Genomic DNA, 69330 nt, shown 5'->3' with positions numbered 1-69330 from the left:
GAGCTCCTTCCCTCATTTTAGGGAGGTGCTGTGCAGGTGGAAGGAGCTCCTGCAGCTCCTGGGAGCTCTCTGAGCGTGGCAGTTCGGATCTGTAGGAAGGGGTCAGTTCCAGCACTCTGTCACATTTGGACATATAAATACATACATCACAAGTGCCTTTCTCGTTTGTTCTACTCGGGCACAAGCTATTTTAGGCTGACATTTTCCAGCCAGGCCTGAGGGAGTTAGATGTCTGAATTAAATCCAGTTTGACTGATTTGGACATTGAACATCTCTGAACTGAAGTCCTGTTGATAGGCAGTGGGGCTGTGCTAAAACAACATTATTAGCTCTTCAGTTATATAGAAATGTACATCTTGATCTCTTTTTTTTCCAACAAAATGGCCAAATAATTGAATCACGAGTCCAAATACAGGAATTGAACCTTGGAATAATATTTTTTTGATTGAGCATGCAAGATGTACATGCACTGAAAGTGAAGCTGACATAGAATTAAAACCCCTCAGCTGTTTTAACGTGGAGATGATACAAGCACTTCCCATGAAAACACTATACTCTTGTTGATTTAAATGTGTGTATTTTATTGAGTAACAAGTAATTCATTGCAGCTGTTTCTCTCATGAAAAGGAATCCTTTTAAATCATGATATCAAAAACTGTAATACCCTAATTTATACAACAGCTTTTAAGGAAAGTACTAATGTGTTTAGCATAGCATAAGGGATGATATAAATTGGGAAAGTTTGCAGCAAATAGAACTGAATCCAAAGTGAGTGTGCCCATGGGCCAAAATCTCCTGTGGAAATTCAGCCTTGTGCTAACCTGGGACAAGGATAACCTGGGGAAGAACAGCAGAGTCAAAGAATTCTCTCTGCCTTGTGCAGACTCTGTGTGCAAATGCTCTTTAAAGAACACAGCCTGGAAGTGGCTCAAGCACTGAAAAGCAAAGAGGCAAACAATTCCTAACAAGGCTGCCTGTGTGCAGCTCTGCTGCTGGTATCACCCTCAGAAGGTTTACACTGAAGGGCTCTGCCTCACAAGCTCTACTTCAGATTAATATCATTTATGGGAAGAGCTGTAAACAAAAGGGAAATGTCTTGAATGTTTTTCAGTGCTGGGGGGAAGAGTTATTACAGAACTCTGACACCAGCTGCCACCCTGGTAAGGCCAGTCTGCCTCAGGTTATCATTTTGCCACCCAGTACAGTAGAAAATAACAAGAATGCAATCCACAGACTTTCTCTCTCCAAATTGATTGTGCAGAGTTGAAATGGAAAAAAAAACCAAAACAAAAAAAAAAAACAAACCAAAACAAAAACCACCAAAATTTGTCTGTCATAGCTGTTTCTGCAGTCATCTAAACAATTACCCAGTAGAGCCTATAAGGATTGGAACTGGGAGAAAATGTCCTTATTCTAAAGGCTTTGGGGAGATGATTGATCGTGGGCTGGGTGTCTTTGGAGTGTTAGGAAGTCTAATAAAAAGTCATAAAATGAGAACCTTGATCTGTGACCTCAGAAGGGACATCTGTGCCCTTATTTGAAATGAACTGAAATTGAGGATGGGTGAAGTTGCCAACATATTCTACCTTAATGTGCTCTATCAATTTGCCTTCAGTACAATTCAATTTCAATTTCTAAAGCCCTGAATGTTCTGAGGGCTGGTTTACCTGTGTGATCCCCTCTTATTAACAATGTTGCAAAAGTTAGGACATTTCTTTAATGTTATCTACAACTGACTGTCTTTTGGAAGTGAGGATAAAAATCTTTGCAAAACTTCTCACCTCTGGGAATGATTTTCCAAAATATTATTTTTTTTAATGCTCTTCCTTCAATCAGCCCAAGAACAGAAGGATGATCTGTTTGTAAGAACTCTTCTGGCTGCAGAAGAGCAGTGGCTTTTCTTACCCTTTTAAGGAAGTTCTCCCTGTTGTCTCCAAGATGTATAAAGAGCTCCAGGAAATTAAAGCACTTGAGATTTTTAAGTGGACAATTTACATGTACAGTTGCAGTTTGCTGGGAAAAGAGCTGCTCAGTAATCTGTAGCTGGAATTTATATGGTATTGCAGTCAGCAGTGTTGTTCACCTTATCAGCTGCACTGGTGAGTTTGGCTTTGGGTTGTTTGCCATTGTCCAGTGTTCATCCCACTGGAGATTCAGTGCAACTGTACAGACACAGTTTGAATCCAGAGCTGCAAACTTGCTAAAATGCAACAGATTTTGGTGCTGCCTAATGAAGGGACAGCTACAATTAAACAAAAAAAAACCTTGCAGGATAGCTCTAGTCTGTGATGGAAGATTAGGTGTGAAAAAAGAGGACAAAAATGTTCAACTCACCATGAGCTTAGGGCTGAATCAAGCCTGTAGTATCCTGGCAAAATCAAAGCTCTTTTCTCTGCCACAATGCTCAGCAAAAACTGAGAATTTTTTTTGTTTGGAAATTGTTGCTGTGTTTCTTCTGAATTTTTTGAAGCAAGAAAGCAAAGCAAATACTCTAAGTGCTAAGACAAAATAAGGAGGCAAACACAGAGGAGCACAAGGGAAATCAAATGGTTTATTGGCTTAAATACTGATACTATTCATGTAAACTTAGATATGAGAGTAGGTTTGCTTTTCTGATTAGTACATATTTCTATTTCTGTAATTTCACTAGAGTTTATATCTAAGCCTTTTGAAGATAACTTATCTCTTAATTGAGTGATGGGAAAGAAGAAAAGTCCAAGGGATCTGAGAACAGTGGGGAACATTGCTAAGTGTCAGGAATGAAAAAGAGAAGTTCTCTTATGTCTATCACGTGGGTTAGGAAAGCCAAATACTGCTGGAAAGGGATTTTATTTCCCTTCCATTTGTTTTCCTTTTATAAATTTGCCATCCACAAGTCTTTCATGGCCTTCTTGTCTCTGGTCAATTGAAACAGCCTTTTAAAATATTCATGAAACCACTTGTCTAGCAGTGTTTTTATACACCAGTGAAATACCGAGCATAAATCATTGAGTGGAAATGTCATTTTCTCCCCACACATTGCATTTAATTGATCTGCTTGCCCTGGCTACTTGGTGCAGGTAGGGAGGTTAAAGAACATGGGTCTACCTTCATCTTTGAGTGACCCTCTGTCCACAGCAAATATATTAGAAATATTTTTAAATCATTTACTCAGCTCTGCAAGAGCTCTGTTCTACCTTGGGTCTTCCTTGATACCCATTTCTAGAAACAAGCTTAGTTTCTTCCTTGCTCTAACATTCACTGGAGTTTGCTGTCATTGAACTTCCCAAGATGAGAATCTGTACAACCCCTTGGACATTTCATATTATTGCACTTAGAGCTATAATGTGGAATCCAATATTATGAACAAATTGCAGGGTTCACATTGAGCTGAATTTCAGCTTTACTAAGTAGTATCTGATTTTGCAAAAAAGATCCTCTCCTATTCTAGCTTTATGTAAATAAAGACATAGAGTATTCCATGAGCTTTTGAGATGTATTGCAATGTTCTTACAATATTTTCATATTGCTGAGTTCTGTGCCAGAGGTAGAATTTGAGGAGGAAAGATAAAATTGAAAAATCCCAATAAATCAAATAGGATAACATGCTGTAGCTAAATGAATAGAGCACCCTACGACAAACACTCGCTGTGTCTGAATATCAAGGCATAACTTCCGAACCCACCGAACAAGGAAAGTCCCCTTTGCATGGTTCATCTTCTGTGGGTTTTGGACTCTTTTCCTATCAGGGATTGAACAAACTCAAAGACTTTGTGACAGCAGAGGTCAGAACACTGCAAGTCTTCTAAGCCCTTATGTTGTGATGCTTTTATCTACTTAACTTTGCTGTTATCTTTCCCTGCTGGTGTTGTGCAACTCTGTCTTTCAGCCAGGAAAAGTATCTTTAGTAGCTGTTTCATGTGGTTTCAGTACAGTCCTTCCCTTAAGAAACCAAAGCAAAAGGACAGTTTTTCAAACATAAAGGATTTTCTATTCACCCTGAATTGCTCTGGAAGTCAGGCATGTGTGGTGAAAAGGTCAGGGAGGAATCACCTGCAAATGGAAGCAGGAAAAAGTTATTTGCTTCACTGCCATAGTTTTCTCTGCATCAGGGATGGCCAAAGCCACTGAGAGCTGAGCCCTCTCATCAGCAGAATAGAACATACCCTGTCATCAACCTCTACAAAGTTGACATATGCTGTTAAAGGCTGGCATACTCTACCACATAAATCTTCCAGGGAAGTGGGCTTCTCCATTTCCTAATATCGGTTTTCTCTCTCTCCACTTATTTAGGGGTCTATCAAGAGTATTTAGACTGATTTTTTAAAACATAGAGGCCAAATCATGGTGCACTTATCCCCACATGGTTTTCCAAATCCAGATTGATCCATTTGTCAGGAATCACATTACAGATTAGCCACCTCTAAGGACTGGATAGACACAGAAAATGCCCATTTTTTTCAAAAATACAAACTACACAAAAGAGCTCTGGTATAAATTTCTCCTTTGGTTTTAGATGTTTGGTTTCAAAAATTAAGTGATTTCCTGATAGCAGCGTATCTATCCATAGTCCTACCCAGCATGGGACCAGAGTACAGCACTGGAATGCTCACAGGGATTTATTTCTCAGCAGGCAAATTTTGTGTTTTGTATGTGGCTGGTTGGCTGGCTTCTATTTTATGAAAGAAACACACATTAATTTATGGATTGTCATGAAGTTGTAGCTGTATTGGTGGGGTTATCTCTAATTTGTAGCAATGTGAGTCTCTGGCTCAGTCCTATGAAGGTGCCATCACTCGTAGAGGAGAGCTGTTTTAAGTATATAATGTGTATTTGAGAAGCTTGAGTTCATTGACCATGATTTCAGTGCTAAAAGCACAAAAAGGGTGTAACAGACCCAATTATTTCACTGGCCCAGAATTACAGGGCATTAATCCCTGGAAGAGTCTACAAGGCACATGGCTCTTTTTCCTATGCTTTTAATGAAAAATGAAAAAATAAGTTTCAGTGAAATAGTTTCAGTAGAAATGACTCTGAATGTTCATTTTTACTTTTGAACGAAGGCTGAATTATCTCCTTTGGTCAGACAGAAGATGTTACCCTGCTCCAGATGTATGGCCTGGAACAGCTCCCTGGGAGCAGAGCTGCTGCCAGACAAAGGTATTTTGTTCCAAGCACTCCTTACACCGAGGAAAGAGGGAGTTGGTAACAAATGTTGTGCCATGACTTTATAATGTGGAAAGATCTTTATCAGTGTTGTGGTACAAATGTGACAAAGGCAGGAAGGAGGTGTGGACTTGGAAAAAAATCCCCACAGGCAGCAGTTGGTGCTGCAAGACCTTGACCACTACCCAAGGGCTCCCCAGCTGAGTGTACCTGGACTGTGGTTGCCTGACTCGGAGCTCTCAGTACAAAGTGCTCCTGAATTCCCATGAAAGACTTCTGAGAGGAAACACAGAGCATTAACAAGAAAAGAAAGATCTTTGGCTTTCTGGTTTGCTCTTCAAAACTATAAATTCTGTTTTTGACAGGAAACAGCCTCTTGAGTGTCTCCCCAACACGTGGAACATCCTGGTGTATATTTAAGCTATTCCTAGAGTGTTCAATAAAAAGAAAGGTCAGATCCCAGCTGTAGCCAGATGGATGGTTGACATGAAAAGGAGAAACCCAGCAAGGTCTCTAAAAGCAAATCTCCCACTGGTCTCAGGAACAGAAGATTTCTATATCTGACTTCCCTCAAACAAGTTCCACAATATGCTTGCATAAATCAAAGAGTTGTGTATACACCATGCTGCCCCCCTTCACTATTTATATTCCCTTGGAATGAAAAATAGCTTACCACCTGCCTCACTTCTATCATAATGTAACAGGTCACAGAGTTAACACCCTCCTGAAATGAATGGCAGAATAAAATTACACAACCGGTCACCTTACACAACCAAGACATTTGGCACCGCACTTGAAACTTTTCCATAAGAAATACAAACATCTCATAAATAGGTAAAAATGTTCTTTCAAGTGTGTATATTGTCATTAAAATACTTTCGTTTCAAGCCTATATGTGCTAAAATTATGAAATTGTGTGGGTGAGAGTATAGGGATTTAATATTTTATCAAAGTTTTAAAGTAAATTTATGGGAACAGTGGAGCTTTGCTGATGATATGGAGTCTCTCTACATGATATGAAATTGTTTCAACACCAGATCATGAGACTTCTCAGAAGAATAAATGGTGAAGAGAAAAAAGAAAATAACATTAGGCAGCAGTAGATACAGATAAAAGAATTGGAGTAGGTTTGGTACCTGGAAGAAGGAACAACTTCAGAATAATTAATGCTTAATGTTAAAACTACTGATTTCAGTTGAATTAATAACAACTTTTGGTCAAATTACACCTAATGAATCATTAGAAATACTCAGGAATCTTTTGACAGTTACTGTGAACTCAGCAGATCTGTCAGCTGGACTGAAGGGAAATGCAGCGAAGATGAAAAGGAAGGAAACCTGGGGCAGGCAGAAGGATGGAGAAATCACCACCACAGAGCTTCGATGGCAGCTGAGGGTGGTAGTAAAAAATAATATTATTGAGGACACATAAAAATAGACCAAAGAACATTTCATGCTAATTGTTGCTTGAAATTAATAAGTGTCCATGTGCTGTCTAAATTTGCTATTTAAGTTTCACTACTTTATTAGTCTGAATGAAGCAAAACTGGAGATATTTTAAGTGACTTTAGCCAAATCAGTCAGGTTTAAAGAGTTTCATAAAGTGAATTACAACCAATAAACAAAATTTTGTTCATTAATGCATTTGTGACATACAGCAACATGGCAAAGTTAGAAAATAATATTTGGTTAATTGAAATAAATTTGAAAGCTGTGATTATCTTGTCAACAAGAGGTAACACAAAATATCTCCACATCAGCCTCATGCTCCTTTCACAGTCTTTAAAGGACTAACAACTGGAATGCCATGGAGGGCTGGCTGGCTTGGTACCTTTGCAGTGATCCCACATTGAGATTTCCCAATGGAGCAGAGGCAGAAATGTTGATTCTGCCTATTGTTATATTTGCTTAACACATTAACAGAGGAATTTGGTTTCTGGGGCAGTCAGTGAGGCATTGTTCTTTTTCCAATTGAGATTAATTAGATTAGTGGGAATTTAGAATGAGCAGAAACTGCATGAGCAGGGACAAAATCCACTGCTTGCTTATTCTGTATTAGGGTTGTTCCATTCAAAATGCAGCCTGTCCAAATGAACAGTGCTTTCCATTACTTCTTACGGAGTCTATTACACAATATAATCAATGTGATTACCAGGAAATTTCCCTCAAAAATTAGTTCAGCCCAAATTTGCAATAAACTGTTTTAAAAGCTTCCATTTTGAGCGATGCTGATTTGAACCATACCAGGCAGTGCAAATAACTTCCTTTGAAATTAGGTTTTTCATTAGCATTACTGTGCCATTGAAAAATGAGTCAGTTTGAATTTAACAAATACAATAATGAATAAACTGAAAATAAAAAGACTTGAGCCAAAGGTGGATGCAGTCTAAACGTTAAATACTGGCATGCTGGCACTTGGTGTGCAGGAGCTCCATCTGCCTTCCCACTTTTGTACTGCTGCAGAAGCCAGAGTTAAAACATTTAAGGAATCAAAGTTAGCAGTACTATGATGAGTCACTGTAACTTTATTCCACTCCAATAAGAGAGCTTTGTCCCTAAACCAAAATTACTAACTGGAAGTTACAAAAGACCTCCTAAGAAGAAAAAGGACTTTCTGGAGAATGGATTCTTTCTCCATTAGTAAAGACCGAACATTTTACAGAGCTTATTTCTTTCTGATATAAGAGACAAATCAACAAATGATGCATGATGCAAAATAAACCTCCTGTGGAAAGAATAGATCCAAAATTCTTGACATTTATACCAACAGAATCTTGTACCATTATGTATATGAAAGCTGGATTGACTGAAAACATCTAATGTAAGAGTGTAAAGTGAAAACAAGGGTAAGAAGAATTAAGATTAGAAATTCTACAAGAAAGGATGCAAACTGGAAATGTTCTGTTTGCTTCTTCAAATCTTTGCAGAACCTGGTGATGACATGAGGCCCTCAGATCTTGTTCAAAGAGAAATGGAAGGTATTAGTCCTCAGATGAGGGAGAAAACCACCCCTAAGCATCTGTAAGAGCAGAAAAATGAAATTGCATATTCAACTGCATAAGTGCTTTCAAAATTCTAGCCAATGCTCATTTTAAGAGCTTTCAAAATTCCAGGCAATGTTCATTTTCTAGGGATAAGCAGAAGACAGTAGGACAGCACAAATAATTCATCCCCTGTGCTGGAACCCTGCCATGTAAAGGAGAGCTGTGTCATTTTCCTAGACCACTCCAAATGCCCCAAGCATGTGTTAAGCAGATTCTTCTCCAGTCTGAGCATGGAAAAGATGTTCACTGGCTGTGAGACCTGGCAGATACACCAGGCAGTCCACTGAGTCACTACTGCTTCACACACTTGTGCTAACACTTGTACACACCAGAACCTAAAGAAAGCTGAAACTCCATCTGTTGATCACTGGATTGATCTGTGCCTAGAAGATTCCTCCAGCCCACTGGACCTCTCTGCACCTAGCATAGCTGCATGAGCTCAGTGTTTACTGATGGATTTTTGCCTCACCATAATTCTCAGAACACAGTGATGTCCAAAGAAAGCCTGTTTTGTACTGCTACTTGCCACACTGAAGAGCAGAGAATAAAAATACTTGGTAATTACCCGACCTTAAAGGAGAAACACTCTCTTGCTGTCATTCATCAATCACACTGAATTTTTCTGCTGCTAAAAACTGACCTTTAATTGCAAAGTGGGTATTTTTATCATATTCCAAATTTACAAAGTCTAATTTAATGCACATGATTCAATATAAGTGGTATCCATAGCACTGGGTGGAAAAGACTCATGCAGGATTATTAGGGAGGCAGAACCTTGCAGTGTTCAGGACTCAAATTCAGAAGTTCACTGAGATACTTTGGATCTTGTAGGTCTGTGACGTTGAGAGCTAGGAAACTTGTCATAAAAACCTCAATAAAAATAATTTCTTCATATTTCATCTGGCAAAACAAAAGAAAAAGTTTGCATAAAGTTTTACTATGCAAAGGTATTTTCACCTGCATCTCCCCTAAGTTGTCGGTCTCAATTAGTCACCTTGTGTAATAAATCTGATATAGAATCGTCTCTTCTTGTTCACACTATCTTCATTTGACTTGTGTGATTTCGGCACACACAAGAGATCACCAGTGAAGCTGTGCCCATTTGCTTCAGCTACTGGATTTGTTCCAGTAAACCAGTGAATGATGGTGGATTTTCAAATCACTGACAACTGCAAACTACTTGAATAGATCTACTTTAAACTGACATTTCAAGGCAAGTTTTATTAGTTTCTTTATGTAGGCACAGATAAGATCAGCCATCCTTCTTAGCAAGATGGAAAAGTCAAGCCCTCTGTGCTCTCAGAAGCACAAAAATAAGAATTAAATTAGGGTAAAGAAACAGCAAAATTTACTTGGCAGAGAGATCACATTTGTCTGACATGTTAGATGAGAATGACTTGGCAACCATGAGGCAAACGCTCTCCTTACCAGAAGATCAGATTCCAATATCCCTACTCTGCTCATCATTTTTAGCGTTGTGACTACACAAGCAAGACTGGACACCTGTGCTGTGCAGGATCGGAGCCTCAGGGATCAGCTTTCGGATCTGAGAGCAGCGCTTTGCAGAGATCACCATGGCATTGGCTGAGGGGGAAAAACCAGAATGAATGAGTGTCATGAGAACCCTGAGTGACCTTTCAGAGGGCAAGACACAAGAAAAAGTAATGTGTGTTGGTGTGAGCAGAAATGGACAAAATCTGCTCTCAACAATATCAGAGTGCAGTAATCTTATCTCCTACCTGTTACTCTCAAAAAATCTCCAACCAAAAAAACCCAAACCATCACAATGTATGTGTAAATAAACACATTAAATATCCTGGCTCTGTTAAGAGCAGGTCTCCCAGGAAAAAAGCTTCATCTTTCTTTTTCTATTTCAGTAAAAAAAGACAGAAACACAGTTTTTGTACTGATCAATGACTCAATATCCTGGAGAATTCTCTCTGAGGAATGTGTTGCTAAAAGCCCTCATATTCATCTTCTACTTCGGTCTGAAACAAGCTTAACTTTTAATTTCTCAGATATTTATAGTATGAGATGAAAATGACATTAAGAAGTGTGATGTATTTGCTGTTTTTAAAACCATGGTGGTCTACAAGCAGGCCACTTTGTAAAATCAGCTGAAAAAAACAGACAAGTGCTATCAACCACAATAAGAAATCATGTGTATAGAGTGATATGATAAATATGGAGGATGGTGAATTTTGAAGGGTAAATTATTTCAGCAAAACACAATTTATTTTTTTCTTTAAAAAAAAAAACCTTCAAAAAGACTGCAATTGCAAAGTAAGATGGAGCAAGTGTAGTTGTCACAATCAATTATTGCCTTTCAAGTGCAGGAAAATGACAAATGAGCCATTAAGGGCTGCTGTTCTTTATTTAGAACTGAAAAAGAGAGAAATGAGTCTGCAAGGGAAAAGATCTTAAGCTTTTCTGCATGTTGATTTATTTCAAGTGAAAGTTATGTGAATATATGGAAGAAATGTCTTCTACAAGGTGTTAATCTTGGTAACCCTGCAGACCTGATGTGTGAATCTTGTTAGGACCAGTTCATATTAATTAGTCTGTGGAAACTAGAAAGAGGATTTCTGTAGCTGAGATTCTTTTTTTATCCAGCTGTAGAGGTGACCTTCAGCAAAAAGCAACTTTTTAATACCCGGTGATGTTAAATACCCTGAGGATGAGGGAATTTGCTGTCAGCAAAGGACTGACAAGACACAAACAAGCCTTTATGTGTCATCCTAGTGTGTGTGAATACACATACAATCAAAACATTTCCACAGGGCAACAACTATCATGGATAAAAATGGTGTGATGGTCAGGTTGTGGGCGCAGGCAGGATCCCCTGAGCGTCTCCATTCTGCTGTTAACACAGAAATAAAAGGCAGCGGCACCTGCACCGAAGGTAAAGGGTGGTCCCTGACCACAGCTTTTATCAGCAAATTATGTTCTCCTTTATCAGTGATTAAGCAGGGGCGACTTGTTAGCACCGGGGGCTGTGTGAACGCGCGGGGAGGCAAGCGGAGCCCACATATCCGCTCTGGAGGCGAACCGAGAATGACCGGGAACACCTGAACACCGGCAAAAACCGGGACACCGGGAACAACTGAACACCGGCAATGACGGGAACACCGGGAACACTTGAATACCGGCAATGACGGGAACACCGGGAACACCTGAATACCGGCAAAGACCGGAACACCGGGAACACACAAACACCGGGAACGCCCGCGACCCCTCAGCCCACAGCGAGGGGCGGGCGTGGTGCTGAGGGGAGGCGCGCTCCAATTGGCTGGCGGAGGGAGGCGGGAGAGATAGAGCCTTGTGATTGGCTGCTGTCCGCAGTGGGGTGGGGGGGTGTCTCGCGAGAGCTGAGCGGCGGCCGCGGTCTCGCGCGGCCCGGCTCGTCCCGCCCCCGGGTCCCTTGGCCGGCGGCGGTGCCGCTCTCGCTGCGGCGGCCCCGGTGAGTGGCAATGACCCGGCAGGGCCGAGGGGGGGACGGGGTCAGGGCCAGGGCAGCCGGGTCCTGACGGTGGGAGGTTGTCTCCGGTGCTCTGTCCCTGCTGTTTGCTCGCCGGACCGCGCGGGCACGGCGCCTCTCCGTGAGGGGGTACGCGCTATGGCCGGACCCGATCTCCCTGTCTCTCTCATCCCCTCCTTGTCTCCCCGTTTTTCTTTCTCTTCCCCGTGTCCCCCTTGCTTGGTGCCACTCTCTCCCCCTTCTTTCCCTCCTTCCCATCTCTTTCCCCCCTTCCCCCATTCACTCCCTCTCCCCTGTGCCCCCGTCCCCTTCCTCCTCGCCCTTCCCTGAAGGACCCGGCCCCTCACAGGTCACTGGGTGCTATCAGCCCTCCTCCTTCTTTTTTACTCCTCTTAAAGACCGTGGTTGTGGCTGTTCCTTTTTAGTAAGGCTGCGCCTCTTCCTTAGTGAAAGATAATTGGGGGAAGAAAAGTTTAGCTGGTGGTGGAAGGGAGTAGGAGGAGGTTCCTCTGAAGTAAGAGCCAGACTGTGACTGGACTTTGCATCTGTGGCGTTTCATGTCTGTGTGTCCGTGTGTGCCATGGCTAAATGTGCAGTTGTTGTATGGAGTCACAGCTGTGAAGCCTCCAAGTGCAGGACACCTGAAAACCGTCTCTGGACAAATCGAAAGGCTACTGGATATTTACGCTTATGTTTTGTCATTTCTCAGGTTTTGATTAAAAAAATAAATCAGAGAAAGATGAGCTCTCCTTTACCTTATGTTGTAGAGGTTAATAATAAATACTCAGACTATGCCCGTTAAAGATTTTAATGCTTTTCCAGGAATTATTTTAATACTGATCACAGAAATACAGTTGGGAATTATAATGGCTTCATTTCCTTGATCTTCTGGACTAAGAGAGCTTTAATGTTATGAGTGCCAAGAACCAGTGTTTGTGCCCTGTTCCCTAAAACAGGTAATGAAGACAATGGTTAAAAACCTCTTAAAAACCCCACAAAAGTGTATTGCTCCAGAAGGACACAAATCACTGCTAGGAGCTGTTATCTGCAAACCAAGGGAATTACTCAAACTAATGAAATAGTTTGATTTATATGTATGGTTGGGTTGTCAGTCTTCAGCTGGAGTTTTGTGTACTGGGCCTATCATCAGATGGGATTTATAAGTCAGGACCTTCACTTCCAATCAGTATCTGTTACGATTAGAAACCTCTCCTTTAGTGAAGGATTGAACTAAAATAGAAAATGTTATTGGTGGGAAGCAGTTCTAAGTTCTCGCCTTTTGTTAATGGGAATTAATTTATGTACACAAGTCTGTAGCAAAATCGTAATCTTAAATTAATAAATAGTCTGGGTTTATTATTTTTTTTATGGGATGGTCAAAAAGATGAAGCATTGCTGTTGTTTAAATCTAGACAGCATAGTAATTACCTGAATTTTGGTTATATGTGAAAAACAAGTTGAATAAAGTCAGGTTTCATATATGAGTTAATTTTTAATTGTCTTCCTGCTTTTGTTTTTCGGTTTTGAAATTGTCAGTTAAAGCTCAACACTTTGTACTTTCTGGTTTTATTTTTAGTAGAGCAAGCTGAAAACTGCTGTCTTATCTAACCCTTTATAACTTTTCTCACTGCAAGTTTCAGATCTCTCATATATTAGTGTATTATTTTTAAATGGCTTTACTGGCTATCTATCCCAATTATCTCTTCCAACTGGTAATTTATTCCACTAGTTTTATATGGGAAAGCACTTCAAACTTTCATTGCGTTTTGTCTTACTGCCTAAAAAGATAACGGTGTCTCAGTAATCTGAGACTAAAATCCTCTATTAATTGTGTGTTTTCTTATCTAGGAAAAGCTTTTTTTTTTTAGCACATGTGACAGGACAGATGTAGGACATCAGTAATGGTTAATGAAAGTTGCTTTTTTTTTTTTCTTGTGGCAATTTTGACAAAATAATCCAAAAGGTACATCGAACATGGGTGAAACTAAACACATTAAATATACCCAAAGATTTTGTTATCTCAGGTCCTGTAAAGCACTAAAGCTTAATCCAGAAAATAGTCAAAGATTTGCTTCTGACATTGGTTAAGGTGTGGATGTTCTGGGGACTTTGTATACTAACTGGAACAAGTATGTTTAGATAAATGATCAGATAATCTGTAATCAGGAGCTCCTCCTTCAAAAGAAGGCATGGCTACACCTTGGTAATACTAGGCTTTTTCTTCTTTTTGTCTCCTAGAAATGGGTCTGCTCTCAGAAGATGTGATGCAGTAGATGTGGTGCTTAGTCATGGCATCAGAACTGTATAAAACAATCTCTGAGGCAAAGCTTGAAAGGCACAAGAACTTGTTCTTAAATTACCGAAATCTCCGTCACTTCCCTCTGGAGTTACTGAAGGATGAAGGGCTGCAGTACTTGGAGAGACTTTACATGAAAAGAAATTCTCTGACCACATTGGTATGACTGTCTCTTTATGAATTCTGAATTTTGAAACAGAAAAAAAAAGATATTATAAATAATCTAATCCTGAACAATATAATCAGTTGTAAGATATGAGTATTTGAACTTGCATAGGTAATGTAGTGAATAATAAATGGAAGTTCATGATGTTTTATGGTTACCCTTTCAAAGCTCTCAAGACCTCCTCAGGCTTTTCTTGTCAGGCATTTTGTTCTGTTGGGGTAGTTTTTTAACCTATACATTTTAGTCACATCAGTGGTCCGTTTCTCCTGTTAGGTGATGCTATGCAGTCTATTCTACATTTCTTCCTTAGGCTGAATGACTTTTCCCTTGGTGTGTGCCTAATTTCAAAGGCAGTATCAATGCCAGGGTCTAATTCTGAACCTGCTGTTAAGGTGCCGGTAAAAACTTGTGTCTATGGCCTGCTGTTGACAGAACACAGTTATATGTCAGCTAATGTCACAGTTAATGTGGGATTTTCTTTTGAGATTTCTTCTTGTTTTGTTGTTGTTCCCTGAACTGAAGAATTCTCATCCTGAGTGGATGTTGTGACCTCAAAATTCAGTGTGGGGCAGTTAAATAACTGTGAGAGATGTTCTGGGTTGGTAAGACTTTATATGATAGAGTCAGAACTTGCCACAGTCAATGGGCTCAAGTCTCCAAATTTTCATTTTTGCTTGCTTGATTGGTTTGGATTTGTTGGGTGTTTTTGGTGGGCTCCTCCAAGGTATGAGAGGTAAGAGTAGCAACTGTAGAGGAACTGTAGGGCATGACTACTTAAAATTCACCAAAATCATACTGTTTTCAGGGTTTCCTAGAACAAGTCCAGACTTTTTAAGGGCCAAAAGCTGAAAGGATTCTGAAGATTTTTTGCCTTTTCTTCATCTTGAATGAGTCACTTAAGTTGACATGTACTGTAGAGAATTATTTTAGCACTCTGGTTTTGGGCAGTAATTTAATAATGTGTCATAATTTAGCAGGAGGATAGGATTTATGGTTACAAATCAAAACTGCTATAAAATTAACCAAAGACTGTAAACAGCTGTGCCTTGACACTTTGTGAAATTCAGTGATGATTTAGTACAGTAAGGTTCACAAACTTTGCTCAAAAGATGAAACAATAAGAAGGGTTTTGTATGTAAGTGTTAAGACCTGGATAAAGAACTGAAACAAAAGTTAAAATGTAGGTCATACTTAGGCAAAATTGCTTTCAAACAGCATGAAGCAGAGCATGATTAGATTCACAGCAATCAGGATAACTTGCTCATAATGTGCCTTGTTGGGATCTCATTCAAGTGCTCAGCACTATTGTTGGAACAAGGCAAACAAATTTGGGTGTCATTCACTGAGCATCTGTTCCGAAGAAGAGATGTTGGAAGTTGTAGTGGACCAAAATAGATCAAGTCAGCAGCACGTTACAAAAAAAGGCAGATGTCTTTTTGGAACATGGAAAGTTTCACAATCTCCATTAAAAGCAGAAGGAAGTAATTATTGGATACTGTTAAAGCACAAGCTGCAGCAGAGAGTTTCATACTGAGCCTGGGTGAATTGGAGAGAACCTAGAGAGCAAGAGTGAGGGACCTTTAGAGAGCATGTCCTGAGAAAAAAGGTTGAGAGATTGCTGGAGAGGAAAAAACAGGTGGAACTGGGGGGGGAACAGTAATAATTGCTATTTTTAAAAAGCAGAATTTCATAATGAGGTTTTTCAATGTTCACTAGTAGTAGAAGTAGTGCTCTCAATTTTAGTAAAGTCATAGTAAGTCAGGTACACTGGGGCAGTCGGGGAGTTGGAAATCCCATCTGAGAATAGCTGGAAACAAATTATTGAAGGAAGATGTGTCTTCCTCATACTTCTCTAATGCAAGGTAATGAGCAATAGCTCATCAGTAAACACTTTAAGTTGCATAAACACTATTGAAAACCATCAAAATGGAACCTGTACCATATTTCTCTAAAATTAGGGGGTACTTTTGTCCCACTGGTTCGTTCTTTCAGAATTCTGAAAATAAATGACTAAATCAGCTTTTTTTCTTTACTCTTCTCAAAATGACTCCTGTCCTTGACAGATGACTCCTGTGAAATGTCTGGGATAGTTAAACTGACAGAATTTACCTTGGCTAAGAATAATTTCATTTTTGTCTTCATTGGCAAGATGGAAGTGATGGAGTGCTGTGACATAATGAATGGATCAAGGAGCCATAGAGCACACCTGTATCCCAGCATCAAATCTTCACACTTCTCAGTTAATCTTTGATAACACGATCCTTCCAGTACCCAGTTTCCCCATCTATTAAAAGGAAATGGGTGGTTGCCTTGTTAACTCTGTTGGAAGCAAGATCAAGAATAATTATTCTTAATTTACTACATCAGAATATGTGATGCTGTCCCATTCTGACAGAGCAGCAGGTGAAATAGTGACAATAGCTCGTGATTCAGGTTAACATCCTTACCGTAATAAAGGCTGGCAGTGAAATTGTTTTTTCCACACTTTTTTTTCGGTTAAGGTTTGATATTTTTTTTTGTTCTTGAGCGCATTTTGGCAGCTGAATGGCGGTGTTGGAGCCGCGGCCCGGGGCGGTGACTGCGCTGTGGCGGAGCCGCCGCCAGGGGGCAGCCCCGGATCGGCGACAGCGCGCGCCGCGGGTGACGTCACGGCCGCGGGGTCTTCACCTCAGCCGGCATTTCTTGACCTGACCCACAAATTGCTGCTGGCGAGTTGGGCAATCTGGGCTTTGGACTCGGGTCTGGCATGGGGCATGTTCGCTACGTGAGAATATTACCTCTTTCAGCACATTCCTCCATCATCGGGTTATGAACACAACGTTATATATTTTAGGTAACATAGCTATTTAAGGTATCACACATCATGTTTATTCACATGAAAATTTCTAGTTTTAACAAGAGTTTAATTGTGTGATCAATCTGCTTTTAAAATTAAAATTTTAAAATTGCTTTTAAAATTAAAATTTAAAACACAGCCGTTTCTGCATATATCAGTATCGTTAATCCCTTTTTTTAAGTAAAACAAATCTATGTTAAAGCAGGTTTCTTAAGCAGTAAAACTGTCGTAACTTTGAACAGTTTTGAGTACAGTTTCCAACATGACATCTGAAACTTGTGAAGCCAATTTTGTGATACGTGTTCATGGTTACAAATGCCACCAAGGAAGAGAATTACAGCTAGGGATCAGTTGGCAGTTAGGAAATTATATGCATGTTAATATGTAAATATGAAAATCTAGTTTGATGGATTCAGCAGTTCTGTCTTGGTGGTAATTGATTAAGCTACACAAAGATTGTAGGTCATTTCCCAGTTTAGCAGCATTATGAAATACATTCTGGTTAGACATCTTGTGTAGTTCTTTTTCTGCTTTAAGTCTGTGAAGGCTGCAACTTCTTAGCAATCTTTTGCCTTCAACTAACTCATTTATTTGAATATATTTTCAAAAGGAGATGAGGTAATCTGTCTTTTCAGTCTCAGAAATCTGACTGCCATTTTGCTGAGGACACGATAATGTCACTTCGAGGCTGTAGTTCTGTTCAGTAGTGAATTGCTCACCCTGGACACATCCAAGATTGCCCTGATGGATACTTGGGGGTATGGACTCAGGGTATTGTATAGACATTCCTGCTGTCATTTTTCCTGCTGACACATTGTAGTATGTGATTAAAATGACTTGGGTACACCATGTTTGTGTGTCTGGCTTTTGTTTCAAAACCTAAAAAAAATCTCTAACTCTCTTTCAGCCCGAAAACCTTGCACAGAAGCTTCCAAACCTCGTGGAATTGTGAGTTTGCTTAGCAGTTCTAATACATTTTTATAATGCTTATCTGTCTCATCTTAAAATAATCTAGAATGTATTACTTGCAAATATTTTATATCTTAAATGTGGATGGCTTTCTTGGAGGGCAAGAAAGGGTAATTTTTTTGTTGTGTTTTTTTAATTTGTTTGTTATTAGGCTTTTTTTCTGAAGGAGGCATATTAAGTCAAATTTTAATTTTTTAAAATTTTTTGTTTCTTTTACAAGAATAACCTGTATACCACTGTCTGTGCTGCTCAGGGAAAAAAAACCCATAAATTCTGTGTAGACGTGTCACACTGATAAACCCCTGGAACCTCCCAGTGCAGTGGTCAGAGGGTTGTGACAGAGCCAGAGTAACAGGTTACAGCCTTCAGCCCATCCCTAGCTGCTCATTCCCACCCCAGCTCCCAGGGCTTTTATGATCTCAGTCTTGCTGATTGTAGTAATCAGTTTCTGGAACCAAGTCACAGATTGTCAAATAGGAGCAGGGATGAGCATGTAGGGGTAGTAACTATGGAGTGATGATTGCTGTGGGCAGAGCAGTTTATCCAGTCTTATCCAAAAAGTGGATGTCCCATGAACTGGTTTATTTTGACAATTAACTTAATTAAGCTCCTGAGACAATGTGTTCTTCCTTCCCCTTTTCTTATAAAGTCGTGATTACCTTCTGTGGTAGAATTGGCAGTGGTGGGTTTAAAAGAGACATCCTCTTTGCCCCTTTCAAGCCCTTTGTCTCAGTTTCAGATGAGTAACTAATGGAGCACTGATTGTGTTTATCTGAGGAGTCAATGTCCTCAGCTGTCTGATCTTGTCATCCTCATGTGGCCCTTTAACCCCACCTTTCTGGAGCCGTTGTCCACAGTGTAACTGAACTGGTTTGTAGGTCACTGCAGTCTCCGACTCATTCAAGAGTGAATCCTATCTCATCATGCCTCTGTCTTGAGTGTTTGTGCTCTGAAGCAGTAAAATAAATATTTTTATATTTGATATCATGATTTGCCACTGGGCATCAGGAAGCCTGTTTAAATTACAGCTTAAAATAATTTCATACGAACACTAATTTATAGGAGTCAAGCCTAATTATTTGGTGTTCAGCAAGCTCAGTTGTCCCACCATTATCCCACACATTCTGGTGGTCTGGAGAGAGCTGCAATGGGCCTTTGGTTTGTATAGCTCAAATAGGACAAGTCAGTTTGTGATGAGACGATAAGAGGTGTTCTGTTGTGGGGGAAGAGATCGCAAAATAAGGATTTAATTAAATAATATTTTGTTACGGTAGTTTTCAATTTTGAGAGACAAATTATTTTTACTTTCCTGAAAGTTACATCTTTAGTTATTTCATTTGGGTGTTTTTCTTTTTATATCATGCCCCTGATGCTGGTCTATAAGGTGTAGCTACTCATAATACAGGTTTTTTTTAGCTTAAGTGAAATAGTTCACAAATATTTTCAGGAGCTGCAGCTGAAAAATGGGTAGGAGAATTCTCATCCTATGTTTCTACAAACATGTATGCTATTCTTCTGTTTGTTAAGTTTTTAGCAAACTACAATTTTTAAAGAGAAAGAGAAGGTTTTGGTGCCCCATGCAGTTGTAATGTTCATATGTCTTTTCCCTTGTTCTGTCCCCCTGAAAAGAGAGGCTCCTACTTTAGGAAATGCTCTTGGAATACAGTAGGAAGTATGCCAGGAAAATAATTCCATGTGTGCCTAAGCAATTGAACACTGAGTACTCAATATTCCTTTACAGTTGGATATCAGTATTGGAAAATTTTGGTAGTTATTTTCTACAAGATCCAATTGTTCTTTTGCAGCAATGATGATTGAAATCTGAAATGTGTAAAATATAAGATCAGTTTTTATGTTACCAGAAGTACTGGAAGTGCTCCATCAGAGGGTGCTGAATATTCTTAGTGAGAGATCTGGCCACCCTCTGTAGCTGCATAAATAACCATGTGTAAGATTGGGTTTTTCTTTTGAAAAATGAACTTCAAGTTTGAGAAACCCACTTTCAGTGAATAGATCATGTGCTTATTTCTTCACTGAAAGTGTGAGAGTTTATGTGCAGGGGAAAATGTTTGTAACTGTGTAACTTGTGTGGGTGTGGGCTTTTTTTCTTTCCTTGGCCAGCATTTAGTGTCAAATAACCTGGTGATCAAATATGATTTATTCTGGTTATTCTCTCTGCTTATTCTCTTCCCTTTTTGTTTTCCTCCATATGACTCGCAAAACTAAAGCCCATTATTATTGTAACTGTGAATGGTTTGTTTTACATAATTGTATGTAATTTTGTTTTATTTTTATGCTAATCATTTAATAATACAAGTGAAACTTAAGTACCTGTCCATTGCCAGTTTATACAGTTTGCACAGCTTTTGTGGTCATAGGGAGGAATGTCTTTGAGAGTGCTCATTCAGTCTGAAATTGGATATTTTGCAAACTGATTATGTAGCAGAAGTCCTTGAGGGTAACAGGTGGTGTCCTCTGCTTTTTCTCCTCCCCCCAGGTACCTTCATTCAAATAACATAGTTGTTGTACCTGAAGGTAAGTAATCTACCAGCTCACGATAAGTGGCAGGAATCATAAAATATTCATTTTTCTTCTTTGAAGAGGCGTATTTTTCCTTTATTTTCCCATAAAACATTAAAGATTTTCATACAAAATATACCAGTGTAGCTTTTAGTTGATAATGTCCTTGTTTATGCTATGTTAAATTCTTTTAATGAATTCTCAAATGCACCTAGATGCTGTTTGCTCCAGTTCTAATTGCAGAAAGGGAAAAGGCTAAATGGCACTCATCTGCAGAAAGTAAAAATCCAGAGTGTCTGCTGCTTTCAGGCAGTTACCACACTGAATACTCTGCTGGTTTAGATCATGACAGATTTGAAACCCAAAGGAGCAAGAACTTCTGCTAGTTTCTTTTCCTTGTCTTAATTGCAATTATGCTCCCAACTTGAGGAATTTGTGTTCAATTTATGCTCTTTCTGAATATAAATTGGATAGAGTCAAAGGAAGAGAATGGTGAAAGTGGTTTCAGAGCAGAATTGTCTGAGGAGAATCTGGAGGTAGGAGTATTCTGTCCATCACTGTATTTGTTACTCCCGTCTCGCTGCCAGCAGAGCTGTTTGTTAGCTAGAGCAGCATTTCCACAATTGATGTCACTGAGTTGTGAGACCGGCTTTAGCACCTCGAGATGTGCTCAGACACAGCTGTTGGGTACTGTGGCTTCTCCTCCTCTCACAGTCCCGTGAAAATTTTCATGTTACTCTTGGGTCACATTCATGTTTTAATCTGTTCTCTCACAAGCCATTGGCTCCCTGGTTAAGCTGCAGTTTCTGGACCTGAGTGACAATGCCCTGCAGATTGTGTGTCCAGAGATCGGCCGCCTGAGGTCCTTGCGGCACCTCCGCCTGGCAAACAACCAGCTGAAATATTTACCTGCAGGTGAGTGCCGTGTCTGAGGGGTCACAGCACTGACACAGCCTTGAAGCTTCGCTTGCCAAGTGATCTGCTCTTGGTTTACTGACTGCTGCACCCTGCACTTGCTGGGATTGCTGTTTGTATTACTCCCAGTGTGCTCTGTAGTTAGAGAAAAGCTGTGCTCTGTCTGCTTGCAGAGTCCTGAGAAATGCTACTGAAGTGGGAAAAATGTATTTATTTAACAACCTTTGCCATCGTATCAAGAAAATATTGAACTTCTTTGAGAAGACACAAAATGCCAATGACAACTGTCATTATGATAAAATGATGTTTCTTCCAATTTTCCACAATAGAAAGGATTCCGGTCCTTCCTTCCATTCTTTTCGCCCAACAGCCCCAATCTCATATTTTCTAAAAAGACACATGTCTAGTAGCTTTGCCTATGGCAGTTCTATCTCATTGTGACAGTAGATAACAAATGTTTGTCTTGCTAGTTTATAATAAAAAAGCAAAATTTATTCAAAGTAAATGTGACACGGTCAGAAAAAGTTGGCCATAGGCAGATTTTGAATGATTTTTTTGTCTTCTAAATACTTTGATAAGCAGATATAACATTATTATTTTTCCATCACCCTTATATCTGTTCAGATAAGATGATGGTGATTTTCAAATGCTTTTATAATTTTCGTTTTTAATTTTTCCCTGGTGCATTTGCATTTTCTGATCTACAGAGATGATAAAAATTTAAGGCTATGATTTCAAAAAACTGGTCTAACTTAATCTAACAGGATTAGCTCTTGGTTCTATTTTAACTAATTTCTCAATGTGACCTTCATATGTTTTAAGTTCACATTTTTTATTCTCAAGAAATGTATTGCAAATGCTCCTTGAAGTTTTGGGTGCAGAAATCTTGCTGTCCTTTCCTTGCACTTTTCTAGACTGCTTAAAAAGTCAAAGGATGGTTATGATTAGAAAGAAAAAAAAATGTATATGACTATGTAAATGCTCTGGAATGGAATTAGATAAACCTGTTAAACATTATGACCCAGGGCCAATAAAATTTCCATCAATTTTCAGATGTCCTACATTCAAAAGAAAGGAGTGACTTGAGTGTGCTTTATGTTCCTCAAAGATAATTTACCTTATGGTGCTGTACCATGAAAGAAAGACTTGTTCAAAGAGAAAGTGACACATTTTCTGCAAAACTTCACACATTAACTTAAAAAGGTTCCAAAAAAGACTTTCAAAAGGATAATTTACATTACTGAAGAGTTGATTTGGAGTCTACCACATTTGATTAGGAACTGGTATCAGCTGAGACTTGCTGCATTAAATTTCTCCTGAAGTTTATAGAAAATTTGGTCCTGAGCATTGTTCCTTAACGTGTTTAGGTTTGTGTGCATGAAAAGTTGGCATGTTTAGGAATACAACTGGTGTTGCCTGCTTGTGCATTGGAGAATGCAGTGCTGTGTGGTCTTTGTGTTTGTGGTGGTGTCCCTTGTGCCACTGCTGCTGCTGGCACTAATCCTGTCAGCGGGACTGGATGTCACACAAGTGTTACCAGCCCAAGCAGGATTAGCCTTTCACTCACACTACATAATTTGCCCACTGGAGAGTTAATCTATTGCACTGACTGTTTCCTAAACAGAACAATTCCCAAAGAGGCCTTCCAAGCATGTTTTCTTAGATGTTCTCTGTAAAATTGTGAAGACTTCAAAGACTTAATTAAAAAAAAAATCTCAGAGTTTCAAAATAACACTTATGTTCAACAATTGAAAAAGGAGAGTAAAATAATAAATTTTGATTGTTTCATCCTTAATTATCCTGGTAGCATGAATCTTCATTATAGTGTCAGCTAGCATTCTGTTGGGAAATTCTGTTGGAAAACTGGCAAAGTTCTGCTGAACTAGGATAGGACATGATTTCACTGCAGTGCATCATTTTGCTATGTGTTCACTGCTTTCTGCACAGCAGACACTGCACTGCTAGGGAAAGGCAACTCTAAATGGCTTTAATTTATAGTAAGGAACCATTTAAGATATAACTTAGCTTCTACCAGCGCAGCTTGTGCAGAATTGAAAGATCTGCTTTAAAAAAGTGCTTTTGGGTTTAGATGACAGTCATTTATGGAAATTTCTTCAGTGGTTGCCCTGGCATTCCTCTTGGGTCTCCATTCCCTGTGTCTGGTGTTAAAAGTACCCTCAGTTTTTTTCAGAATTCCATGGATATCTAGGAAGATACTCTTGGTAATATCCTAAATCAATTGCTAAAAAATATCTTCCTTGCAGCTGCAGAACAGTTGGATGGTAAATGTTTGCTATTATGTGTCTGAACACCCCCACTGTTCTATTGCATTTTAATTCTTAAGAATGATTCTTTGTTGTGTCTTCCTTAATTGTGATTAAGAGCTGGAAGAAACAATGCAATTAATAGCATATGTTGATTCATTATGCATTTTTAATGGTTTTGTTCCACAATTGTGCTCCTAATGTTCATTTTTAGTATTTAAGATTTGCCTTATAGAAATTAAATTTTAAACTAATTGAAATAGTGTGCATTTAAGATTTAGATTTAAGCCTCTAGTCTGATTGTAGAGATTCTTCAGACTCTGATAGAGGTTGAGCCTGTGCTGTTGTTTATCTTCACTGGAATGGGCAAGGTTTTGATCTTTTAAGTACTTGTTTTAATAAAACATGGGAGAAATTAATAATGACAACAGCTCTGCTTTTCTCAGGTTTGGTCATGATTGTTCAGTGAGTTTTAAAAAAATATTTTAAGGGAGGAGATGGGGAAGAATGATACAAATACATGCAGACAATGTGGAGACATAAGCTTTAGCTTCCTGAAGAAATCAGGCAATTCAAGGACTGATGAGGAGGAAAATGGGCATTAGGTGAAGCATGGAAATGGTGTCCCTTGGAGATGGGGAAGCACCTTCTGTGCAGTGGCACTCTGGTAGTGTGGCTGATAGTCCTTCCTTTCGGCTCAGCAAACACTCCCAAATTGCTGCCACCCTCGGAGCAGATCCTGAGCTTTGGCCTCAAGGCTCTGTGTTTGATTTGCCACTGCTGAGGCAGCTTCCATCAGCATCCTTCAGCTGTTGGGAGAACTGCTCAGAGGTGACTCAGCTGAACTTGATGAGAATTAAAGGGAAAAATTTGTCCAGAATAAGCGTGTTGAAACTGAAATATAACAAATGGCTGGAAGAAAATGCTTTGTAAAATTATCTTAATGTTACATTTCGAATATACTTTAGATAAGATTAATAATTGGACCAGCTTCTGCCTAATGCAGTTGTCAGTATCTACATTCTGGGGTAATCAGAATCCCTGAGAGGTTCTGCCTTTCAGAGATGAGCTGATTAAAACAGTTGCAGATAAGTAAAACTAGATTTAATGTTCTAAAGTTCTCTTGAGGACTTGTTTTCATGTAAATGCGCAACATTTTTTTGTTCTGCAAATTGTAAATCTTGTAGCTGCTGTCTTTAACAGTTTTCTTGGTTGATTTATTTGGCTCTGGTAAATGCAATTCTTAAACATCAAGTAAGTTTTGTGAAGTTTTCTGCTATTTAAATGTAGCACTTAAATAATCTGAATTCTTGAGGGCCATTTGGAAATGTGTGACACCAAAGATGTTACTGGAAAAAGTCAGCATAAACAAAAGATGGTTATTTCATATTATTACATTAGTTCATGTATGAGCTTGACTTAGACATGACATTGTGTTTTCACAGAAGCTGAACTTTTATTTTTTCTGAGATTTCTCTTTTTATTCAGTGAATTGATATTTAATTTAAATTTGGAATTGTAGAGTTAGTTCTATATATGTGTATTGTCAGAAGGAAATTTTCTGAATCTTCTCACTCACAAATGACCAATTAGAAAGTTCCCCTTTGTTTCTGATGGTTATAATGCATATGACACTTCAGTTCCTTTCATTCTTGAGAAATACTTCTCTTTGTGTGAGTTACTGTGTCATTTGAAAACAAAATAAATCCAGTGAGATGCATTTTAAAAATTATTCTTGATGAGTCCTGAAGTCAAGGTTCTCTGTTTTGCTGTTACCATTTAGATTTGGTTTGACTTTAGCCTTGAAATCTTTTGATGTGCAGTGCTGGCTCTTCAGGTTTACATTTTGGTCTTTTATCTGGAATGCATGTTTGGAGAACAGATGACTTAAAAGAGGGTGGGTTATACTCAAAGTTAGATTTAAGTTTCTTATTTGACAAGGATTTGATTTTTTTCTTGCCCATTGCTTGAGAGGTACTTCTCTTTAGAAACAGCAAGTTTTGTAGCATCTTGTTCTAAGATTTAATTAAAAGTGAGGTTATGTTTACTCAGCACATGCTGGAGTTAATTATAGATTTACTGAAATGAAAAGCTTAATGTTTTGCCAAGTCAAGAGCAAAAGCTAAGTAATTAAAGAAGAGGGTATGGTTTATGATCCCAGCCCATCTTTTGGCAAAATTCCCTTTAAGAAGAGGGGAAAAAAAATCAGCAGTTGTCTTGACATGGGCTAGACCATGATTCCCTTTGTGTATGTTGTTCAGGAACTTTAAAAACCAAGAGCTGAGTGCATCGACCAAGCAAAAAAAAAGAATGAAATGTGGCCAAATAATAGCAAATTTGTTGTCAAATGTGGGGTTTGTGTTTGTTTGAATGTTAAGGGAAGTGCAGGTGACGGAGCAGCCGTTGCTGGAGGGGTGCAGGTCTGTGCCAGAGTCCAGGGCAGGTTCCTGCCCCAGCAGAGGGAAAGTGTGGCTTCCATTGCAAATCCACACTTCTGTGTTGTCTCTGGAAGCTCCTGCAGCTTGCATCCACTTGTTGCCATTTTGCTTCCTTTAGGCAGACTCTGAAGGAAAATGAATTTGTGTCTTCGATGTATTTAAAGTGCAAACTGCAGCAATGTTATGGGAGGTTAACAGCACAGAGACCCTTCCTTTCAGTTCTGTTCAAATCCTTTTTCTTTTTAGGGCAAATTGTTTTAGAAATATAATCAGTTTAAGACTCATTAAAATACATTTGTAGGCTTATAAAACTTTATCTTCAAAGCATTTGAGAAAGATCCTGTGAAGCTGATAAGGGAGTGTTATCCTCATTTTACAGAGTAGAAAAAAAGTGTTTTTAACAGAAGTGATTTGCTCCAGGCCACAGCAGGAGTCAGTGTTAGCCAGAAATAGAACTTGGGTGTTCCCATTCCATTTGTGAAGACCACACCTTTTTGAGGCTGATCATATTTAATGTTAGGGAGGATTGAGTCTTCCCACCCATTATTAGGAAATTAATAATTATCTCTCCATAATGAATAACCCTCTAAGTTAATAGGAAATTAATAGCGGTAAGATCAGTGAGTTTAAATTACTGAACCAACTTGTGCTTCCAGAAGGCTGGAAGAGTTAAGGCAGATGAATTTTGAAATACATAACTTTTATAGATAAACACTAGATAATTTTCTCTTGCATAGGTCACTTCAGTGTGATGACAAGGAGGGTTCAGTCGTTACTAAAATTATAAATCAAATGATAATTGTTGATTGCTTCTTTGTCTATTTATACAGTAACCCTTGGAATGTTGAGTGATTATTGCAAAGTCTGCTTTGCTTTGGAATTTGCTTTACTAATTGGGGGCAGGAGAAACTTCCAGATATGAAAACTGCATATTCATTTCTCTCACTTTTTTAATGTTGCTGTAAAGTACAATATCTGTATTTACTATTCATACCAGTATTTAACTGGTAAAGACTTCTTGTATACCCAACTTAGAATTCTGAATAGAGCTCAATATAAGGCATTTCAGTAAATCTTAATTAAAGGCACATAAACACGACTTCTTCCCTCCCTTCTTTTCACAGTAGATTTCCACTGATGGGTACAGCTTGCCAGTAATTCTATTCTTACTCTAGACCCTGGCATGAAAATATGTGGTCCTAACTCATTTTTTTGAACTTGTGTTCCACATTTTGATTTAGAGGCTTCAAAATCAGGGGAATAAATTCGGCTTCTTACCTGCTCTCCCCAGATTTCCATTCTGCTTTTATTACTGGTTATTCTCTGGTTAGGGCAGATTGCTTTGATACTTAATAAAGTTCAAAATTTTTTTTTAATGGTTGTGAATTTAAAAGCAAAGGCACAAACTGATGCAGACCCTGTTCTTTATTCCAAGTTGGCATAACCTTAGTCCACTCTGCTTTCCTAATTTAGTAACATGGATAAAAATATGCACGACGGGACAGGTTTGGTACGCCAGGCACCCATCCAGGAGCGTGGTGTTTTTAAGTAAATGGACTTGTGGGGATTTGAGGAAAACACAGATTAGGTTACATGAGCTTTGCACTCTGGAAGTATGTGACTATTTAAAGGAGCATGGCCTCCTAAATAAAAATGTGTTAATTATAATAATAATATGTTGTTTTCTGTAAAGGAGTTGATGCCTAATTATTAAAAACAAGGTTTTCTTTGCACAGATCTGTAAATTATATGCTCTGTTTAATAATTCAATTCTAGCTTCAGTTTGCTGTATAAAACCAAGGGTCAGCATACTAAGCTTTACATTACCTCTTAGGTTCATCAACAACTAATTACTTTTTTTCCTAAATCAATGCAAAATTTACCCACACTTGCCTGTTACTGTGTTGTGTTTTTCACATCAGGATTAGTAAGGCTTTGGTAATTATGCTGTATTAATCCAGAACCACAATAAAAATACCTGATAGTATCTCTAAGTCATTCCTTAGATTTCTAGGAGGAAAAGATTTTAAATATTTTGGTTTTGTATAAACTCCAATACAACCCTATCCAGGCAGACAGTAAGGACTGAATTTTTTTATTATGAAAAATTTCCCCTATGAAATTACAGCAGGAAGGAGTCAGGAACAAAATGGCAACGTGAATGGGAAATGATTGGGATTGGACTTTGAGACTGCCTAGAGGTGACCAAAGCACAGGGCAGTGTATTGTACAGCTGGTATTCCTTATGGATTAACTTCCATGCACGTCCAAGCACAGTGGTACCTATTTAATTAAAGGATGTTGGTTGCTTGAGATTTTATAACAGTCTGCCTTGCTCAAACATTTGGTTTGGGTTAAAATCTCAGGAGGACTACTAGTACTTTTGAGTGCTTGAAATTTATGGGGAGGGAAGTGAAGACAGAGAATAAAAGAATTCCCCTAAATTCCTGGAAATTTTCGTTGACTGAAGTTTTTCCTGTATACCCTCACCTGTATAGAATGTCAGAATGAGTCATCTGTGCATAGAGCTGCTCACTGTTCTCTCTTTGTCTGCTTGCCCCTTCTTAGTGTTATTTTCTTTTCCACTTCCCCCCTGTTGAGGGGCTTTTAAAAGCCTCTTTGTTACTATCATACAACATTTTTCAGTGTACCATGGAAGGTTCATAATGTCACTGGATGCTAGTAACAAAAATAGTATAAACATAGTCAGAAAAATTCCAGACCTATATTTTATGGTTAAAAATGTTTTTCCAATATAGGCTTTTGTTCCAACACTTCTTCCAGATGGGCTTCTACTGGGTGCACTGGAACTGAAATATTTCCTGTAACTGTAGCAGAAATGACGTTAAGAAACAAAAAATCCAACAAAAGTATCTCTTTCAACAATGGCCTGCGGTATTCCTGGTATTCCTCATTCTGGTGATGCACAGCAGGTCCTCAGAAATGCATGTGCTGAGTGTGTATGTGCTGTAATTCAGTAATCTAAAAACTAATGGGAACCAGTTGGAGGAAGCCATCAGCGTCTCTCATTGTAACATTTAAATTATGGATTCAAATATTGTTTTGTGTACCAGGCTTATTGGACTAGAAAATTCCATCTTAATATTTGCTATTCTAATTTAGAGCAATCACTGGAAAAAGTATTTAGAAATTAGGCTCGTTTAGTGAGCATGGGCTTAGTTAAAAAAAGAAATTGTGATATGGTTCAGTGTGTTATATTTTCAAGTATCTGCAATTTTATGAAACAGATTTTAACTTCTGTGGTCATCCCATATCAGAGGAAAAGATCAGGCACAAACCGAACCTGGCATTGAGGCTTCATGTCAGTAACTGGAAGCCTAAAATCCTCTTGTAGCACAAGGTAATGACCAAGTGTTTTGAGTTTTCTAATATTGGTTATACTATATTTAAAGGTCACTCAAAATTCTAACATAACTTTATTGATTTTGATTTTTAACTTCTTTCTTGCACATTTTAGCAAGATTATAATCATTTTAGCTCAATCACACTTGTTTTTGGCTTCTAGCTTTGGTGATGCTTTAACTTGAAAAAAAATCTGTGCCTGATTGAGTTTTGACTGTATTTAAACATGAGCAGTATGCTGATGTAATTACTGAGTTCATTAATAGATCCAGGAGTGTCTGGGAGCTGGATGCTGTACATCAGTGTCTCAGACATCTTTGTTTTGTTGGACTTCCTTCGTTTGATCTGGGCAGACTGACCTGTAAATGTTGCTTTTTTATGTGGCAATTCTTCCTGGCCAGATTGTAGTGACAGTTATGGTGGCATCACCTCTCTGGACAGAGACATCTCGGAATGACACCACCTGAGTTCTGCTCACTAATTGCTTTATTAATAGATTGTTGAACAAACCTGATTGTAGAGGGCAACACTGTGTCTGTGTGAGTTTGTGAGTTTGTCTGCCATCTGAGGCTGCCTGTGACTTGCTGTTGCCCAATTTTTTTTTTTTTCAATTCTGATTTTATTCTCAATTCCAAATCTCAGATCCCCATGTTTTTCATTTGAAACTGGATTCTGAGAATGGGCCAATGCTGCCATTTGTTCCCTTCTGTTCCATGTGAGATCCTAGTGAAATGTTTCCATGCACCAAACTCAACAGAATTATCCCCTCCAGCCCCTCCCTGTTCCTTCCCTCCTTTGAAGAGGAGCTCCTAAGAAACCTGATGAGGTGTAGGTGAAACAAGGATGGAGCAGGAAGAGCCAAACTAATTATTGCCGGTGGTGCTCCCAAGCCTGTTGAGCTTCTGCCTTAGCAGTGCTCCTGAAAATCAGAATCCTTGCAGGGACCTGTCTGTTGCTGAGCTCTGGGCCATGGGCTTTCCCCGTAGCTGTTCCCCTCGAGGGCTCTCAGATAGGAGATAAAGGGGTTGGAGCTGCTTCTAATGGGGGTACTTGGATGATTCTTGCATTCCTGAGAGGATGGGAGCAGATTTAACTGGATTCTCTATTGTTCAGAGATTTGGTGCTGCCTCTCAGATCCTGGCTTGTTCTTCTACTCGGTAGTCCTTGATTTCTCAAGTGACTGTAAGCCTCATTTCTCCAGGGGTTTTCCACTTGTTTGTGGGGGTAGACAGGAATTTTGAAGATGTTGAGAGTGCTTTAAGTAATCCTGACAACCATTCATCTGAAGCTTAAAACTCTGTGAACATGTTGGAGGTCTTAATATGACTATAGAAATGTGGTAGTTATGTTGCATGTTCTTATGCCTTTTTATTAAATAAGAAGTCTTAAGCACAACTCATTTCAACACAGTTCATTAAACATAAAATTGCATAACATTCTTCTAGTAAACTCAATTTGAGATTTCTCAGTGAATTGTTAAAATACAGTTGTTTTTTTTAAAGGGAAAGACTTGCATATCCAAGTAACTTCCAGACTTTGCTTTTAAAAGCTAGTTACGTGGTATATGCAAAGCAATAAGTTGAAAGAAATTTAAGATTAAATATTGATTTTAATACTAGAGTGAGAAACAGTCTTGAGATGACAATAAAATGAGTAATAGGGTGATGTGGAAATACTGCTAGGCAGACAGATAGTTGATACAGTAATATACCAAGTTGTCATTCAAACACCTGACAGAAGAAATGACAACCTGAAGTTTTAAGGGTACATGGGAACAGAGCCTTGATGGAATTCCTCTCCTCTCCACTTCTGTTATGGATAGAGCTGCCACTTAGGAACTGATGGCTTTAGAAAGAAAGATCTCCTGACCTTTCAATGTCCCCCCAATGTCATGCTGAGCCAGGGGCCACGAGACAAAATTGGGAAGTTTATACTGCAATATATAACTTTAGAGAGCATTAAGTTGTCATTGCTGCTTTGATCAGTGATAGAATATACTTTGATAAAACTCAGATAAAGGGCTTCAGGCTGTAGCATCAAAACAATGCGTTGTGTTCCTTTTAGTTTGAAAAATGTATTTCTACAGTCTGTTTTTAAAAAGTGGAATGTGCTCATGAGAGCTAATTAGACCTGGCACACAGACCTAAATAATGAAGGTCAAACAGAATTATTTGTTTTTTACATTTTGATTGTTTGAAAACTTGGGTTTGAAATTTATGGGGAGGACTCATTGTGACACAGTTATATACCACAGAAAAAAATCAGTCTGGAAGTGACTACAGTTGTGTTTGAGTTCAGTCATTATTCCATCTGTGGTGTTTGTTTTGTGTGAGTTTATTGTCTGCAGAGCAAGTGAGAGGAAGAAGTAGAGGGTCTTTGGTTGCTTTTGGTCAATCTTACTCCTGTGGAGTTGAATCTAAAATGTAGAAAAACAGACTACTAGGAATTTCCTTTTTCAGGGATGTAATTCTGTGTGTTCTTGCTTGGATTTTGAAGGTGTTAGTTACATAAATGCATCTAGAAATCCATAAAGACTATAAAACCTAACATTTCTAGTTATTTTAATTTTATGGGTTATCAGAGTGGGCTCTAAAGCTTAATAGATCGTTACTCTGTTCATAGCTCTGGCAAATTCCCCTCCACCCCCAAAATTCTTGGTGGCATCTCTGATAATCTTGGTAAATGAGAGAGTGATGGCTCATTGCTTGTCTGGCTGCTTTGCTGTGCAACTGCCATCAGGACTGGTGAAAATTCATGTACTCACTGTTGTGTTCATTATGATAAAGTGTATTAAGATATTGTGGGGGGTTTAGTTTGCTTTTGTGCTTTAGAAAAAGTCCTACCTAACCCAAAAAGGAATCTTTAGGATCTTTTACCTTTATTCTTACATAAGAAAAAAATCTTCATCAAAAGAAAATTCATGTAAGTTACTGTATCTTTTTTTTAAGGTGTCATTCCTTTTGAAACTTCTTCCCTCAACATGCTGAATCCTCTACTGAGAGCACAGCAAAGCCTCTTTGGAATTTGATACCAGGGTTTTTCCGTGTTAGGGCTGGCAGCAGTCAGGTTCTGAGCAGCACCCCCGGCTGTCACGAGGCGGGTTCTCCTCGTTGCACAATGCGTGTGTCAGCCTGTCTCCATCGGGAGAGGAGCAGGATGGGAATCCTAGTAAGTCTTTTCCCTTTGACTGCTCTTACAGAAACCACTTGTTACTGAGGACATGCTCTGAGAAATGAACCTCAACTCAAGTAATGGTATAGTGCGTAATCCCAGACCTGCTTCCTAAGTAAAGGAATTACAGAAAAAGTTGGTTTGTAACTCATCTGTCATCAGTGAATTCTTCTGCTGATGATCTGATTGTAAAGATAAGCCTTTACTGATTGCCTGGCTCCAACACATGTGAGATATATGAACATCTCGCTTCTGCAACTTCAAAACAGATGCTCTTTAAAATACTTGTAAAAGTCTTTGGGTTAGAGCTGTTACCCAAAAGTAAAACTGAACTTCAAGGGAGTTTTAAGGGCGTCTCTTGTAAACATTTGCCAATAGCTGTTCACACGGGTGAAGACAGATGTGTATTGATAAGGCTGAGACCAAACCTCAGAGGTGGAGATGTATTTTGAGAAAGATGTTTCCAATACAGATGGTGTTGGGCTTTTTGTAGTACGAGAACTTCTTTAATGTCAACAATCTGTTCAGTGGTGTTTAGTCAGGCCTTCAGAGAACCTCAGCTTTGAACAGATACTAAACTGCTGGTGTTTCTTCTCTGAAATTTTTCATCAGTTTGTAAATGTGTGAAAAAAGGAATGGTGGTAATGGCTTTGCAGTTTCCAGGTTTACCTCAGAAAGGCCTTAGTGATTTCAGTGTGCTGGACTGCCAAGGAGCTCTAACTTCGTTTTGCTGCAGTGACTTATTTTGGGAGAGCCCTAAGAAAAGTTCAAGTAATCCGTACAAGCAAAATCAGCTTTTCAGGGGGATTATGTCCATGACTGCTACCTTTACTGACATTGTTTTAAAATAAATTTATCTGTTAATTCTAAATAAACTAATATGCTAGTAATTTTTCATGTAGTACCTCTTACTAAACCTCTTACTAATTAGCAGTTTGTGAGATCTTTCTTTTTTTTTTGGTTGCGCTAAATTAACATTTGTGACAGAAAAAAAAAATAGCTCTTGCAGCTTATTTTTTTATAGTTTCTAGGGCTGGGTGTTAAAAGTTAACTTACTTTAACTTAAACTCTAAAGTCTTTATAAATAAAGTTATCTATGAATGTACTTTTGTCTCTTGGGTTCCCTTGGGTTTTTTTTTTCCTTTCCTTCCCCTAAGCTCTCCCTAACGTCTGTACAGTGATTAGGAGTATTAACAGGTAGTTGATTTTACTTGTGCATTAAGCAAATGCAATTTACTAGTAGGATTGAGTGCTCAGGGAAGCTTGGAGAACAAAGTCATTCGGTCTTTGAAAGGGAACAAACACACACTGTTAATGCTGTGCAATAGAAGAATTTTATAATGTATCAATTTCTATGTTGACCTTATTGACCAAGTATAATTCAGTTTTCTGCATACCACTGTGAGAGAATTAAAGTATTCCATGTTATTGACATCCTTGTTTTTACTCAGCTGTTCTATTAAATGAATTGAGGCAAAATAAAATGCATCATTTACTGACACTAAATCTAAATGGAAAAAGCCTGTAAAGAGAATGTGTAGAACTCGAGGTATGATGTGAGATTAACCTTCCCATGGTTCATGTCACACACAGAGTTTGATACCTGTATTTCGGTTAACTTAATGTTACTGTTGGGGTATTTAAAATAAAGATCTCTTTTCCTTAGTATTGTCCAAATCTGCGTTAAATTGTCATTCTAGATGGAAGGCTTTGATGCCAAGCAAGTGCAAGTGTACTCTAGTTGGTAATTATTTAACGTTCGAGATCTTTATGAACTAAGACTATTTACTTGTGTAGGTAAAGCAATGCAATTCAGAACTACTTGAGTGGGGGGTTTGGAGTATAATTACAAGCCTTGTCTACTTTGTGCTGATTTGAAACACTAAACAGCAGAAACTATCACTGATTAAGACAAGGCTTGCAGTTGCTCTCAGCATTTATGAAATCAAGACAATGCTAGTGTTGCTTGAAGTCAAATGCCTTCTTTTTTTACTGATAATCTTAGTTTAAAACTGTTAGTAGTTGGTCCATACCATTTTTCAAGTAGTAACCATGTCACTATAGCGGTTCCTGCCTCCCCTTCTCTGCTGGTGAATTCTCCAGGCTGAGTTCAGCAGTGACAGCTGGGACAGTGAGGAGAAGCAAGAGAATCTCCTGGTGCTGCTGCTAGAAGAGGACATCTGGATCTGTAGTTTTCATTTATTGTAGTGGGAATATTTCCTGCAAGGTTTAGCCAGTCCCTCCCCAGTAACTACTGTTCCAATTTGTAGTAACTGCCAGTGGCCTGGAAGAGCTCTTACTTTCATAGGACTTGAATTAAGCGAGTCCCATCCAGTAGCATTCATTTAAAAAATAAATAATGGTGACTCCACTGCTGTAAACATGGCTCCAAGCTGAAGATCTCCCTTTGATTCTTTTCCTTATCGCACACAAATTTGTAGTTGCATATTTTTGTTATGAAGTCCAAATTTGACCCTCATGGAAGGGTGTTCTGTGGTGTCTCCCAGTAGTACAATGAGTGAGCCCTAACTTGCTGTTTTACAACAGTACTTTCCACTGAAAGATGAAAATTGAACCTGGACCTATTGCTTTTGTTATGTATTTAGTGGAGAGGAAGGAAAAAAAAACCCTAACTAACCTCAAGAAGAAGAAAGATGTGTCTGTTGTGAGTTGGTTGGAAACAGTTGATAGCAACAGTCACAACAGATTGGTCTTTGTGTGGATTATTTAGACACCAGTGCTGTAATGGGTTAGAAGCCACTCATCTGTGTTTGTCAGAGAGACCTCTCTGTTGTGCTGATCTCTGGTTGTTCTTTGGAAGAAGAAAGGAAAAAGCTGTCCTAGAATTTACAGCCGGGACTAGCCCTGTCTCTGTGGCTTCCTGAGCTGTCCTTAATCTCTCTTTAGGATGCTCCTTTTGTTTGCCTTGGTTTCAGTACTGGTTTGTTGTATTTAAGGAGCCATTTTCAGCTGTCTGGCACTGTGAGTTTAAATCATCAGCTCTGTATTTTATGCACAAAGTTTTTCTGGAAGGCTTTCTCCCCCCCTTTCTATGTATTGATATTAGTGCACAGTGAATGGTGGACAATGTGCAGCAGTAAAGATAGTCAGACATAAACAAAACAAGAGAAATATAACAGGTCTCATGCTTTATTCATGTCACTTTTGTTTATGTTCATACCACCCAGGAAAAGGAAAACAGCTGCTTCTCAATGGAAAGACAACAGCAAAAAAAACTCTTTAAGTAAGAGACTTTTTCTGTAGAGTGGTAGCAGAATTTTTCATGTAATATATTTGATACCATTCTGACTCTTTGTACTTAATTTTGGCTGCTGTATTCAAAATTTGAGATATCGTTTAATAAAACCATAGAATAATATTAATACATTAATTTCACATCTCTAACTTGTTTGTGTAGCAACAGTACCTTGCTGTGGGGCAGTGAAATAGGCAGAGCACACTAGAGCAAAATGAAAGGGTAGGTTGTCTTCTGAAAAAACAAACCAACCAAACAAACAAAAAACCCCAAACCAAGAAAACAGCAAACCTGATCATTTCATGGCCTTGAGTTACCTTTGTGCATAAACAATTTTTTCCTCTCCCTGTTCCTCTTGCCCTTCCTCCCACCTTTTCCACTTTTCTCGTGTATGATAATTTCTGGTATTTTTATCATCTGGTTTATTCTAACTGTTCTCGTTGAAACCATCAAATTGTGGACAGAAATGTAATTCCAGACCTGCACTGAGAGGAAATACAGACTAATAACCACTGTGGATATGTGCTCTGCGTGTGTGCTGAGGGAAGCACAGAGTGCTGGGCCCCTGGCATTCAGACAGCTGCCAGTTGTGTTAACTGAAGTTTAATTGTGGTTATAAGATGGGGAACCATTGACCTTTAGAAGAATTTGACTTAATGAGACCCTCATGATGGCTATTTTCAGCCATTTTTAACTGACCTAAAATTACTGTTTAGCAAGGTTGGACTTTATGGAGCCACTTTTCTCACCTTTGCTTGTGAATGATGGCACAAAATAAACGAGGATTGGTACTAAGTTTGCATGTGACATTTAGCAAGGTTGAGGCAAAAGAGATTCTATTTTGGTATGTTCAGTAGAAGTATGTATTTTTCACTTGGTTTTGGGCTTTGTCTGCTTCTTAAGTGTCTTGGGGAAGAGTCAATGTAGTTTATGGCTGAAGTAGGTGAAACCAAGAATTGGGAACAGCTTTGAGGGGTGTTACATGACTGTGTTCATTCACAAGGACTATCATGCCCCAGAAAAATCTTTTCCCCTGTCCTATGCAGCCAGGATATTTGTGTGAAATGAAGCCATAAGTATTGCTTTGAAATTAATAGACTGAAGTTTGATCAGCTGTGATAGAGGCTTTCTTCTTCCATAGGATTCTTGTGGGTTTAAATTCATTCAGCACCTTATTTAAAAGGGAGTTATTCATAAAACAGTTGCTGTAATATCACAAGATCTCTTCCAGTACCTCTTTTTTTCCCTCCCTGTAGCAAACTAAACAAATATTTCCCATATATTTCCAAATATATGGGGAAAATATAAGGAAAATCATCTTCAGGTCTATTAGACTTGAGAAACAGAACACTTTCCAAGCTCTCTCACCACCAATACAGAAAAAGAGCTGCATGCAGCAGTGTCAAAATGTAAATGGGATTCAATTTGCCTGTCCCTTTCATTGTCCTTAAATCTAACGATCCCAATTTCAGTTATCGTTAAACTTCCTTGTTTGAAGATGGCACAGGTCTACCTTAAGTGTCAATTTGTGCTAGAAAATTTAATTTTTATAGGCTATGAAGTGTGAGCTGCGTGGTAGGACAGTAAATGAAATGTAATATACGATAGGCTATTTAATTTGTTTTAACCATCTTAAAGTCTATTTAAGTCCTCCTGAGACATTCCAGAGCAGATCTAAAGGAGATCTTCTCCATCAAGCTCTGCAATTTAAACTCATACTTCCTGTCTGTTTTCAATTGGTAATAGTATCCACTTAAATTTATGGCATGTATAGACTTTTTTTTCTAGTGGGACAGGTAGTAAGTTCTGTTATGTGTGGAAGATGTCAAACACTTTTCCTCACTGATGCCTGGTTTTACAGGTCTAATAAGGAAATGCATCTTATGCTCAGGTTCATGGAAGCTGATAAAAACATTATTTCAAGGGTGAAGTAGGGTAGTCCCTCTCAGCACCTTCTGTTCCTTTTTTGGAGGAACTACCATTTATTTTAGAGCCTTGGATAGGGAGGGAAGGCTGAGCTTACACTCCTGGGCTCTGGGAGCTCACAATCACAGCCAGACTCACAGGGCTCAGTTTTGTAGCTGTTCATAAGAAATTGTCCCTCTGGTACCACAGGCGGGAAAACACCACTCCATGGGAAACAGCAGAAATTTGTTAGTCCTGAGCTGAAACCTTGGAACAAAGAGGATCCATCACCTCCTGTTAGACCTCTTGGGTGGCAGAGTGTTAAAGGTTTGTATGATAATAGCAAGACCAGCATTACTGCCTACAATACAAAGGAATATTAACAAACTTTCCTTCTAAGAAAATGCTGGCTGTACATAGAAATTGCCCTGTTGCCCTCTTGCCGTTTGGGAAGGAACAAGTATAGCCCAGTCCCCCTCCTCCTTCACTGTTTCAAGCAGAGCCCTGACTAGCAGCACCTTCTTAGCATGATTTTCTTTTCTTTTCTATTATGATTTTCTGTTCTTTTTCTTTCCATTTCTATCCCTTAAGTCTAGAAGTTCTTGCTTTTCCTCCTGTATGACAATTTGGTTTTCTACCACATTACTACTACTTTAAATACTTGGGTTGACAGCAACCCAAAACCCAATATTATTTTTTACCCAGGTGCAAAATGGGAAGTCTAAACAAAGTAGACCCTTGAGGAACACCACCACTAGTAATATTTTCTCCATCCCAGTAATTTGCTATGAGGTGTGATCCTCAGGTGTTATCATTAACCAAGACATTTCATCAAAGAAAGATAAACCGGTATGACATGATTTACATTTGAGAGGATCTGGGCTGCATTTCCATTCTGCTTTCTATTTATGTTCCAGTCACTGGTTACTCTTGGGTGCTCTTTCCCCTTAGAACAGGTGTTATGAGATGCTGAGGAGCACTGAGCTCACATTAACAGGGCTTTTTTGAACACAGGTTTTACATTTCTTCTCCAACCCTAGGCTCCTATCCCAGAAAATGTCCTATTCATTGAGAATCCTCGTGCCTGAATCTGCAATTTTGATATATAACCCTTTTTTTTTTTTTTTTTTTTTTTTTTTTTTCAGTATTCTGGGATGGAAATTTTTTAAAGCAGCCTCATTTCATTTAGTAATGGATGTGGTAATTTGCAGTGCTTTGTCCTTGTTCCCATGAGGTATTCTGTCTCTGTCCTCATACACAGCATTATTCTTACAGGAAAAAATGATGCAAAAAGCTAATTTAATATTTGGTTTGTCCTCCTAATTTCTATTCCTTGTTGATGTCAGTTCTTCATTTCTTGCTCTTAATTTCTTGTTGAGAAACCATTTGTTTGTCTATGAGTTCCCATTTTCCTGGCCTCCTGGCAGTTTGCATTTAACCTCTGCAGCCTGACCTCTAAGTGCCAGCTCTCTTTGCTGATCAGTCCCTTTTTCCATTCCTTGTAGGTTCTCTACTTTCCCTTAATATCCTGCTTTGAGGTGCATTCTCATGCAGGTAGGTCTGTAGCCCTTTCCTGTCCTTAACTTTACTGGGATGTAAGGACTCAGATTTAAAGTAAACCCTTCCCTCCCATGCACTCAAATCCAACTGTGTATGTGTTTCATTTATCTTTGGATGCAATTTTGGTTTATTGCCCGTCAGGGAAAGGTGGGATTACTCTTGAAATGTAAAGAAAAACTGTTGGTTATTTTTGGGTCATGCAGCTGGTGAGGCCTGTACCCCCAGAAAGATTAAGGAAGTTTGAATTGCCTTTGGCAATTATTCTGTGTTGTATAGGCTGCTTATTTCCAGATGGGTTTTTTTTGTTTCCTTCACGTAAAACCATGGGAATTAATTTTAAAAATTGGCATTTAAACCATCTGAATCAGAATTAGATTTTTTTTTCTTGATGCAGCATTATGTTGATACAAACATCCGTTTTGTTAGAAGGTAAATAATTTTGTACATTCCCTGAAATCCTTTCCAGGTTTCACTTATTTTAAGAAAAATATTAAAGTCATGTTAATGTTTCTTTTTTCATTGTGTTGTGGGACAGATCTATTGGCACCTTTTTGTTGAAAACCCCAACACACAAGAGGACAGTTCACTTTTTCATTTCTCCAACTAGTTGGGAGAGCTCTTACAACAGATGCAAAGGCTGCCTTTTGGAGCTGAGTGATCCCTTCTGAATCTGCATGTGATCAGGGGAGAAAAGGATAAAATGAATTCCCCAAGGCTGGCAGCTTTGGAACACAGCCTGTGTGGGTCTGTGTGGGTCTGTGGCACTGCACGGCCCCGCAGAGGCTGGAGGAGGGCGCTGGATGCGGAGCCTGCGCTGAATTTCCGTGGGGTCAGGGAGTGTTGGATTCCCAGTCTGTCAGCCCCTCGTGCCTACTGCGAGCACATTGGGAGCAGATGGGATTGCCCAGCTCCGTGTGCCGGCAGCAATCCCCGCAGATGGACACGCATGAAACGCCCGAGTCCACGACCAGCACGGGAATGTCACGTTTGGGCTCTCTCTGTCTCCACAAATCTGTGTCCTCCTGTGCTGGGGGGTAGCAGAGCTACTGAGGAGTTTGGGTTTTTTCTGGCTTCTGATATCAGAATGAGGCTCAGTGCTCTGCTGCGTTGATTTTGATAGTGTTAGTCCTAGAGCTAATATAAATTTCAAATTAGACTTTTATGAATTTCATTTAAATGTAATTGGAACTCCTCAGTGTGGTCTAATGGTGGTGTATAATACTTGTCTCTTTCTTACCCTTGGGGGTGCTGGGGGAATCTCTGCAAGTCCCACTGTCAGCTCTTTTTGTTTGGGAATAGTCCTTTTCTGGATCTGCTGTAAATTTCCAAAGTTCACCTCTGGTATGTCCTAGTGCTTGATTAGCTGACAGCAAGAGACAGATTTGCAAGTCTTTCACTGTGTTTGTTAGACAAGGCTTCCTGCAGTACTTCTACTGCAAGACTTTAAAAGCAAGAATAATAGTATTTAGTAACTAAAAGCTTGAAAAACTTATTAATGGACTGTTTATATTTGTGTTATTCCTCTTAATTGTTTCCCTGTGCTTTAATGAGATGAAAACCAATTTAGTGTCATTAGTAAGTGTCTGAGCATGTTCTTCAAACTGAGCTTTGAGCCCTATGGTGGGGAGTCTGGGGATTATAGCTTTTATATAAAGGTTATATCCTTACTATGACAGCACTTTGTTGTTTGGCTTAGTCTTAAACTTCATTGTGGGTCGGTGGGTGTTTGTGCAACATGTGGCACTAGATGTTGAAAGTGGATGTTTACATCTGGTATGCATTGGGAGATTAAGGTAGAGAGGATGAAGTTTTGGGTATGTGTTTTTTGGATGAAGGATAAAGTGAGAATACTTTTATTTCCTCTTAGATTTGAAACATATCATTCTAGCAATGCCTTTGAAACTCTGCCAGCTTTGCCAACCGTAACATTTATGGGATTTTGGACCTAAACTGAACTAGAGAACTGTTTTTAGTGGCAGAGAAAAAGGTTAGTGCATGAAAATAGCTGGGCCTATTATTGACTGCATGTGGTCAGTGGTTTGGCTGAATGTAGGTGGCTCTTTTCCTGTCACTGTTTTCAAGCATATGGCTTTGTGATGAATATAAAACTCTTTCGAAATGAGATCTGCTGCAGTTCTTTTTGCACAGTAGTCTTGTGCTATTTGGTAGTGATTATTTTGCTTTTGTCATTTATTTTCAATCCTGTAACAAAAAAAAACCCTTTTCAAGTAAAGCTTAATCCTGTTGACATCAAAGCTAAGAGGTTTGAAGAATGTGATCATCTGTGTATAGCAGCTGCTTCTGTCAGTAATATTTCTAAAAGGATGCATAAAGGATGTTGTTGAGTCTTTATTGTAGTTGATGCTGGGATTGTTTGCAGTGGGCAGAAACTCCCTCTAAATGTGCACATGCATTTTGTTTAATGATTACTTGTGTGAAAATCTCTAATACTGAATTACAACTTCCCTTTCTTTGCTTTTCATGTTTCCAGTCTTGAAAGTAACATTTACAGCAGTTTCTCCCAAGGTGAACTTTTTTCCCATTGTGTAGAAGACAGCTTGGGTTAACCCAGTGTTTTGTTTCCTTCTTTGTGTGTAGTGTGCAAGGTGCAACCTCAGAGCTCGGGGAACAGTGAATTTTCTTGTTCCTGGTGCAGAGAGCTTAAGGCCACAACAGGTTCTGTTTAACTTTAACTTAAACAGTGTTACCCTATTTATATCTCTGTAAAAAATCTGGGTGATAGAGCTGTAAATTGTACAGATTGTGGATTGTGTAGATTGTCTGGTGTTTTCAGTGTAGAAAATTCTAGTGAATCTTGTTTTAGCAGCTCTCAGATGTAAGAGCTGGTTTCATTCAGCTGAGAGCAAAGTACATTTGGGTGTGCAAGATGCTGAGAACTGCAGCAAGTTTTAGGGGCACCAAGCACTTCATGGGTTGGTTCCATTGCTGTGAAGTATTTAAAAACAAAGCAAAACTGTTCCCTGTGTTTGGGGGAAATGTTATAGTTTCCTCCTGTTTGAGGGAAATAATATATAGAATTATCCAATTTTTAGGGTAACTGTAAAAGAATAAACTAAATAAACCTGCAGAGCTGCTTAACGTGTTTTGAATGTACTTGTCAGTCAGTCCTGCATCCTCTTTCACAGGCCAGACACAAGGAAAAACACTGCACAAGTGAGGCTGCTTATGTGATCATGTCTTACACACTTTCAATAATTTAATTTGTTACCTACCTTAAAAAATTATACAATACTATTTGAAACACAAAATCTACTTTTAAATTCTTGGTATAAAAAACCTCAAACTTGTAGATACTGTAACTATTGCTACTGTAGATTAGAACTTAGTGAAATATCTTTCTGCAATATAACAATATCACTTACAATTTATTAAGAAATTTCCTTTCTAATTTAAACTAGCCCTTCTGAACTGTATCATGAAGGCAGAGCTGTTTTTCCCAAGCATGCTGGGTGAAAGACTGTCAAGCAAGAAGTGCTATGCATGTGTTTGTAACTCTTGTTGCAAGAGAATCTTAAGTAATCACTCACTCCATCCTCAATATTTAAAAAAAAAAAAATCATTTGAATTTTCCTGGGTTTGGGGTTGTACAAAATACCCTCAATATCAGCAAGCTTTGTAATGTGTTTTTGTTTGCATTTTGGTTTGGGTTTTTGTTTTTTTTTTTCTCCTCACTCTGACTTGGGACTAGGTAAATGCGTGATATTTTGACAGTAGTAATTGTCACAATTCAGGAATGCTCTATGAAAGATCTCATACTTGAAGATACTGATAAAGGTTCCTAACTGATACTGATAATCTCCATCACCTCCATATTCCAAATCTTTTTGATACAGGAGGATGATTATCAGTTCTCTGCATGGACTGATAGACCAGTGTCTTGCAGAAAAGCAGCACCACTGATGACCTTTGATTTTAATTTATGTGAGGGTTTTTTTTGTGATGGTTTTTGTGCACATAGTTATAACTCTCCTTGCCTGTTGTGCAGAGGTTGGAGACCTGCGGGAGCTGCGGACTCTGGACATCTCCACGAACCGCCTGATGACGTTACCCGAGAGGCTGCACATGTGCCTTTCGCTGCAGTACCTGACTGCAGACAGGAACCACCTGTGGTCTGTGCCCCGCCACCTGTGCCAGCTGCCCAGCCTCAACGAGCTCTCCATGGCTGGCAACCGCCTGGCATTCCTGCCCCTCGGTGAGTCCCCACCTGGGGGGGTCAGACACAGCAAAACAAACTGCCTGCCCCCACAAGTTAAAAACAAAGCAACAAGTGAGTTTCTTTGGTGGTCCCCACAGACTCTGTTTATGGAGCTGTCACAGGGATCATATTGTTGGAAAATATGTTAATAAAAAAAAAATGCAGGTTAAGGTTTCATGGGTTTTTTTAAGGCAATAAGGCAGCTATCAAATTTGCTTTATTTTTAGCTAACCGAGGGGAAAAAGTTTAAATGATGTGCTTAAATATAGTACTCTGTAATCTGAGTTCCACCACTTTGGGTAATGATCTGTTTCTGTTTGCTGGATCTGATGATTTAACTAAGATTCTTCAGCTAGGGTTTAAAACTTGTTGTGGAGTCCCAGTAACTCCATATAAATTACTTTTCAGCATTAGGAGTGTCAGTACCACATAATCCACTGCAAGTTTAGTCTGTGCTATGTACAGGCATCCATCAAAATTTCCACAGTAGTAGCCCAGGGAGGAATTGATGTGCCTTTTGCTCAACCTTTTGAAAGTTTGGAAGAGTGGAAACAGGTCAGGAGTAGGAGGTGCAGTGAGTGTGTGGGGGTTTGTTGGGGGCAGTCACTGTGTGTTCCCTTCGGGAAAAGCAAATCCTCTTCTCTGAACTTGTCACTTTTCAGCCCTGCCACGGGGTAATCTCAGCTGAGATACAGACACATATGCAGAGCTGCCCTGCCATCTGAATAACCATTAATAGTTTTTCTAGAATACAGAATTTGGTGTTAATTAGGTGCAGATTAAGTTATGATAATCACATTGGAAAGAAGCTGGAAATGGAGATGGCTAAAAATGAGATCATAATTTCTAAATTAATTACATTGTACGGGTTTAACTTAATCTTTTCAGTGCTAGCAGTTCAGTTTTTAAAGAACTTAGAGTTCTTTCTGAATTTTTTATCACCTTAGTTTATATTACTGGAAAGTAAGTGCAAATAATGTCTCCAGACAAAGTGTTGCAGTTAAGTCCCAGCATATGTCATTATATAAATGAGAAAAGGAGTTCCAGGATGCATCATCCACATTCCACGGTACTAAAACAAGCAAATTGCTTTCCCTTATTTTGGCAAATATTTTTAACTCCCATGAGAGAGGAAGTTAAACAATTTTAATTTTGCAAAAATTCAGTAAGATGAGATGTGAAATTTTAAAGGATAAAAGTTTTTGCTACTTTTTGCACTAGTAGCTTATCTGTGAGCAAGCCATGACCTGGATGAGCCACAGATTCACTAAAGTGTTTTAAGTTCAAAAGGAGGAAATAAATCTCTAATATAATGACACACCTTCTTTTTTCTTTATTTTTAGACTCAAATTCAAAACATTCAAAAGGAACTTTTAAAATAACGGGAAACATCAAAGACTGTCAATTGACCTTGTTCAGTAGTTCTTAATAGTGACTCACTGGTGAACATTTGGAGATAATTTGCTATCTGTGGATATGAAACTGAATCATAAATCCTAGAGTTCAGAGGAAAAGCAGCACAGTATAAATGTAAATGTTTAATCCTTCCTCTGAAGAATCAGAAGGCTTCAGAGTGGTCAAGATGTGATCAAATAAAGTAGAAGAGAGAGTGCATTGAAAAGCAAAAAGATTAAATCTATCTTCTGTTGCTTGGGAAAATATTTTTCTTGGAGTATTGCTGAAGTTAAGGCATAATTGTAGCATTATTCCTGCTTGCTGCACATGTTGGCTGGTGGGGCTTTTGTGTGTATTCTTACATCCAACTTCACTTTTCCAGTTAATGACTGAGTAAGGATGCTAAATAATGGTGAAAAATATTGCAGAAGTATTTTCAAGTGATAGTCAAGCAAATATTGTCAAAACAATTTTTTGCAGTTAGGGAGCTGTGTTGAAAAACAGAGAATTTATTCATCTCCTGACAGAATGGTTGAGGTTTTTTCTTTTTTTTATTAGATGTGTCCGTGTTAAAATAAATAAATTTGAAACAAATTGCTTAATGCTTTTAAAGCATTTTTTACTTCATTTATTTCACATGTTGGGTGATATCTACTGTGTCAACCAGGAATCCATTCTGCGTTGTCCAAGTTTGTCCCTTTTAGCTGTCAGCAGAGCCTCTCGTTAAGTGTAGTGGAAATCTGATTTTCCTGTTGCTGGATTGATGGGTGCAACGTTTATTCCAGCAGCAGCACAGCCTTGCTGGACAGGGATTGGGAGGTTCTTTGCCCTGTACCTTCTTTTAAGTTTGCAGGCACGTGTGTCTTAGGAAAGACAGTGTAACACTGTTAATCAGTTTTAAAACACAGTAAAAGTACCTGATCCAGCTCCCTGACTTTCAGAACTGGTCCATAAGCAAGCAGATGGGTAAACAATAGTGAATTAGTAATCTGTTCTGCAGAATACACCTGAATCTTGGATATGCCAGTGTTTTATAAAAATAATTTTTCATCTGTGAGTATTTCAGTTTATACTGAAAGAAATGAGTCACTGTGGATCTCAGTCTTTGGGCCTTCCTAATAAACTATTTTTTAAGAACAATTCCAAAAATTTTATGTATAAGTTGAACTGGAAGCTGCATCCTGAGCAGTTGTATTATTGTCATGGTAACTTCATGCTCCCTTCGTAAATGGTCTTAGAAATCTGCTGATCATTGTTTATCAATCTACTTACAACATAACTTATCTTTTGACAGAAAATTAAATTTTTAGCATTAGCGAATGCTCCAGTGCCTGAAAACAAATTCCACTGCAAGCAGAAATGTGAATCCGATGACACTGCAAAAATAAAAATCATTTGTGTAATAAAGTACAAAAATAATTAAAATAAGCCATAAATTCTCAAGTGTACTGGCAGTACAGGGGATGTTATGACAGCAAATATTCAGTATTATATCACTTTATTTGAGGCTTTATGTGCACTTTTCCTTTAGAAAATGGGTCTAGTAATTATCAGTGCACAGTAAACAAAGGTCTTATTCTACCTCAGTATATGCTGCTTTTGTGTCCTTGCCCTCACAGTATGGTTAAAAGAGCATCAGTGCAGCCACACAAGAGCTTTTGTTCCATCTTCAGCCATGTGGAATGCATATGCCAGGGCCCTGAGGTTAAAAAAAAAAAAAGGAATAAAAAAAGAGGGAGAAAAAGAAAAAAAAAATAGAATTGGGGTTTGTTCAGGACTCATGGCATTTGGTCATTTCTGGGAGAGAGGTCTTTGATCTGGGAGGCTGGAAGGAGGAAAGTGGAAATGTTTTAGACACAGTACAGTGCTTGCAAAAGCCACATGAAAACCTTCTTTGTAGCTTTAGCCTTTTCAGAGATGGGCAGCTTCCTTATTGCACAGAGTTCTTCAGAAGCATGGTTTTTAGAGAACTTTTAACAATATTTGTTGGCTGATATAAGACATAAAAATTAATGTAGATGGGATACAAAGAGCCTTTCAAAGTGATGATTTATTTAAATTTAAACTTTATGGATAATGTTTGAAACAAGGAAAAAATCTTTTGGAGTCTAGAAGATGCTTGGTTATTTAATGCAAAGAAACTCTATCAAAGGAACACTTATAGTTACAGGCTATTTGGCTTTGGGAATTGAATTTTTCCTACTGAGATATTTTGTCTAACATCCAAAAATTTGCTTTAATTACCTAGGAAATGCAGTCAACTCAGAACTTAGAATCTAAACATAGCATAAGATAAAGACAGAGGGAAGAGATGAGATGCAGCCTCACTCCCCCCTCTCAGTGCATATGAAAAGAACAGCTTTAGGGCTTTTTTTGACTTGCCTGATTTTCAGCCCATTTGCATACATCTGTGTAGAAACCAGCAAGATGAGCCTCTTTTAAAAATTTTCTGCCATTCTCTAAATTAATAAGTTAAACAGTAGCACATTCAAGCTACCCCAGCAACCCATAGTTTTCTGCTGTTTTTTAGTCTAACTGGCTTCAGCAGCACGAGGGAACATTCTCTGAACATTACATGTCCCATCCACCTGCTACCTGCTTTAAATTGTGTTGGCTGATTCCTCACCAGCCTTACAATATTTTATGGTGTTACATTGCCTCCGTGTTGCAGTATTTTTATTCATTGTAGGATAACAATGGGGTTTTGTTTCATCTAAAAATATCTCAGAACTTTACTAAACTATTTTCAGCCCTGCGATACTGAGCACAAATAAATCATCTCGTTGAGGTGATGCTCAGCAGCATCTCCAGCAGTGCCCATCAGTCAGCAGAGGGATTTGTGCTCCCATCCTGAGGCAGGACACTTGATGGATGCAGCAGATAGTTTTGTGAGCTGGAATGTCTCTGGGACAGGGTCAAAGCAGCATGTGATGGTTGATTGTGTCCCTTGATGTCCAGTGACTCTGCTTTGAACAAAGCCCAGATTATGGTCCCTGAAACCTCCACAGACTGTTGCAAATCAAGGGCCTGTGTTAAAGGGGAAAAAAAAACCCCAAACTAATTTTTTCGCTGTTGACACTTTTATTTTAGAAAAGGAATCTCTCCATTTTCTCTTGGTATCATCACTAGTTCTTTATATCAAAGATTTGATAATGTGTCACTCCTCAGCACAAACTTTTAAGGTTTCTGGTGCTCACAGCTGCCATTCAAGTGGGTGACAGCTGAAGACATTCAGTATATTTTAAGATGGACACACGTTTGGGGAGGGATCACTCAAAATATCTGCACTAAGTGGTATTTAGAGCTCTCATGTACAATAAAACTATTCAGTAATAAAGAAGGGTTTGTATTGCTCATTGTTGTAGTAGGTAATGAGAAGAGATCAGTATTCCAAGTAGAATTTCTGAATAGAAATATCATGGAAATTATTTTAATTTTTATTCTGTTCTGTACAGAATTTTTATTCTGTAATCTGGTCATTATTACAAAGAGGACAGAAGCTGTGCCCATATCTGCAGTTACCCTTATATTTCTGCCAGCTAAGGTAACTGATAAAGATGGGAAGTCAGAATTAGTCAATATTAGTATTGTCTTGCTGTAGCTGATGCAGACAAATGCTTGTTTATCTTAGTCTCTGTAAGGTACTCATGAAAGTTTAACAAGTTGGGAGGCACACAGATTGTGTTTTTCATGATGCAGTTTGTCTGGGTCACAGCTCTCCCATCCTGGGCAGAGGCTTTCAGACTCTGTTCTCCTTCTTTGTGCTTTGCACTAAACACAGAAACCTTTTCCTGCCCTAGTGTCTCAGAGGGCATGGGAGTGACAGATGAGTTGGGCTGCCCAGCTGATCCTACACATCAGCTTTCTTGCTAGTCCAAAACTCTTTCAGACCTTTCTGTTTAGTTTAGTTTGGTGTCTTTTGAAACGTCTCTTACTAGTATGTTTTTCACTTCATTTAATAGCAGACAGTTTTACCACTGACTAGACCTTGCTAATAAGCAAAATTCTGAGAATTCTTCCTAGAAACCTAAATTTTCCCTTTTAATTTTCTAAGCAAAGTAAAATAGTTCCATACTGATATGCTTCTATCTAGAGGTATCTTAATAGATTTCTAGTCCATGAAGGCATTACTTAATCATGCTGTACTTGCTTCTTTTGACTACTAGCCATGAATATTTCACGAGCAATAATGCAAGCAGAACACCTCCACATGTATTGATCATTTATTGCAGCCACAATTTTTGATGTCTAACATTCTGCAGTTTAATGCTTTGTGCTTTCTTGGGCTCTGTAATTCACTGCATCACACACACTCGTTTCTGAATGACTGCACTTGTATTTGGTTAAGGCTAATGAATCCCAGCAAGGATCCCCCCTTGGAGAAGAGAAAGAGGGGGACACAGCACATTCTTGTGTCTGTCTTGCCCACTTTCCCAAAGATAGAGAAGCTGTGACTTCACTGACACGAGGCCAGTTAATGAAAGCAGGTTTGACCTTATGAACTTGAAGTATGCACTGAGGATTTGAAATCAATTGTCCCTTTGCTTCTTCAAACTGACTTCAGAGTTTGTCAATGTTAAAATTTAATTATTTATAATGGGATTTTCAGGGCTTCTGAAAGGGGGCTTTGTTTTGATTTAGTAATTTGAAATGCTTGCTTCTAAACAGCCTTTCAGCTCATCCATAATAAAACCATCGGCTGAAATTTTACAACTGAAAAGTACTAATTTATGTTTGCTTACATTGAGTCTGATTAGCTTATTTATAATTAAAGAGAATTGCATTGCTTATAATTGTCACCATGTCATCCTTTCTCCTCTTGACTTTTCTTGTTTTCTAAATCCAGATTTAGGTCGTTCTCGAGAACTCCAATATGTTTATGTGGATAACAATATTCACCTGAAAGGCCTCCCATCTTATCTGTATAATAAAGTCATTGGTTGCAGTGGGTAAGTATGAATTAATTCAGATGTCTTATGTACCTATCCTTGTGAAACTTCTCCTGTATGATACAACTAGTTATTTTTTGTGTGGCTGTGATTGATTCAGAGCTGATGTTACTTGGAGGGGATTACTGCAGCTCCCAGCTCTGTTTTATTTTTGTAATAAATCTTCAGTGTTAATTGCTGACTTTTGACTATTTTAGTATTAAGGCATAACAGTGAAGCTACTCTGAAAGAATTTGTAATAATAATGTAAGGCCTAGAGCTGAATTTAAAAGTTGGCCAAAAGTGTAGGCTTCACAGAGTTTCCAGAACTAAAGAATGAACAAAATAATTTTTAATATATTGCAGCACCTCTTTGTTTCTAAGTGCTCACATTCGTGTAGATTGTGGGTCATATCTTGAAAAGTCATTTGCAGTTCCTTCGATCATTTTACATCCCAGTATCAGCTTCTTGTAGGTCTTGGTACCTACTAACTAAAGGGACTTTTTTTAGGAGTTATGGATTGACAGGTTTATTTTTACATGTGGATTTTAAAAATATCCTGGGCTGTCTCATGTTTGTGGTTAGAATGCAAGAAAAAAAAGTGTCTGTGTAGGACACTGGCTTAATTCTTTCTGCCCTGACACTGGCATAAATTAGGATCAGCACCGCTGATGAATGGAGCCTTACTGGTGTAAAACTGATCAGAAGAGGATTGTCCCCATTACCATCTAATTATAAATTTCTGGTATGCTCACTCTCAGCAGATCTCGCATTAAATATAAATTCCCTCTCTACAGCCTGCACTCTGCTGCAGTATGGGAGATGCTGAGTCTTGGCATTTTAAGGTTTTTCTAATATTCCCGTGTCAGCTGGTTGGTGATATTTAAATACTTGCAGTTGGATTACAGTTCTGCTGAACTGTGTGACTCGCAAGCTTTTACTAATTTTGTTTTTCAGGAAAGATAAATTCTTCTAGCTTTTTTTCTTTCAGAACTGATTATAAATTGTTAGACAGACATTAAATTGACCTTAAATTTAACAGAATTGTATTGATTGTGACCAAAACCAGTAATGATAATACAGGAGATGATCCTGCCTATTTCAGGTGGTTTTATACAACAATGTTCTTTTTTTTTTTGTTTTTGGTTTGTTGGTTTTTTTTTAAGTTTTCATCTTATACTCAGTTAAAATAATTTTTTCTTTGCACTGACCTTTGTGAAGATCCTACCAGTTCTTTTTGCAGTTCTTACATGTACAATACTGGTGAGACCACCTGCTGGTATCTCTGATATGATAAATCTAGTATAGAATAATGAAATTGAGTCTTAAAAATCTAGTATAGAACAGACTAAAGGAATTGCAAGTTTTGCAAAGAAATTGATTCTTATAATGCCTCTGTGGAATGAAAAGTGATTTTCTTCCTTAATAATGAATTGTAAAAAGAGAGACGTTTTAGTAAGAAAAATAATGTTTGTATTTGTACACCAAACAGATCCTTGTCTTTTGAAACATTACAGATTATTTTTAAGAAAAAATTTCACTATGGGAAGACCACATATATATTTTTAAGAAACCAAAGGTTTTATTTGATAATGTGCTGAGAGACTTTAAAATTGTGTAATAATGGTCATGTGAAGAATTTCTGTGTTCTTTCCAAGAAAGCATTAGTAACCAGGCTAAGGTTTTCATGGGTCAGGCAAGAGTTGAAGATCCAGGCTTTAGTGCTCTGTCTGGCCCTCCACTGGAGAATAAAATCTGACAAGCTGCTGTTACTGACATAAAGCTTGATTTCTGAAAATAGAATATAAATTGCCTTGTGTAAGTATTGAATCTCTGTCTGGGCATCCTGCAGTCAGACTGACTGAAAAAAGTCTTTTATATGAGAGGTGATGATCTCAGCACTCAAAATAAATTTTGATCTTATTTTTTGCAGATTGGATTTCATAGTCCCCAGTTAGGGATCAGTCAGTCTTGTTGAAGGCAGCCAATAGGTGGTCTCAGGTTTTTTTTCCCCTCACTTATTTATCCACCAGGCTTCTTCTGCAGCTCCTGTTTTTCCCCAGCTGTTTAGACCATCCTCTATTCCAGTTTTTAACCTCCATGGATTTTGTGTGTGGCATTAATAGTCTCACCCTTTACATAAAGTAGACCAAATGTTCCAGCTCTGAACTGCAGAGGCTGTAGTGAGTTCATGGGTTTGTTCCTTAGCGAGGTTGGTAAGGGGTTATTCACCTTGAAAATACAATATCATGGATTTATTTATTTATTGTGATAACTAACTCATTGGGAATGGATTGTTGGAATACTGGATCTCTGAATTCCCACTTATATTTTAACCTCACTAATGGGTTGTGGGAAAGTATTAAATATTTAGCAAAAGACTTATTGACTTGCTTGCTGTTTGATGCTGTTCTTTTTTGGTTTCTCTGGGCTGTTTCTCCTTTAATCAGAAGAGATGAGATTCTTTGTTGTCAGAGGAGTACTATGAGATTTCTTTCACATCTGATAAGGTTGAGAGTAGTTACCTCCGTTTTAGGTCTAATATCTGGGAAGGCTGACAAATTTGTGTTTCTGTTCCATTTGTTAGGACTGGCCCTAACAAGTTGCTCTTGGCTTCAAATTTCAGTTGTCATAAACAATTCCAATTCCCTTGTTGACTTCCCCAACCTCTTAGTAGAATTTTCCTATGCGTGTCTCTCTGGTATGATCGCTTACAACAGGGATCACATAAAGAGTTATTATTTTTACTACAAGCTAAGTTTCTCTCCTTGGATCCAAATAACCTTCCCTTTCCATATATGATTTGGGAAGGGCAAGGCTAATAGACTTATTAGGATATCTTCCCACTACAGCATGGCTGTTGTTTTTATTTTTCCTTCATCTACCCACCCCAGTGCCCTCCAAGGGAACTCTGTGGGGAAAGGTGTAGTACAGAATCACCCAGTGGCACATAAAATACATTTTTTGGGGGCTGGAATTTGCCTCATGTGTTATGATTGAGAAATCCATGATTGTTTTCAGCTGGTTGATCCAAGACATAGAAGGCAAGTTGTTGGGTAGGAAACTGCTCCCCTCAGTAAAGCATTCACTAACAAGAGGCTAAAAGAGGTTGTCACATGGGAAGAGTGATGGACACGTAGCATAGTTGGTTCACCCCCTTGGGATTGTGTTCTCATTTCTTTATGTTATTTGATGAGTAATTCCTCCAAATGTCCCATGTCTAGCACATCACAGAAGGTGGGAATCTAGAAATACAGACTCATAGAATAGTTTGGGAAGGGACCTTTAAAGGTCAACCCCACCATGCACTGCTCTCTGCAAGGAATCCTTGAGGGGTGCTGAAGTGAGAACAGTATCAGATTTACTTTGGGTTGGTCATCTGGGTTTCCCCTTAAAGTTATTTTTATTATTTTTTTTCTAACCACTTTCTAAATGTCTTGTGTCCTTCTAGTTGTGGTTCTCCAATTCAAGTATCAGAGGTGAAACTGCTCTCTTTTTCATCAGGCCGGTTAACTGTGTTCCTGCCAGCAGAGGTGAAATCTATAGGGACAGAAACAGATCATGTGCTGCCTTTGCAAGAACTGGCCATGAGGACCCTCTATAACACCTACTACAGGTTTTTGAAAGGTATGAAATTTCTGCTTCCTTCAGATTACAGAAAGAGTGAGAGCGTTCTCTGGCAGTGAGAGGAACATTTCTAATAGTTCTTCAAAGGCTTGGGCAAGGATTTATATTTTAAAAGATTTATTTAATCAAATTATGTTTGAAATGCTGCATTAGAACAAAAATGTCCAATATCAAAAACCAGAGTTCCAAAGACTATTTCTGAGGTCAAGTGGTGCTTGTAAATGGTTTCTTACTTGAAGCCTGTATGAAGAAGGACGCTTTTTTTTCAGGAGAAACTCTTTAATGGAAGTAGGAGATGAGAAATACAGTTCCTGAGGCAAGATCAGATGCATCAGCCAACAATGCAGCTCCTTGCCAGGCTGCACACTCCTAAACTGGCAGACTTGTTATACATAAGGCAGAAGAAACGCGAGCAGCCCTCGGCCATTTCAGCACAGCGTGACAGCTGAGCTGCTTTAGTTCTGCCCCAATTCAGGCTCTCTGCTCTAAAGTGGCCCTTGGCTCATCTGGTTCTGCATCATGCAATCACATGAGTTAGCAATATCTGATGATAACCTGCAGATCCTCTCAGATCTGGATGTGTTGTGACTCCCCACTGTTGATGCTATCTTGGGAATTCTCAGCTTTAAAGGTCAGAGGAGAAAGCGGAAGAGTGGAGAGTTCCAGTGGGAAGATTAGAGGGGTTATGGAAAGGGTCTCTTGTGCCTTGGCCACTGGAGTAAATCCTCACTGCTTTGCCAGGGAAAGTGTACAAGGAGATCTGTCTTTTCTCACCCACTTGTGACTTGCACAATCATTTCTGGAATCCAGCTGTGTGGATGTGGTTCCTGAAGATGCCAGTGAAGTTTGGTTTGGGAATGGGAAGGTGATACTGCACAGTCAGTTTAAGGACTGGTTTGCAAACAGTTTTGTGTAAGGCTGTGAGGATTACACCTATTTTCAGCCAAGATGCAGAACCTGAAAAAGATGGGTTTATATATCCATATACACACACCCACAGATATATCCTATTCTGAGTGACCTTATTAAAGACTGTGGCCATTACCACTGCAACACTCGAGTTTCGGTGAGCAGGAGCAGTGCCTGTATCAGACAGGTGTACGATAATGCTGTGCTGGGGAAGCAGGTGGCACATCTGATTAAAGTAGCAGATTTCATCTGTCACTGCCTAAATTTGCAGTTTCAAGAGTGCTGTTAAATACTTGGCAGCTTCTGGGGAAGTGACAGGAGTGACTGGACTACTTTTCCTCAGTCTTTGCTTGGCTGCAAAGTGTGACCTTTCCTTTCTGACGCAAGTGTCCTGTTTGTCCCCTCCTTGGGGCTGTTGTGGTACATTGTGTCTGGGCTTCAACCTTGCAGTGTTTGAAAGCTGAGACTAGTGTGATACCGTAAAACTGATTTATCAGGTACTGCATCTTGTCTTGATTACTCAGCACCTAAACTCACTCACCTGTCTTGGCTGTCTCTCAGTTTCTAGATGGAGATTAGCATGTGGGGTTTTATTTATAAAACACCGTGTGGCTTGGGCCAGGCCTGGGAAAGTGATGGCTCTTTCCCAGGAAATGACCCTGGAGTCCCTTTTGGTGAAAATTATGGCATCTTGTAGGCTGTGGGGGAACACTTAACAGATGAGGAATGTATTGATATTTTTAGAGTGGTCTCTTTGGTTGGACCTGTGAGAATTATGCTGGGTTGGATTGAATTTCAAGTCATTCCAAATATTGCAAATCCCTTTTTGCTGATGGTGGAGTTTGGGCTTTGTAGTGAGGTTAGCTGTCCTGCTGGATTGGTTGCTGAAATATTTTACTAAAATACTACTGATGTCCTTTTCATAATGTTGTATTGTTACTAGTTACTAAACATCTGTCTAGGTCATCTCTGTGTCTAAAAATTCTTCATGATCTTTTAATCCTTTCTGATGTTTGCTCAAGCTATAGTATTTTCACCTGGGTATTTTAGTCCAGTTAAACTTATGCCCACAGATGCTAAACTTGTACATTTAACTTCAACTTCTTGAATTCAGACATGGAAAGCGCTATGTGCCTCACTGTAATTGTGGGAATTTGAATTACCTCATTGTTGTTTTGACAAAACCTTAAGAATGTGAGGCAGCTGTTTTCTGAATTGTTCATGGACCATGCTTGTGTTTGACTTTATCATGCAATTGTTTTATTATAAATATTTTTTGTTTCTTTTCTTTTCTAGATTTAAACTTTCTGACTCCAATCTCACTACCCAAAAGCCTCTTGGAATTGCTGCACTGTCCCTTGGGACACTGCCACCGCTGCAGCCAGCCTATGTTTACCATTGTCTACCCAAAGCTCTTTCCCTTGAGGGAAACTCCAATGGCAGGATTGCATCGAGGGTAATTATACAGGAAATTACACTGGGGTTTCATTTAGGAAGAAGAACACCTTATGAAACAAAGCATATTCTTAACGATTTTTTTTTTAAACTTAGCATTTCAGATCCAAAGTCCCTGGCCTGTGATTGCATGTATAAGTTGACAAATATTTTATTCATGAGTCAATCAAAATACTGCTGTTAGACTGTTAAAAGGGTCTTCAGATATGCTTGTCTCAGCCTGGTGTAAGACAGAAAGGGGTTTGGATAGGATGGGATTGAGCTGTTTGTGGTAGTGCAGCACATGCCTGGCACTTCTGTGCCCTGGGAAGGAAGTGGTACCTAACACCAGTAATTGCCATGATGGTCGCAACCCTGACTTCAGATTGCCACCACCAAATGAAAAGTGCTGCAGGATCAAAGATGGAAAAAAGCTCTAAAGCTGCAGCTTAATTAAAATGTTCTGCAGTAAAATACTCTTGTTTTAATTTCCACGCTAATTAACTTGAGATATGTTGTGGAAGCATTCTGCATAGGAGCATACATTTTGTAGCAATACATGTTTTTAATAATACTTCAGTTTTATGGTTGTAGCAGTTGTGAAAGTGTCTGCAGGATTCGCCAGTACACAAGCCCACACAGAATTGCTGACCTACTGGACAGTACAGTCATAAGGGACTCAAAATGGGGGTAAGGTTCAGGGAATGTTGCCTTCATGTAGGTAAAGCTATAAAATACCTTTAAGGTGAGCCCTGATTGCTTCACAGTGATTCTTTCCCTAATCCTTATTAGTCTGAGTGGATACTGTACCCTTCCAGGAGCCATAATATCCACTTTCTGCAATGGAAAAGTATCATCTGAGAAATTCCAGCTTGTACTGTTTGAAAAGTAATAAATGACATTTAAAGCTAAGTCACTTGGAGTTAAATATGAAAAGGTGATGTTAGGTTCTTGTTAGAGAATTCAAGTCAAGCCATTAATTACAAAGGATATACCTAAAGGTGGTGGGCAGAAAAGAAAGGTGCTCTAAAAAGGAATGTTTTTGAGATTCCTTGTTGGTGTCTATGTAATGCAGGAACACCACTTAGTTCCTGGCCTGCTGAAATCCATTGATTTGATAGTTATCTTCCATAAAAACAAGAAACTGCTTTTCAGCAGGAAGATTTTTAATAGAAGAGAGGAGATTAATGGGTGATTCAAGTTGATGGTACCTGGTTTACACCACTGTATCACAGCCTGTTTGCTGTGAGTTTGTAACATGAGAAGCATCTGATTTGTAAGCAATTCAGCCTTATGAAATGAAACAACTTAGGTATGCCAAATCTGGGAAGCAGCCAGAGGGCTGTATAAATGCTATTTTGGAAAAGCCATCTTTCTTAGAAAATCTGATAGCAGAGATTGCACACTTCAATTTGCCACTCTGTTTCACTTCAATCATATGTCGAAATTCAGTGGATTTCATGTTGAGTGAAATAATTTACTTCCATATTACAGTCATAATATTCTTAGTCATAAGATGTTATAATCATGCTATAAAGAATTTCTTTCAAACATTCAACAGTATCATTTTCTAAGAAATTGATGGAAAACTACTGGCTAGTCACTAAATCCATCTATTATCCTAAATAATTCAACAATGTGAGTAGTTTGGACTACTTTATAATTAATTGCTAAGCGTTGCTCATTGTGGAAGTTACAGTTACAAGATGATAGACATTATCAGTAGACACCTTTAAGAATTACTAAAGTAAGACTCCACAAAAACATACTTTAGAGCTGTTTTGGAAGAACACTGTGTTAACATTCTAAAATATAATAATTAAAATATTTATTTCTGCATGGTTTTCACTTGTTTCAAAAATAGTTATCATTCCTTCCCTTAGACAAGAATGTACTGTGTTCTGCAAAATGCCTTTAATGAATCCAGTCTTAAGTAGCTGACATTTGATGCAAATCCACAGAAAATGAGATCTAAACAGGGCAGCCTGTCATCCTTATCTCTATAGCTTGTGCACTTGACATGGTAAGATTATGTGGAATTGTGGAGGTGTGATAGCTGGTTTAGAAAGATGTGAAGGACGAGGTTTCTGTTCTAAAGAGCTTAAAGTGACCATGAAAACACACAGGGTAGGGATCCTGGGCATTTGAACAGCACTGATTAGCACATGCCACATCCATGCCAGTAACTCCTGCCTGGATTTCCATATCACATTCTGTATCCTCTTAGAGGGAAGGAGAGTTAAGTGTTGGACTGGATTTCTGAATCTGAAAAAGCACAGATGCCACGAGCACTGGGTAAAGTGTGATTTCTGGGTTAGTGAAAAACAGATCTGAACATTTTTAAGGCAGATATCTTGGTCCCTGCCAGGCTGGGGCAGGAGCAGGGTCACTGTGAGGCTCGGATCACACTTGCACAGTGCCATCCCTGCCACACTGTGTGACAGCACTGCCTGTCACTTATCCTTTCTGAAGATCTGCTTGTTCACTCTGCTAACCAGGGAGAACATGGTCTTCAGACATTTCATGCCTACAAGCAGTAATTTAAGAAACACACGAGCTGGGCCGAGGCTGACCAGCTATTTTCCTGTCAGCTGCTAAACCTGCTGGCTGTGACATTCAGCCACACCCTGCTCAGAGAGAAAAACCACACACTGCTGCTCTAAACGCCGAGCATAAGAAACCAGGGAGGTCTTGAGAACCCCTGCAGTGCTTCCCTGCTTTGGTGTCAGGCTCTCAGAGACAGCAAATGAACCTGTGCTTTTTCTGGGCTGTGGAGATGGGCTAATCCCGTATTTTACAAACCAGCACTGTGGAATGTGTCTGTGTGGAATGGAGCCAGGAGCTTTAATCTTTACTGACAACTGTTTCCCCCCTCCCCTTTTCTTCTTTTTTTTTTTTTTTTTTTCTCTCCTAGGAGGACAACTGTTAGTTTTGTGGCATACTGCTGCTCCACCCAGTGTCTGCAGACTTTTGACCTACTGAGTTGATAAACATTTCAACCTCCTGAGGAGTGCTGCCAGTGTAAAGCTGCATTCAATGCCGTGTCTCCTTGGTACTGGAATACCGTGTGTGTGTGTGCCAAAGCAGCAGAAGTGCCCAGTCAGGAACACTCTGAGGCACTTAAATCCTGCCCTATCAAATCTGGATGAACTGCAGGAACTTTTCAGAAGTATAAATACCGAGCTTTTAAAAGTATTAACTTCTCTCTCTCCTCTGAGGCAGCACACAAACCAAACACATTCATGAGCTCTGACTTCAGGATTTCCAGTATTTTTCGAATGTGCCTGATTTCAGGTTGACCCATTGCATCATTTGGGGCAGTTGCATTCCTCTAACAGGAAAAGAAAAAAAAAAAGTTCAGTTATGGCAAACAAATTTTCACTTACTCATCCCTATCCTCTTTCCCCTCTACAGCTGCAATCAGGTGTATTGCTATAAGCCTGCAGAAACCTTTGATGGATCCCAGTGACTTTTCCATAGAATTCAGCCTTATTTTCTCCCTCTCACCTTAATGTTTACCCAAGCAGAGTTATCCCAGTTGTATACCAAGTCTTTGACAGTTCTCTGTGGTATTTAAATCCACATTCTAAAAGCAGATCTTTTCTTTCTAGTATCATTAAATACCATAGTGATTTAATTGGAGTAACTAGGATATGTCTGGAGACTGAAGATCCTGTCTCAGTGAAGGCTGGTACTGATGCCTACACTAAGGGCTCTTGCTCCAGCATGTTTGAGGGTGGGTTTTCTTTATTTTCATTTCTTTATTTTTAGAAATAGTTCTCCTTTTGTTCCATCGAGTTCTTCAGGAAGAAGACAACTTTAAGTATCAATTTCCCTTGGAAAAAACCCAACTAGTAATATGATAGGAAATCTTTGTGTTTATTACATTTTTACAGTTGCAGGCTATAGATCTGCAAAGAGCTGGTCTTGATCTTTTTCTAGATTTAGCATTTGGCTGATTTGTCCAAGTGTGTCAGTGGACTGTGTGCCCTTGGAGAAGGCTGGAAATCCAGGAACAGGTGTGTATCTCCATCCACAGGTATATTTGCACACATGGATACCTGCACAGAAGGGCTGGGACATTTGTTTTCATACATTAATGGCAAATTTGGTGTAAATTGCCACTTACTATCCTATTTGTGGAAATAATTTTTTGTTAAATCTTGTTCATTTTAAATAAAAAACAAAGCATGGAAAAAAGGCCCAAAATGCTTACATGACAAAACATTTTGATTTTGTACTGAAACAGTTTATTGTTAAGTGGTATAAACCACTTGTTGATTTACTGCTCTGTGCAGTAGGTAGTTACAAGTTGAAATAGATATGAATGAAACAGTTTGTTATAAAAATGGCAAGATAAAGAGACTTATTTGGTAGTGTATTAGCATATGTTGTGGTGAGGTGTGCGTACTTTGAAGGCAGGAGGCATTAAAATGTTTTCCTGTTGCCAAAGAAGCATTTGTTCCCTCTGCAGGCTTCCTGGCATCTCTTCAATAAATAGAGTATCTTAAGAGCTTAAAAGAGTACCAAAAAGGCAGTTTTGAGGATGGAATTTTTAGGTTGTGCATGTTACTTGTAAAAATCTTTCCTGGTTTTATGGGGTTGGTTTTAGAGAGTTGAATTAGCATTAAGAAATGTAGAATTTAATCCTTCAGGAATGCAAGTATCATCTACTGCTTAAGAATTGTGAAACTTTCTAAAATAAATCCCATTTATTAAATCTGCTTTGCAGTAGGGGAAAGAGCCATGTCCAAGCAGCCTTGGTGCTTTTGGATTTCTGTCTGTGTCATTTCCCAGGTTTGTTTCTGTGTTGGAATCCCAGCAGGCCCAGCCACCCCACAGGGTTCATTGCTGAGGCAGCAAAATCCATCTTCAGCTTTATCCTTTTCCTTCAGTACCTCAGAGCTGAGATGTAAATTGCCCATGTACAATTATATCTGTATCAGAAATGTGCAAGTGTAGGACAGAATCCACTTTTTTAAAAAATAGATTATAAAAGCTATGGTAGTGTTACAGATATTAATTTTTATATGATACTCTGATCAAGAATTTTCAGTATTATTTTTACTGTGGCTTTCCCTGTCTTTGAAGGAGATGTTTTCTTGGAAGTTTTTGTCGTCTTTTTTATAGCAAGTTGAAATCACAGTTTATATCTGAATTCAGTCTGTAAATACTATTTTGGAGTTAAAACTTGTTGTGATCACCTAAAAGACATGAGCATTTGTTTCATTAGGAGTCAAGAAGAGTGAAGCTTGATTTTGTTATTATAATTATTTATTTATTATTTTCTTTCTTCTTCCCATAATCTAGTTATTTCTTATTGAGTCTGTATCAGTCTCTTTATTATTGTCTCCAAGTGCAGTTCAGAAGAAATTTAGCCTGTTCTATAAGCAGGATGAATCTTAACTAACACTTTAATAGATGATATTTCAAGAATGGAATGTTCAATAAATAAATGACTTAAACATGCAATTGAAGCTGAAATGTCATACCCTATTTTTATAAAACAAAGAAGGGGAAAGCCAATATATAGACTGAGAATGCAGCTTAAATTAATGTTTGATGTTTTGGGTTTTTTTTTAATATGAACAGTGTTTGTATTCATCTGTATCTTTGGGTGATATTCTTCTAGATAAAAATAACTCCATTCTCACTTGTCCAAGTTTTTCTAAAGTTGTTCTGCTGTAAGAGTATTTCATAACCAGCAAGTATGAGAGCCAGCTATGCAAATTGCAGAGGGGAGAGGGAGCTTGTTGGTGATCAAACTGTGCATCACTGGTTTTTCAAGGTGCCACAATGCTTGGACTTCTCTTTAATTGGTTTGGTTCTGGGTAATTTTTGATTTTTTCCTCTTTGTCAGGTTTGTCAGGTTAGTTCCCATTGAGGTAATGTTTTGTATGTACTACAAAAAAAATCATGTTCCAGATGCTGAAAAAAATTGACCATTTAAAAAGTTTTTTTGTTGTAACAGTAGATCTTAATTCTTCACTTAGGGTTGGAGCAGGAAAAGTTTTTTGTTTTTTTTCTCAAGGCATTACAAAGATAAAGGTGCAGAAGAAGAATGAGATAAAACCTTTAACCCATTGATACTGCTATCAAATTTTTCTAAGATTAACTCCCATTAAAATCAGGGATCACAGGCATAATTTTTGTTTAAGTTTTGATAGCAGGCACCATGTTAATAAAATTTGAACCCTATATAGAAGTAGCTTTTTGTTCTGTCACAAAGGAAACGGAGGAATCTCTGGCTTTGTTTAAAAATCCTTTTGAGTGGTTTTGTCATGGACACTGTTACGTTCGGAACACTGTTCTTGGAAACCTTCCTCATCATCCCTCAGAGGATCAGAAATGCCCTTTCCTGTGCAAAAAGCAAGGTCTAATATAAAGAAATGTGTATTTTTCTGTTTTGATGCTTCTCCTGGGCTCTCGCCACGGTTCATTACAAACCTTCTATTTACTTGGTTGTGGTGAGGTTGAGATGTTGCTCTGAGCAGAGCGGTGCTGTTTATTGCCAAGTTGGCTTCAATTCCTGCAGATTGAATTCTGCTGAATCCTTTTTTCTGGCATTGAAGGGAGCACAGGGCTGTTCTAACACCCATGTGGGAGCAGCATGTCAGGTTCTACTGACATCACAGCCCAGCTGAAGACTGGAGAGTGACAAACCTGTCACTAGAGAGGACAACTGGCTTTTGAAGGCCACTCCGGCCCCACCAGAATACCACTGAAAACAGAACTTTTGCCCTGATGGGTCAAAGTTTTAATTGATGAGAGGGAAGAATGTGTATTACCATTTGTCTTTCTTGCAAAATGTGGGATGACACCAGAATCCATGGCTGCTGCTCTGTCTGCAGCTGCTCTTCTGTAATTCCAAGATGTAACTATCTTTGCCTCTTACCTCCCTCTTAACACTGCTCATGTTGTTGCAAAATGTTATAGTTGACTTGTGATGGAAGAGGCTGAATAAATTGAATCCAGAGTTTTTATTACTCTTTTGTATTACAGACCTATTTTGTAAGAGACCAAAGGTCTGGTGGAAAGAAACGGCAATGTTCATGTGAAGTCTTCATTGCTTTTGCTTTTATGTGCCCTTTTTTGGATTATGATTTGAACTTGGTTTGCAACTGAGTTCATTCTGTGTCTGTGGAAAGCACATGTACACTGCTTTCTTGCTCTGTACTAACCAAATGTCACTTAGTGTGAAGGTGAGCTTGCTAGATGGTTTATTTAAAGTTAGTGGTGCAAATTATTGTATGTGCTTGTTAATAAATTATATTTTTGGATAGAATTACTGTTCATTAAAATTAACTAAATTCTTGCTCCTGGGACTATTAAGCTATGTTAGAATGTAGCACTTCATTTACATTTCAGTTCATTTGCATGGTAATTAGCTAATAAGTCTCTTGTCCCAAGGCTGAAGAGGTGGGGTGAAGACACTAAAAACACTCCCAAGCCCAAAACACCACTTCAATTAATTTAATCCCTTTGTCTCAGACAATGTAGTTCATCAGATCTTGCATAATAGGAACAAAACCCATATGGAAATGTTACTTCAGACCCTTCCACTAATTGATCAAAAGGAAAATAAGTTTCAGTAGGGCTGTACTGCCATCCTGATAGTCCATAGATGAGGCTGTGGTTCATGGATTCCTTACTAAGCAGCATTCAGCAGCCTTTTTTTCCTCATTTAAAAGATATCATAGGAACAAGGCTGCCAAAAATAAGTAGAAATTAAGCATCTGTTTTTCCAGTTGTTTCACTCCTTGCTATGCAGCATTTTGCTTCAGTCAAAGCTGCTGCTCTCCATGTTGTGATCAGTTCTTTGAGCTGGATGCTGTCTGGATTTCTGTGAGTGTTTTGGGTGAATACTCAGTATCCATTCTCCAGTGAGACTTATGGTGGCCAAGGTGACTCAGATCGCTTGTAAACCTTGCAGATTCAGGTGCTGTCCAGACTTCCCTGAAGCCTGTTGGGTAGTTAGTTTACAATGATTTGCCTTTTTTGTATTTTACAAGTGACAAGGTGACTTTTCCTACCCTTGCAGTGGAGGTAACCTCTGGCTGGCAGCAGCAGGAGGATGTGAGTCCCTTAATAAATGGGAGAACAACCCTTAACCTATAACTTTTACCAACCACTGATGTGTCCCTTATGAATTAGGAAGAAAGAAATGGGAGAGCTTAACATCCTTTTCCTTTTCAATTAAAAGTACTTGGCATAAATGCAAGCTAAGTGGAAACTTCAGTGACTGAATAATGCTATTGTATGCAGGAAATGAGAGGAGCTGAGATCTCACTTGGAAAAGCACTGGATGTTTTGTAACTTCTAAGCCAAGATTTAGGGCTTATGTTCTGTGCGGTGACATTTTGGGAACTTGAGAGACGAGTTGAACCCACTGCATCTGTGTCCCCCAGCTTCAGCAATAATTTAATATCACAGTAGAACCCTCTCTATCCTGCACTGAAGAGTTCCACCTGTATTACCTGTAGCTGGCTCAGGACTATCAGATTTCTGCCTGCTGCTTCAGCAAGAAAGAAAGCAGGAGCTGACCATACACTTTTTTTATCTTTTCACATTTTAAATAACAAGCCCCTCACGTCAGGCTCTTTCGGCACCCATTATGTCCTTCAGACATCTCCTGTTCCCAGGCAAAGACCTTGACACATCTGTGAGAGATCTCCAGTCTCAAGAATGAAAGCAGTTCTGTTGTTGGAGGTGCTGAAGTGATTTGACTTTCTGATGATGCCTTCCAAGTGGCAATCAAGGGCTAATTTCTCAAGTACCCTGATGCTCTTTTGTATGTTCATGAGGAATGTAAATATTGACTGGCACTTTCTGCCAGAGAAAGCTGCCACTCATGGAGCCCTATCCTGGTGCTAAATATGACTGTGGCCACGTGATGAGGACTGGCCATGAAATCACAGAATATGCTGAGCTGGGAGGGACCCATCAGGATCATCCAAATCCTGGCCCTGCCACAGGACACCCCAAGGTGTTCTGCTGTCATTTGCTGTGAACCTCACAAAGTTATTAGGAGTTGCTTTTTTTTCTCAAGATCAGTTGAGAAAGCTTTCTTGTAATGAAAAATGCAATACTGTGTTTGTTTATTGATCAGCACTATGAATGTTCTCTAAGTGCACTATTATAACAGCAAATCAAGATATTTTATTAAGAAAGCAAAAAAGAAAAAAGCATTGTTAAATCCCATTTTGGTGCATGTAGAGTCCACTGGGAACACTAACATTTTGTTTAGGAATGAGAAAGAGAGTTCATAATTCATCATAAAACGCAGGTATGGTCTAAAGATACTGAAAGCATTGCCTGGATCTCATAGAAAAATAAATTTAAGAAGATAACCAGTGTTTCTTCTAGGGGTAAATGTTAACTAATTGTATTAAATATGCCCAGTTTTGGTTTGTTGTGCTTTGAACTCGTAAGATTTTGCACTTGCAGCCATTATTTCAGTCTTACTAGGTTTCCTTTATACTACAGAGTTCTAACCATTGATTTTTATAGTTAAAACAATTAGAAGAATCAAGCTGAATATTTTTGGGTCAGTTTGTGATTGCTTTGCTGGCACTGAAGTTCCAAAGCAGCCTGAGCATGAACTTGAATTTGGCCACCTTTGATTTTACTGTGTCTCTGTTGGCTCTCCAGTTTCATTTTGCAAAAAGCTCAGTCAATGGAGATGATACATGAAGAGAAGAATTACCAAGAAAAACAGTTTTAACTTTCTTCAGAATGTGTAGCTTGGAATAGGGTTGGCAAGGACTCCGATATGAATTCCAGGTAAGTGCTCCTTTTAAAGCAGGATGAAAAACAGTGGGATGTCCAGGCAGTAGAGAGCCCCATGTCTAAAGGTACTGAGATTAATTATTCTCTATATTCACACTTTACTGTTCTATATCTTTGTTTCTATAAAAACTTAGTAACTGCCCAATAGGGAGTTTAGTTATATCTTACATCTTTGTAGAATTAAGATTGATTTTATACTTTTGACATGCTCATTACTCTTCACAGTGTAATGCCTCTTCTGTAAATAGCCCTTGTTTCCTCCCTGAGTCCTCACTCCTGACCAGAAAATGTTCTGCTCTCTGGTTGGAAAACAGACCCTTGCTATGGTCCTGTTATGACCAGTATTAAAGCAGTTTGTTACCTGCACAGTGACACAGGCTTGTGCTCCATCAGAGACACCGTCTAATCACAATTACCCGGATCACAAATACATGTTCTGTTCTGGCTGCAGATAAACTGAGGGATATCTAATTTGAATTAATGAATTAATGTATATTAAATCAGTACTTTGTATCGGGTTTTTAGATCTAGCAGTATCTAATCCTGGCTCTTAAGCCTCCATTATGAAACATGGGAGCTCAAATTTCTCCAGTAGCTCAGTAAACTGTAGCCAAACTTCTGTCTGATCCCTATGAAGATACTTGGGAGAAGGTTTGAATTGAAAACCTCTATTTAATTATCTCCTTTTTCCCTCCTCCCTCCAGGAGGCTCAGGTGGTGCAGGAACTGATACCTACTAGCTAGAAATGTCTTTCCAGGTCAGTGCTGTGCCAGCTGCCCTCCCCGCCGTGCCGGTGTCGCGCTGGCTGCCAGCCCTGCCCAGCTCCTGCTCGCTGGCCCCGAGCTGCCAAGATGAAAAATATTGATTCCAGTCCATCTCATTGAAGTATTATCATGAGGTGTTCGCAGACATGCTGGGACTGGTCTTTTACTTACAGGAACATTTATCCAGGGGGATCTGGTGTGTTATGTAGCAAGAAACTGCAAGAGGCAGAATGAATTTACTGTTTTCACTTACAGTCAGTAGCCTGAGACCTTACTGTGGCTTTAGCTATTCTTGATTAATTTCATATGTGGATGCTTCTATTCCAGAATAAAAGTGCCTTGTTACAAAAGAATTTAATTCCTTTAATTTCATTTGGGAATAAATATATCCACACACCTGGTATTTAAATTACAGAGGACTACTTCTTTATAAATTTACACCCAGTTCTGTTTTGGATCAGGTCTTGTGTGCAGCTAGATCCTTGTATTTAACAAGATCTGATTTATTACTCAAAATTCTTTCTTTTGGGAAGTACCTGGTTGGAAAATAAAAATTCTTGCAAGGATAAGACTGGGTGGAGAAGGGACAAATGAAAAATTGTGAAAATGACTGGTTTGGAAGCACTGCATTGGCAAACATTGTTACATGTCAGGTCTTATTCTGCTGTTTTATTCTGAAACATCTGGCTTTTGACACTTTAAAAAAAACTATTTTGATGTTTTTCAAATTGAGAAATACAGCTTTGAAACATGGCATGGAATATTTATGTTTCCTGCCATGAAAATGTCTTTTATGTCTCCATCATCCTATTTTCTGGTGCAAACACAGCTGGCAGAAATGGTTTGGAGTGACTTTGCTCTGCCTGGGTGTTAAGGTAAGAAGCTGCCCTCAGAAGTCACTGTCTGACACAGCTCTCCTTGCTGGATGTGGTTTGAGTTCCATGGGCACAACCCAAGGTCTCGGCAGCCACAGTTTGCTCCTTGTCCTGTGTGAAGCTGGTGAGGGAGGAGCTGCTAAGGGGACATTTTTCTCTCTGACAGTGTCCTCAGGCCTGCTGAGTGGCATAGTGGTGATGGGGACATGTTCCCCTTGTCGTCTGTGTCCCAGTGTGACATTCTGCTCTGGTGCAGGGCTTTAAAGCTTTCTGTGTTGTAGCTGCTCAGATCTGGCTCAGCTGCCAGAGGGGTCCTGCTGTCACGGGAAGGATGTGCCTGTCCACATTGCAGCATGTGCACTCTGGATGCATAAGCACAGGGGAGAGCTTTCCTAAAGATGTATTACTAAGCTCTTTAAGATTTAATGCTTTCTCGAAGTTCAAACCGGTGTAAGGGAAGGCTTAAGCAGCTTAATGGGTTAAAATGATCCCTGACTGTGTCCTTCAGACAGTTTAAAGACCCTGCAGCAACCCAAGCGGGCCACCTGTTCCTCTCCCAGACAAACAGGTTCCCCCCTTGACCTTTATTCTGCCACCCTTCAGTTTTGCCTGGCCTGGCTCCATATGTGGAGTGATTGTTCTGAAGTTTGTCATTGTTTAAAATGCCACTTGCCAGAGTTTAATGTGCACAGCTGCAACCTGAGCCATCGCCGTGTGTTAATAAGGCTAAAACCATTGGACCGACACCAAAAGATCTGCTTGCACTTGGCATGTCATAAATTAATATCATTCTTACCTGCCAGGGATGATTCACTGCTGGCTCAAAGCGTATTTAAACTTTGGAGGATGCCAACAAACTGGGCGGTGGTTTGACCTGCCACGTGGCCCGGGACTGCTGCTTTCCCTGCCTCCGCCTTGCCGCTGTTGCAGTGTGTCGGGAAACAGAAGCTCTTTATGCCCTTATGAGAGCTTGTGTTTGTGTGCCGCCCTGGCCCTCCTGCCCCCATCTGCCAAAGGGCTGGCCTGTTTGTGGGAACATCTCACTGCCTTTCAAATTCCTGGCTGGACTGCTGCTGCCGAGTTTGGGAGCGGTCCTGGGGGTTAATGCTTGACTGGACTGTGGCCTGTTTTTGCAGCAGCTCCAGAAGGCTCTCATCCCACTGACCCTGCCTATCCTAGGCAGGCAGGTTGTGTCAGCATCCCAGAAACTGCAGATAAATTCCATGTTAGAGGAGCACACTTGAGCAGCTAACAGCTCAGAGCAGGTGGGTTAAGCTGGTGCACAGGGTAGGGAGCCTTGGAGGCGGGAAGGGATGGCCCACACGGGAGATCGGATTGCAGGGTTATATGCCAGAGGTTGATCGTGCTCCCCGGAGCCCAGACTCTGGGGCTCCAGTGTCACAGCAAGTGCCCGGCAGGGAGGTGCTGCTCTGTCCCCAGGGATGTGCTGAGAGCCAGCAGTGCTGCTCTGTTTGTGCAAGTGCTTTCCAGCTGCATCCAGGAAACTGCAGTGCTGCCCTGGGCTGTTGCAGGACGGGGAGAAAGAGAAGATGGGAAGGGATGGGAGACAGTTAAAGACATTTTGTCCTTTCTCTTTAAAGTCCATGGATGGGGAGAAGGTGGGTATCTCTGGTGGTCTGGGAGCTGTTCAAGTATCTTTTATATAATGACTTGAGATTTATCTCCTCACACTTTTCCCTCAGGGCTAATGTGTTCCTCATAAAATACTGTGAAGGCATAACATGCTCCTTCAGCTAAAACTGCTCCTTTGTTTTCCATGGTGTCCCCATTGCCTATTTATTTTGGCTCTTCCAAATAATTTGTTAAATACCAGGTTTGCATAAGCAGTCCTGTGTGGACTTGGGACCCCTTAAGCCTCGCTGTGGACATTAGGAGGAATAGAAACAGCCCCGGTATCTGCCTGAGATGCGTTTCAGTCTGGAAATCCCAAGTGTTGCAGGGAACAGGGTGTACCCATAATCTGGTTAGGGGTAATTATGGTTGGCAGTGCCAGTAGCAGCCTGCAGCCCTCCTCATGTTCCCCACCACAACTGCACACAGCCTGGC

At 39.1% G+C, this 69330-nt stretch overlaps 1 protein-coding gene across 6 annotated transcripts; it reads left to right on the top strand.

Annotated features, from left to right (window-relative positions):
- The first annotated feature begins 11550 nt into the window (after nucleotides 1-11550).
- LRRC28 (leucine rich repeat containing 28) lies at nucleotides 11551-61307 on the top strand. Of its 6 annotated transcripts, none has more exons than XM_058846807.1 (11): nucleotides 11586-11648; nucleotides 12489-12622; nucleotides 13905-14122; nucleotides 17872-17912; nucleotides 20431-20468; nucleotides 21231-21368; nucleotides 43332-43538; nucleotides 49783-49885; nucleotides 53317-53492; nucleotides 55698-55857; nucleotides 58750-61307. In XM_058846807.1, the coding sequence occupies exons 3-11, from the start codon at nucleotides 13940-13942 to the stop codon at nucleotides 58820-58822; spliced, it is 1119 nt and encodes a 372-aa protein (XP_058702790.1). In that variant the 5' UTR covers nucleotides 11586-11648; nucleotides 12489-12622; nucleotides 13905-13939; the 3' UTR covers nucleotides 58823-61307. The 6 variants fall into 6 exon arrangements, with proteins under 6 accessions (XP_058702789.1, XP_058702790.1, XP_058702791.1 ...); XM_058846805.1 differs by lacking the exon at nucleotides 11586-11648 and adding an exon at nucleotides 11664-11795; XM_058846806.1 differs by lacking the exon at nucleotides 12489-12622 and having other exon boundaries at nucleotides 11551-11648.
- Nucleotides 61308-69330: the final 8023 nt, after the last annotated feature.

The sequence above is a fragment of the Poecile atricapillus genome, chromosome 11, assembly GCF_030490865.1.
Source record: "Poecile atricapillus isolate bPoeAtr1 chromosome 11, bPoeAtr1.hap1, whole genome shotgun sequence".
Taxonomy (NCBI): Eukaryota; Metazoa; Chordata; class Aves; order Passeriformes; family Paridae; genus Poecile; species Poecile atricapillus.
This window is presented reverse-complemented; position numbering and strand designations above follow the sequence as displayed.

Coding starts and splice junctions, on each gene's coding strand:
- LRRC28 (XM_058846806.1), top strand. CDS start 13,940: ATGTGGTGCTTAGTCATGGCATCAGAACTGTATAAAACAATCTCTGAG. Junction 14,123..17,871: donor GAAATTCTCTGACCACATTG/GTATGACTGTCT, acceptor ACTCTCTTTCAG/CCCGAAAACCTTGCACAGAA. Junction 43,539..49,782: donor CCTGGCATTCCTGCCCCTCG/GTGAGTCCCCAC, acceptor TTCTAAATCCAG/ATTTAGGTCGTTCTCGAGAA.